The sequence below is a fragment of the Arachis hypogaea genome, chromosome 18, assembly GCF_003086295.3.
Source record: "Arachis hypogaea cultivar Tifrunner chromosome 18, arahy.Tifrunner.gnm2.J5K5, whole genome shotgun sequence".
In the NCBI taxonomy this organism is placed as follows: domain Eukaryota; kingdom Viridiplantae; phylum Streptophyta; class Magnoliopsida; order Fabales; family Fabaceae; genus Arachis; species Arachis hypogaea.
This window is the reverse complement of record NC_092053.1, coordinates 30,788,401-30,860,489: the sequence shown is the minus strand read 5'-3', so window position 1 is coordinate 30,860,489 and position 72,089 is coordinate 30,788,401. Positions and strand designations below refer to the sequence as shown.

General features: G+C 34.5%; 2 protein-coding genes across 3 annotated transcripts; one reads left to right on the top strand and one right to left on the bottom strand.

Moving 5' to 3' along the window:
• The first annotated feature begins 13,220 nt into the window (after positions 1 to 13,220).
• LOC112772836 (uncharacterized) lies at positions 13,221 to 17,697 on the top strand. Of its 2 annotated transcripts, none has more exons than XM_025817842.3 (7): positions 13,221 to 13,958; positions 14,752 to 15,119; positions 15,357 to 15,584; positions 15,724 to 16,078; positions 16,171 to 16,298; positions 16,410 to 16,545; positions 17,208 to 17,697. In XM_025817842.3, exons 2-7 carry the CDS (start codon positions 14,776 to 14,778, stop codon positions 17,445 to 17,447), a joined length of 1,431 nt encoding a protein of 476 aa, XP_025673627.1. In that variant the 5' UTR covers positions 13,221 to 13,958; positions 14,752 to 14,775; the 3' UTR covers positions 17,448 to 17,697. The 2 variants fall into 2 exon arrangements, with proteins under 2 accessions (XP_025673627.1, XP_072080487.1); XM_072224386.1 differs by having other exon boundaries at positions 13,876 to 14,162.
• Positions 17,698 to 49,052: 31,355 nt separating this feature from the next.
• LOC112769861 (uncharacterized) lies at positions 49,053 to 49,907 on the bottom strand. The gene is made up of 2 exons (XM_025814318.1): positions 49,781 to 49,907; positions 49,053 to 49,396 (listed from the first exon to the last, which is right to left on the bottom strand). Exons 1-2 carry the CDS (start codon positions 49,905 to 49,907, stop codon positions 49,053 to 49,055), a joined length of 471 nt encoding a protein of 156 aa, XP_025670103.1.
• Between the last annotated feature and the right edge of the window lie 22,182 nt (positions 49,908 to 72,089).

Genomic DNA, 72,089 nt, shown 5'->3' with positions numbered 1-72,089 from the left:
CATAAGTTAAAGATAGAAAATATTGTCTTAATATAGTTGAATAAAAAAGTAAAACAAAACATGATAGTATTGCAATATACAAAAGAGCCTGAAACAAAAATACAACAGAGCCTAAAACAAAAAGATTCCAACATGGAGGAGAGGCAGCGAGTCGGCAGAGATCGAGAGTAGGGACAGTGCAACCAAACAATGAACAAAATAATTAAAACAATTTTTTTAAAGAAAAAGTCTAGGGGACCAGCAACTTTGTTAAATTCTGGCCAGCATATAATCAGTAAAAAAAAGTGAGCCATTGGATAAAATCTCAACCAATCTCACACCATTAAAACCATCATTGATGGCTATTTGATGGCTACAAATCATGAAAATTGCTGGCCCCCTAGCATTCCTCTTTTATAAATAACGAAACAATCAAAATATGAATCATACAATTACCAATTGCAAATTTTTTCTTCATAAAACAGAACAATAAAAACATGAAGCATATAATAAATCAAAAGATCACCAATTACAAACTTTTAATAAGAACAGAAGTTAGAACAATGAAAAATGAAGAAAGTTTAAAAGTTTTCAACCCAATTTTAACAAAGCTCATCACAATTATTAACAAAAAAACACAAAAGAAACAGCGAATCAGTAATATAGGCAATTCAAAGTCAAGAAATTTTAATAAAATTTAACTACAAAAATAGACAGTAAAGCAATAACAGAGTTATCAATTTAAAATTTATCATCAAACACAATCAGTGAGCAAAATAATCAACCAAGCATTGATTGAGCATTCAAAAAAAAAGAATTAAAAGAACATTTAAATCACAGCAACAACACAACACCACCAATAGGAACATTTAAAACGAAGCACAGAAAAAAGGGTTAAGTACGATTTTGATCCCTAAGGTATAGGCAGAAAATTTTTTTCGTCCCCAATTTCTTTTTGCATACGAAATTATCCCTAAGGTTTAACTTAGTTTTAAAATTGTTCTTCGGATCAAAATGCGTTTCTCCTTCTTCACCAAAATACAGTTTCTATCCTTCTTCTCCATCACAACAGCATCTCTTGTTTTTCTTCTTCTTCAGCAACAACAACAATGAAGCAAAAATAATGTAATAAACATAAAAAATAGAAACAAAAATAGAAATAGAAGCAGAAGCAGAAGAAACAAAAGCATAAGCAGAATTAGAAACAGAAACAGAAAAAAATTGGAAATAGAAATAGAAGCAGAAACATAAGTAGAATCAGGAGCATCAAAAATAGAAGTAGAGTCAAAAGCAGAAGAAACAGAAGTAGAACAATGGATTAACAAAATAAGAAATAGAATCAGAATTAGAACACAATGTGATTAACAATGGATTAACAAAATCAAAATAAAAATCAAAATTGGTGAATTAACAAAATCAGAATCAGAAACAATGTGACTATAATCTGATTAGCAAAATCAGAAATAGAATCAGAATTGGAACCCTAGGAAGGATATGTTTTCCAAAACTTGCAGAAATTCATGGTGGTGGTGATGGAGAAGACTTGGCAGAGGACGTTGTCGTTGTGGCAGCAACAGTGTAGGAGGAATAGAGTGCGGTCGAGGGGACACTCGTTGAGGGGCTGGGCAGTGGCGGCGCAGATGACAGAGCGAAGGTTGCTGCAGAGGAGCTGGACCTTCTTGTGAGTTCTCTCTCCCTCTGGTTCTGATTCTCGACGGCGATGACAATTCCAAGCTTCGCTGGCACCGTTCCCCCTTCCCCCTCTTCCTTTCTTCCCCTTCTTCTTCCCTTCCTCTTTCTTCTTCTTCCCTCCTCCCACGCGTGATTTCGTTCTCTTTTTTTTTACAATTTTTTTGTTAGGGTTAATTTGGTAATAAAATTTAAAATTTAAGTAAAAATAACAATTTTAAAACCAAGTTAAACCTTAGGGATGATTTTATATACAAAAAAATATTGGGGATCAAAAATATTTTTGGCCTATACCTTAGGGACCAAAATCATTCTTAACAAAAAAAAAATATATAAGAATCACCATTACCGAAAACAATAATTTGATACGTGTATGCTCAAAGAATTAAAAGCTAAGCTTTTAGGAAAGTAAAGAATTCCCAAACCAAAGAACCTTCAATCACAGCTTAAACTAAAAGTTTACAGTTCCCTCAAATTGAAGTAGCAAGTAGGAGTGGAAACAGACTAGGTCAGATTTTACTCTTAATAGACCAGGCTTGTAATAAAGCATATTGGCTTAAGCCTAGCCTGTAACTTGATATAAGCTTTTTAATGAGCATTGAGTCTGCCCTGTTGTCAAATTTCGTCTAACCTGAAGCTTGTCGATAGGCCTTTTTTTAATAAATAATTAAATTTAAGGTATAATTTAATTTTTAAAATTATAAAATATAAAATATAATTTAATAAATAAAAATGCACATATATAATTAAAGAGACAAATGGCTTAGTGGATAATGGCATTTTAACATTATAGAAGATCCAAGTTTAAACCCTTCCTATTACATTTTTACTAGTATAATAAAACTTTACATATATCTTTGTAGGCCTAGGCCGGCAGGCTATTTCAAAAGCCTATGCCTAACCTTTTAAAGAACTTAGGCTTTTTAAATAGCCTGAGCCTGATATTTTCTATTAGGCCAGGCCAGGCTGTAGGCCCCTGCCAGGCTACCTGTCCTTTTTCCATCCCTAGCAGCAAGCAACTTTGAAAATCAAAGCACCAAAAAATAATTTTCAAGTAAAAGATTTAGATCACCAATCCTAACCAGGAATAAAACCAAATTCTAAGAATAAAGAAGTCTAAAACAATGATGATTGAAGAAAAAACCCCAAAAATTACCTTCCGCTTGGGCTGGAACTGAAACACAGATGAAGAAGAGAGGGAGCACAAATGAAGAACTCGAACTAGAAGACACAAGCGACGAAACTCGAATATACGACGTTTGGAGCCTAGCGGAACAGAGGCGGCGCGACAAAAATGGAACAAAGGCAACGCAACTTGAAAAAGAGAGAAGACATGGAGGCTTAGGGCTTTTTGGGTCTGGGAGTGAATATCTCACGAGGTCATAAGGAAGAGCTGAGGAAGATGAAGACGACGGTAGTCATGCTCGAGGGAGAAACTACGCACCTACAACTGGTGAGATTGTGAGATCGAACAAGGGTTTTTCTTTGGAGAATGCCGATGGACGGACGGACGGAGGGAAGCTCCTGACTGCGACGGACGGCGACAATGCTCACTCCTTAAGGCTTGCAGTGGTGGTAGAGGCTAGGGTTTTCGATTTTCTTTGGAAGAGAGAAGCTTCAAGCTTGCTCCACTTTCTGTGGGGAGAAGGAAAGAGATGGGAGAAGGGGCTCTAGGGCTTCATGCATGCCTTTTTTTATTATTAATAAGTGTGAACCGGCCGGGTCCAGGTCCGATCTGATCGTTCGGTTTAACAGTTTACATCCGGTTTTTGGATTACCAATTTTACCTGAAGAACCAAACTGTTGAAGCTGCCGGTTCACGGTCAGATCGGTTCGGCCTGATTTTCGGAACCATGATTACTACACATCTGTTGTGCTATTCTGATCGGAGGTGTTTATAATCATCTCTCAAAAGTTTGACTAGTTCATCCTCTACTATATAGGCTCAGAGCTGGCTGCGTTTCTGGTTGGAACTATGGTTGGAATTTATTCATCAAGTGAATTAAAATTGAGGAAAGGAGAAAGAAAAGATCGCACCAAAGGAAGGTGGAGAACCCTAAACCCAGTCACTAGGAGAGAGAGAAATGATGGCGGAGCTGATGGAGTAAACCTCTCCAACACCTTCATACACCAATTGTGAGTGGCTTTGGCCTGACGGAATACAAGCCTTGTAATTTGTTAATGTTCAAAGGGTTTATGGGTGTGCACACAACATCTTTACACATACATCATTCTTCTTCACTTCCTCACTTGAAAACTCCACCAGCATCGTCATCGTGTCGGGTTGCTCGTGCTCCTCGTGATTGCCTTCGACAACAGAGACACCGAGCAGCCCAACGGAGCGTGAATGCGAAGTAAGTTAGAATGAAGATGTGGCATTTTTCGGAAATAACTTCTGTGAGAGGTTGAAAAAAAGAATTGGGACCGTGAGGTTTCAAAATTGAATGAAGAAAGGGCATCTGAGTTTTAGAGAAAAAAAATTAAAGAAATGGTAAGATGGGGAGGAAAAGAGAGAAGAAGGAGAGTGGGCACTTCTCTAAAGTAATTAGGGCCCGTTTGGGAAACTCTAAAAGTAGCTTTTTTTTAACTTTTGACTTATAAAAAGTAGTAGTATTAATGTCGGGTGCAATTTTCAAAACCAAATTGTAACTTTCTAAGAAGCTATTTTGGAGCTTATAGAGAAGTTAAAAAAAATGACTTCTCTCATAATACTTCTACTTTTCATTACATTTCTTTAAAATAAGCACTTTTAGAGTTAAAAATCCAAATACAAAATAAATTATTTATAAGTTACTTTTAACAGAGTTATTTATTGTTTAAGTTATTTTATCAAAAGGAGCTTAATTAAGTTAGTTACCCAAACTGGGCCTTAACCCACTCTCTTTGACTTCACCAACTTCTCTGACCATGCATAGCTGAGCAACAACTGATAATGCTAGGAAAACGTAGATCTCCTTCCATGTGCTTTTTGTTTTTTATTTTAGAGAAAATTCTAAAAAATTTCACGTCGGTGATGATTTCTCCTATATTCTAGTTTGTATAGATTCATATGGGTGTCATATTATTTTATGGCATATTATTTTAGTGAAAATGTGCATTTAGATGTTCATATGATTTAGACAAATTTATAAATATAGATATTTATGCAAAAATAAAGTATTCAATTTTTGTTTTCAATCTGACTCATGATCTTATAAAGTTTATTAAAATTGGATTAATTAAAAATATGCATGCATGAAGTCATTTTTGCATGTAATTTCTAAATTTTTTCATCTAAATTTGATCTATATTTTTGAGTATATTAGTATGGTAATCATTGTAGTTTCGTCGCAACATTAATGTGATAAAAGCTGCGATAATTTCATAACTAATATATGAGACGAACGAGATTGTTAAAATAATAAGGTAATTAGCATTTAGAAGCGTGTATAAAGTTTATAAGATGTAATTATTTCTGGAAAATATATATGTATAGCCTAAGTGAGAGATTGTTAGAAAATTATTATTTTCTAATCTATTTATGGTAATACATATATTAATTATAATTGTAAATTAAGTTATTTCACATTAAATGACTTATATAATGATGATCTCATTTATTATCATAAATGTTAAATTAAATAAGTTATTATTACTTTTAATTTGAAATTAAATGAGATTAAAATCAGAGATGCTATTTTATTTTGGTTTTAGAGTTTAATAGGTGCTACACTCAAATATGAATAGTGATGTTAGGGTTTTTTCGTCCCCAACACATCAAAGCCACCTTCGTAACTCTTTTTCCATCAGAGAAGTTGCGATTCAACCTTATCAGAGATACAGAAAGTTTTGGTTGAGAAATATCAAAGTCAAAGAACAAACTTTTTCAATTATACTCACGAATTCAGATAAGTTTCCATGCTCTCAAGTATCTCTTTCTTAATGATTTAATATGGATGATTTTGATATTAAAAAAAAATAAAAAATTCCCAAATGTGGATAATATATTTATTTAAATTAATCAAATGATTATTACTAATTTATATATATTAGTATGTTAATAGGGACTAATGTATTTATTAATTCACTTTCCTATAAATTAAATGTGGATAATAATAACAAATTTTAAAGTAACTAAGATCACAATTATATTATATTAAAATTAAAAGGTTATAAATTCAATTTTTATTGTCAGTAAAATATTTTTTATAAATTATATATAATAAAGGATGTTTTAGAAAAAAAATTGTATACCATCTTTCTTTTATATTCTATTATATATAGTAAAAAATAGTGTAATAATTATTGAGGAATTCATCAAACAGATTAAAGTATATACTGTTTTAATTTTATAGAAAAAATAGGTGTATATTTTACAAATAAGAAAAAAAATTATTTAGACAATATGTAAGAGAGAAATATTTCATTTTTTCAAAAAATATTTTATATCCCCAAATTATAAACCATATTGGCATTGAGTTTAACATGATATTGATTGTTGAGTTCTTTCAACTATTAAAAAAATATATTATATTAGAATTTAATTTTAATATATTAATAGTATATAAAATTTTATACGATTATCTTATTAAATTTATATATTTAAATATTTTTTATATAAAAAATTTATAAATTAGTTATTTTTATTTATATAACTAATTATTTACATAAAATTTTTTATAACGAAAATATATACAAATTAAATTCATTATATTATTCATAAATTACTAGAAAATATACATAAACCTGAAAGGAATAGGCTTTAAAACTAGTCCAAAAATATTTTTATATTAGTTAATGCACAGATATGTTTCTTAGTGGGAAAAAAGCTACATAAAACTTCCTTTTTGTACGTAACAAAAATTTGAGTTAGTTTTTAGACAGTTCATTTGTTTTTTTTTTATTTGAATAAATCGTAATGGAAAAGTACGAGAAGACAATGTATATTTTATATAATGTGTATAATATAGTTAATTTGAAATTAAAACTAAATTACAGACAACTAATTAATTTTGAATAGTTTCCAATTTAAAATTTAAATCAAATATTAGGATTACCGTCGATTTTGGAAACAAATAAACTACCTTTTTCTTTCACCTCTCTTCCTCAATACGATTTGTTAGTGTTCTATACCTTTTTCATCGAGTCTCGCTGTTACACTATATAATAAAGGATGTTTTAGGAAAAAAATTGAATACCATCTCTCTTTCATATTCTACTAGCAGGAGGACCCGTGTAAACTGCACGGAATTACAATTTTACGAACATACATGAAAAATAAACTATTCAATAATTAACTCCCCAAATCAAAATCATATGCAAGTTAATACAGTATTAAAATACTCAGAATCAAAAGACAAACACAATCATATTCAAAGAGAAAAAATATTACTTAAATAACTTCTTCTATTGAATTAGATATCCAATCAATCAAACATAGCCATATTCAAAGGTGACAATGTTCTAAAGAGAAATAGAATAGATGATCAAGCTAAATAAAATTAGTTTAAAAAAGTTAATGATCATACCAAAATTAAATGGTTAGAAAAGTTCAAAACTTCACAAATGTCAACCAATTAGGCATTTTTTTATTAGGAGAAAAGTTGAAAGGAACATCAAGTTGTAATATTGTTAAACATAAATTGTATCTAAACATAGTAATCTGCCGATATAATATCATTATATCAATGCTAATTAGGATCTAACACATCATGATAATGATATAAAAAGAGAAGCATCTAATTGCAATAAGCATCTAATAAGCATCATGAGTAGAATGGTGGTGAACCCTTTAGTTGTTGATGGCTATGTCGAAGATAACTAGGAGTGGTTTTGTTTTGAATAATGAGTAGTATTGATAGATTCTACGCTCCACCTTGTTGTGTTGAGCTTCTCTACTTCAAAAAAAAAAGTATAAAGCTAATAGGGGGAATGAGCTAACCAAATAGCATATTAATCTGACTGTTCACATCTAATATCAAAAAGTACTTAAGTTAATCAAGAAGTTCACATCTCATACATATTTTGAATATAGATAATGAAAAACCCAGGGTCCAAAATAGAATACATATCCCAAAATTAATAAAAGAAAGTCTCAAAGCAGCTGAATAATTACTTTCTAACCACAGAAACCTGAATCAAATGATCTTCGTTCAAAACACTCCTAAATACACATAAATATCCAGGCTTAAGTTTATGCATCCTGACAAAATCTTTTCATTTGGGTCCAATTTTGTACTCTCGATTCCTGCCCTTACTTTTCAAGACATGCATTGCAAAGGTTTTAGTAATCTTTGAGTCCTTAACAGTAAATTTTCATTGTTCCGATCCTCCACTCTTGAGTAATAATCTAGCAAACTCACCGCAAATATACTGTATTAAAAAAAAGGTTAGAAATAGGTCATAAAAAATAAATTCACCAATAAGTATGAAATAATAGTTACACAAATTTACAAATCGATCAGCCTTCATATCATACTCAGTCAACCTCTTGCTGTGATGTTCAGCAACACATCTATATATTTTAATTTTAATTGATAGAAAAAATATAAGAAAACTAAAAATGGTAACCGTATTGTGAGATGGAAATTGATTCTTGAAATTAGTACACTTTGAATGTAACAAACTTATCAACCAATCAAATTATATCAAGAGTGAGAAAATCAACAACACATGTAACAACAATCTAATATTAAACCAGAAAAAATTAACACACGCTCTTTCTTTTGTTATTGACCTCTTCTTGACAGTAGTTCCATTGGAAGTGTTCTTCTAAATACTTTGCACACCAGAACTTCAAGTGTAATAAAAAAAATAAAGAATAATGAGAAAACAAATAGACAATAGAAGAATCGAATAATAACATTATATTACACAATAAATTATATATATATATATATGCTTATAAATACAGTAGTTAAAATATAAGATGCATAAAACTAAGAATAATTAAGAATTTGAAGAAAAAAGGAAAAACTGTAAACTCTAATCTTTTCATATTCCCATACATCTCATTATCTTCTATACCATATGAAACATCATCCAGTCCATCAAAATAGTTCAATCCCAACTCATCTTGAATTACTTTTAGTAAAGATGTATCAATAATATCTTTAACATAGTGAAAAGCATAAAAATTCATATAAATTGGTTTATTTCGCCTATCCACAGGAGCCACAAAAAATATGACACTTGTGACATGCATTAGACCGATCTTCACCACACTCTTGAACTTATAGAAAGCAAATAACTTGTCTATCTCATCGGAAGGTATCCAGATTTTGTTTTTCCGGGTTTTTAATTTAAGCTTGATACAGTTGTCACAAAGATCAATCAGAAAAATTTCATGTTTCAGCTCGACCCCATATCTAGCAACTACTATCTCTGGAAGCAAAACATCGTCCTAAAAACAAAAAGAGATTTATCATATACATTTAATTTTTTACCATTAATTTTATTAATTTAGTTATATATGATTTATGTATTGATCACATGGCCCAAGATTAAAAAAAAAAAACAGAAACGATATATTAATCTAAATATATACCCGTCCTGTGTATGTACGAAAGATAATTGTTTCTTCCTTATCATTTCGCCAATGCTCTCTTGTGCCAAAGAAACGCCTAAATTAACCCAACTCAATATGTTTACACCATACATAACAAGAAGTCCTTAATAGAAAAGGAAAACAATATAATCTCAACCTTGTGCGATCACTTCTACGTGCAACAAGACTCATCGTAGGAAAATAATACCCAAAAAATATATTTCAGCTATCTGAAAAGAGACAGACAAAAAAAAAAGGAAAAAAAAAAGGAATATTGCATGAAAATATATAATCCTGTAGACTGGGAAAAACCAGGAGAGCAGAAAAAAAAATAAAGATGCATAATAACAAAAGGAGTAACCAGGGATAAATATTAAGATATTGCACAATTTTTAGTTAAAAAGTTTTTGACTAATAAGGTGCCTAATAGTTGCAAATTAGTAACTTACTACTATCTTTAGGATTATTTTTTTTATAGCATTAAAAATGTATTAAATTATTTGTTCAATATTTTTTCTTATTGGATACAACATAGTAATACGAAATTAGTGAATTTGACACGGCCAATACAACGTGAATTAAACAGAATTAATTAACCGGTAAAAAAAATTAATAAAAAAAATAGTTTTCTATTATTATCATTTAAACTTCTATCATGTTATTATGTTATATTTTAGCATGTTACCTTAAATGTGGCTTAATAATCAAAATGATCAGCAAAATTAACTCTTATCCACACTTCAAAACCTGGTAACAAAAAGCATATAAAAAAAGAAAAGAAAAGAAGAAGTTAATAAGAATGAGATGTTGCACTCAACCAAGTATGAAACATGCCTTGTTATGGAAATCAAATATTTTTTTCTTTCCTTTTAAATTGAGAACCAAAGTTTTCTTGAATGATACATGCATGTCCAAATATATGACAATATCTTTTATTGGTTCATATTAATATCTAACAACATGTCAGACAAACACAAATGTTACTTTTAGGAAGAAAATAATCATAAAGGATACTTGAACTCAGCATATTCACATAAACGTACTCACTCGATATTTTCAGAATCCAAAACTGTAGTTGATAAAATTATCGAAAGGCAAGCCACCAAAAAATGAGAAGAAAAGCAAAAGAAAAAAGAGTGAACAGAAGAATGTGTTGAGAATGCAACGGTTAGGGCAAAAATTTAAAGTGTTTTTCGGGTGTCAGAAGATTTACCTTATCATCACGTCTCTTGCTCATTGGACGAACTATGTATTCTGGATCTCTCAAGAGTCCAAGCAAGAGCACTATCCGCCGAGAAACTGTCGGAGATATCTCGTTCGTAGGAATCGAAAGCACCGGAAAACACCGCAGAGGACGAGAGTTCTGTAATTTGTAGGAGGATATGGGGTTTAACCCTAATAATGTTAGGTGGTGGGGTTTCTGGGTTGAGTGACGGGAGACACCAGAGAGAGATGACAGACGTCACTCAGTTACTTCTTCTGAGGTTCTCTTTTTATTTATTGCGTGTGGGAGAGAAAGAAGGGATGGAGCTTTGGTCTTTTTAGGTTTTGTTGGTGACTTTAAAAGGGAAAAATATTAATAGAAGATAGTAGAAGATAGAAGATAATAATTAAAATTATTTGGATAATTTTTTTTAAAATAAATTACACTAAATAATGGTTATGACAAATTAATTATTCAAGAAGACAAATAATTATTGAGAAATTCATCAAACAGATTAAAGTATATACTGTTTTAATTTTATAGAAGAAATGGGTGTATATTTTACAAATAAAAAAAGAAAAATATTATTTAGACAATATGTAAGAGAGAAATATTTTATTTTTTCAAAAAATATTTTATATCTCCAAATTATGAACCATATTGGCATTGAGTTTAACATGATATTGATTGTTGAGTTCTTTCAACTATTAAAAAAAAATATAATTAATTATTTACATAAAATTTTTTATAACGAAAATATATACAAATTAAATTCATTATATTATTCATAAATTACTAGAAAATATACATAAACCTGAAAGGAATAGGCTTTAAAACTAGTCCAAAAATATTTTTATATTAGTTAATGCACTGATATGTTTCTTAGTGGGAAAAAGCCACATAAAACTTCTTTTTTCTACGTAACAAAAATTTGAGTTAGTTTTTAGACAATTCATTTGTTTTTTTTTATTTAAATAAAATAAATTAGTTATTTATTTAAATAAATTGTAATGGAAAAGTACAAAAAGACAATGTATATTTTATATAATGTGTATAACAGAGTTAATTTGAAATTAAAACTAAATTACAGGCAACTAATTAATTTTAAATGGTTTTTAATTTAAAATTTAAATTAAATATTAGGATTACCGTCGATTTTGAAAACAAATAAACTACCTCCCTCTTTCACCTCTCTCCCTCAATACGATTTGTCAGTGTTCTATACCTTTCTCATCGAGTCTCGCTGTTACACTAACGCCATGGTCACCAGCCACCATCGGAAATCGCGCCGATACTGTTTCGACTGGTGCCGTTGTTGCACAGGCCACCGTCAAGGGAGGACGCACATATTGTGTGGGTCGAACTAACGGCACCACAGCAACCTGGACGTCCAGCGCCTCCGTCGCAGCCGGTGTGTGTCTTCTTCCCGACATCGTCCTCATCTCCTCCGATGCGCCTTCGTTTTCTCCCATTCCTTCAAATCTCTTCTCACCGATGATACCACCATATTCTTCTTCTTCTTCGAATCCAAGCATGATTAGCTTCTTTCATGATTTGAGCCTTATGCTTCGCAACAGTGCCGCTTTTGTCATTGCTAGTCCTTCAAAATTATGTTTCACCACAATAATAGTTTTTTCTGTTTATTCATCTTCTTCTTCTATTCTAATGGTCAATTTAGGATGATCATTTTAGTAGGTATGCGGATGGTTATTTTATTTTTATGTAGATGATTATTTTGATTGGATTGAGTTTAGTTATATATAATTAAAATATGTTAGATGTTCAATTTATTAGGTATGCGGATGATTATTTTTATCCTTAAGTGGATGATTATTTTTATTAAAGGTGAGTGGCGTGTGGCAACCCAAGTAGCGACGATGAAATGGAATGATTATTGATGAAGGTAGGTAGACCGCCAGTTGAAAAAGAAGGGAGTATTGAAGGATTTCAGATGGTTATTTTTTTTAAATAACTAATTGGATTTTTTAAAAATTTGAAATTTGAAATTGGAGAATTTGAAATTTGAAATTTGATGTAAAATAATTGAATAAGAATTTTTAAATTTATTATTTCGTAGATAATTTTTATTTTTAACTTATATTAGATTAAATAAATAGTCCATTATACACATTGTACAAATACCTCGTTGACTGCCTAATGTGACTCAATCGTAATACACAATTCTACTGTTTTGTATTTTTTGTTATATTTACGTTGGTAAAAAAGCAAAAACATAAATTATATAATTTATGCTAGTGTTAAGGCAGCAAAAACAATACGATTTTTTTTTCCATTTTTACTATTAAAAATGGATTTTTTTTTTATAATTTCTCAGTCACTAGCAAAAATTGGAAAGAAGAAATTTTTTTCTCCTCTTTTTTGCTATTTTTGTGGGCAAAATATGGGACAAAAAATTAATTCATTTTTACTGGCAATATGTGCGAAATAAAAAAATAACACAATCACCAAAAAACTATATGAATATAATTTTTACAAAAAAATAAAATTAATATACAAATTTATAAATTTTTGTATCCTAATTTAAATTGGTAATAAATTTTTTTATTTAAATAAAAAAATGGTTCAATTTGTGCTCAAATGATCCAAAACAAAGGAAAAATATCTATCTATTATCCCGATCCTTGAATATCTTCATGGCATTATACTATTCCTACCTCAATTTAATGGACAAAAAAAGAAAAAGAAAAAATGGTCAAAAATGACAACCGGCCTTCTCCGCGTCACCATTTCTGTAAGGCGTGGCATATCGCTATTGGTTTTTCCACGTACATATGACTAACGAGTATTGAAGCAAGAGACACCAAAATAATCCTCGTGAAACATTAAAAAAAAAAGTCAAATATATCTCCCTCTCTTAGGTGTCAAAATGAAATAAATTAAATCAAAGATAGGGCATTTTTAATAATCACTAGAAATTAGAGATTAATAAGTAATAAGTAATCTGTATGGCAATATAACTAACTTAAATTTATATTTATTTCATAATATAAATAGAAAAATCAAAAGGATAGCTTATTTTTTTATTTACAAAAAAATTGATTAATTTAATAATTAATTATTCTATTAGAAAATAATTATTTATTTCAATATGGTGATATTACAGGATTTTAAATGTTAATAAGGTGAATTATGGAAATAAATTCTTTTAATTTTTTTACAATTAAAAAGATAAAATATAATTTTTTATAATTAATTTTATAAATAAAATTAAAAAAATTATAAAAATATTAAAAAATTAAAAATTATATTTTAAATTTTACTTCGTAATTTTTAGATGAATATAAAAAATTATCCTGTTTGAATTATAATTAATTAACAATTAAAAAAATTCATTTATATTTTTTAAATTAAATAGATAAGATTAAATAGGAAGAAACAGATTTGTTTTAATTAATTAATAATCTGAAGCCCTCTTTATTTTCCTTTATATATAAACACACTCGAAACTCACCACACAGCTTCTTCTTCTCATTCGCTAAAATTTTTCCTCCCCCAGAATCGTAGGTAGATATAGATCTGCGATAACGCCCTTCAGCTACGGTAATTACGAAATTGAGATTTATAAAAATAAAATTTCTCTTTTTTCAATCATTCGCTTTCATACGCCTCTCTCGAATTACCAGATCTGACGTTTGATTTTTCCCGATTTTCAATTGTTTTTGCCTGGTCTTGTTTTTCGATCTCTTAGTTGTGACATGATCTGATTCCGATTGTTGCTTCAGTTTCCACAGTTTCCACGTGCGAGTTAGGGTTTGAATTTTATGCTATTTTGAATGCGGGACAGATCTGGATGTTACTTTGCATGCCTTCTTTCTATGATTTGCTAGATTAGGTTTTACTATTATTATTTGATGTAGAACGCAGTTGATATATGATTCTATATGGTTATGGCAATTGAATTGCATCGTTGATTTCGCAATTTGAAAAGTTGTAAATCTTCCGTAAGAGTTTGATTGCATACTTTGTATTATTCAATGCATAAGGATGTATCGGTGGGAAAAAATCGGTTTGATTGTTGTTGATCTAATTTAGTTAGAATATACGGAGCTGCGAATGTTGCATAATTGATTGAGTTGCCAATGCATGGATTGATTGCATAGATTACTATCCCTTTTGTTCAGGGAATTTTTGTGGATCCGAAAATAATACTTTTTCCATTGCCTTCCTCTGTTTCCTGGTTGAAAGCATGAAACAAGACTATCTCAAAAGTCCATGATTTAAGTTTTAGCTATCTTTTATTTAGTTGACGAGTTAGTACTATGCTGGGGTGTTTTTGGAATTTTCCTCCGGTTCTTCCAATGATCTTATGAATCATATTGAATGTATGATGCAGGTTAAACCGGTGTAGGTTGGTAAGATGGGAGGTGGGTTTAGAGTGCTGCACTTGGTTAGACCGTTCCTTTCGTTTCTTCCTGAAGTTCAGACTGCTGACAGGAAAGTGCCATTTAGAGAGAAGGTCATATATACCGTTATCTCTCTTTTCATTTTTCTGGTTTGTAGCCAGCTCCCTCTGTATGGAATCCACTCAACAACAGGTGCGGATCCATTCTATTGGATGCGTGTCATCCTTGCTTCCAACCGTGGAACTGTCATGGAGCTTGGAATTACCCCCATTGTAACTTCTGGGTTGGTAATGCAACTTTTGGCTGGGTCGAAGATCATTGAAGTTGACAACAATGTACGAGAGGACCGTGCTCTGTTGTAAGTTTTCTTGGATCTTATGAACTTTCATTTAAAGGCTTATATTTTCCTTTACCAATGTCGGTTTCAATTTGGCATTGATCGCATTGTTTCATTGTTATTTGAAATTAATTATCTTCTGTAATTGTGTGCTACATATTGATATGGTGCTGGTATTTCTTATGAGGTCTGCATAACTCTAGGGTGACAAAAAAGTTCCCTTCTTTACTTTCTTTTTTTTTTTTTTGTTAAATCCAGGAATGGTGCTCAGAAACTGCTGGGAATCTTGATAGCTGTTGGTGAGGCAGTTGCCTATGTTCTTTCTGGAATGTATGGAAGTGTGGGGCAACTTGGAGTTGGAAATGCCATCCTCATTATCCTCCAGCTCTGTTTTGCCGGCATAATTGTGATATGTCTAGATGAGCTACTTCAAAAAGGATATGGTCTGGGGTCTGGAATTTCCCTATTCATAGCAACCAATATCTGGTAAGATTCATAGTATTAGTTAATAAGATAAATCTATTGCCATTTATCTATATGCAAATAACTATTGTCTTTTAGCAACTATTGATTAGGCTGTCTGACCTTTTATGAAAAACTTACAAGTTCTCTTCTTATTTTGCAGTGAAAATATCATATGGAAGGCATTTAGTCCCACCACCATTAACAGTGGACGTGGAGCTGAATTTGAGGGAGCTGTTATTGCTCTGTTCCACTTGTTGATAACTAGAACGGACAAAGTCCGAGCTCTTCGGGAGGCATTTTACCGGCAGAATCTTCCCAACGTGACAAATCTGCTTGCCACTGTCTTGATCTTCCTGATTGTGATCTACTTCCAAGGTTTCCGAGTGGTATTGCCTGTAAGGTCAAAGAATGCCCGTGGACAGCAGGGTTCATACCCTATCAAACTGTTTTATACCTCCAACATGCCCATTATTCTCCAGTCTGCCCTTGTTTCCAATCTGTACTTCATCTCCCAGGTAATTATAGTTTTATGATCGCATGTTGCTACTTTGGCTGAACATCTTAGCATTTTCCGTTTTTAATGATCTAATTTATTGGAATTGTTCAGCTGCTTCACCGCAAGTACAGTGGAAACTTCTTTGTCAATCTTTTGGGTAAATGGAAGGAATCTGAATATGGTGGTGGTCAGTCTATTCCTGTTGGTGGTATTGCATACTACATCACTGCACCATCCAGGTGAGGGAGAAAAGTTTAGAATTATAATGTTAATTATCCAAGTTCCTTCCTGATCTTGTTTAATATGTTAATATATAATTTAGACCATGACAATATGTGTACATTTTGCAGCTTAGCTGATATGGCAGCCAATCCTTTCCATGCTTTGTTCTATCTTGTCTTTATGCTGTCAGCTTGTGCCTTGTTTTCCAAAACTTGGATTGAAGTCTCTGGTTCATCTGCTAGAGATGTTGCCAAGCAGCTGAAGGTACTGACTATTCATTCCCATTCCAAATTGCGAATACATCTTTATATATTTTTACTTGCACCTGCGTATTAATTTATTTGCAATATATACACCCGTTGACATGCTGTGTGATTTATAATGTTAAGAACCATTGGAACTTTACCAATTACTGCCCCCTGGTTTTTTGCTGCACCAATACGTTGAATCAGTTCAGTGTCCGAGCAACTATATATTATTTCAAGCTTTAACCTAACTATATTATTATTTCTTTTTCCAAGTTTTGATCCATTTAGATTTCTATTTGACCTTAAATGTTCATATACTTTTGAATCAATGGCTGGAGTTTCGTGACTAGTGACACCTTGTCATTGAACATTGGCAGTTAATAATAGTAAATCTAACATTTGAGATGATCATGTTATACTCATGCAATTTGATAAGTAATTTAGAATTTGGTACCCTAGAGAAAAGTTTGATATATGTCTGCTTATCCTCAGGTTGTAAAATGTCTTGTCTATTCCCACAATAAGATATTGTTTCAAGGCTGAGACTAGTCTGACAACTTTATTTTATTTGAAAAGGGAATTCCACCCTTGTGACTTTATTGTTGAACTCTATTATATCATGCGATTCTGTGGTACATCATCATAGTAAACTCCATAACATCTTTTTTGAATTTTCAGGAGCAACAAATGGTGATGCCTGGACATCGTGAGTCGAATCTGCAGAAGGAGCTGAACCGATACATTCCAACTGCTGCAGCTTTCGGAGGCATGTGTATTGGTGCCCTAACAGTGTTGGCAGATTTCATGGGAGCAATTGGTTCCGGTACGGGAATATTGCTTGCAGTAACAATCATCTATCAATACTTCGAGACATTTGAGAAGGAAAGAGCCAGCGAGCTTGGCTTCTTCGGTTTCTAAGCGTCGCACACTGTTGGTGTCATCATTAACGAAACTCCGTCACCCACAGTTTTGTTGTATTGAGGGATCACTGTCCTCGTAGGCTTCATCTAACATACCATAAGGGAGGACTTAGAGTAGACTGTTATCATGTTTCTGTTTTGATTAAGGAAGTATGTAGTAGTTTATTAATGTAAACACTTTTTTGGTTTCCTTGAATATACTTATAAAATTTATGCAATTCGAACATCACGAGCTTTTTTAGTACCAAGTTTTGAATTAATGATCTCTTCTCAACTATGCAAAGCATAGTTATCAAAACCGAACTGACAATCGATCCGGTGAAGTTATTGGGTCACTGGATTAGTGGTTCAATTGATGGATCAGTAATTAAACCGTTTAATTCGGTAATAATTAAATAAATATATAAAATTATAATACAATATTTATTGAAAAATAAAAATTATTGTTTAATATTTTATATTATTTAAATTTAAATAAATTATATATAAATTTTATTAACTCATTGTTTTAATGTGATATATATAAATTATTAGCCTTTAATTTAATAGGTTTGAAAAAATAAAAAAAAGTTACATATAGATAAAATTAAAAGTAAAAATAATTTGTTGATAAAAAATAAGAAACAATCAAAATTTTAAAAGAAAAATAAACATATATAAGTTGAATTACATGAGTAATTATGTGATGTTAAAATTATTCTAATAAAATATGAACTAATGGAATGTTGTAAATTTGGAGCATTACTCATATAAACTTAAGTATTATATATAATATTATTAACCTATTATGTATGAAGAGTGCATTTGGCCTAGTGGTAATTGACCTATAGTTTTAGGGCTCTTCAAGTTCGAATCCCATGTGTAGTGTTTTTGTGAATTATTATGGAGGCCGTCTTTTACTGTGGTTCAGCATCCCGCAGGTGTTCCGTGGAGGTGCGCGAGTAAACCGTCAGTTTTCAATGGGTTTGATCATTGTTGACCGGGTTATTTACTAAAACGGTCAATAATTAAACCGAACCGGACAGATTACCGATTTTTCAGTTTTTCAGTCGAATTGGTCAATTCGGTCCGATTTTAATAACTATGATGCAAAGTCCTCACGATTGGCTCACTCTTAGTGCTTTTGGATATCACAAGTTTAAAGAGGTTCATGTGTTTAATTTTAAATGAAATTCCAAATTTATTAAATTATGTATCCATAATTTGATGTAAATTTTCCCTAGGATGCTGACTAGTTTTGTTAATGAATCAAAGTTGTTCTCACTTGGAACGTTCTTTCGGAAACAAGTAGGTTTTGGCACTTGCCTGAATTGAGTTATTCTTTTTCATTTTTTAGTACAATAGGAGCAAAAAGCCCAGAGCGAAAAAATAGGGGGACTACAATCATTAAGCAGATTGGCTTTGTGTTCAATGTTCATTGATAAACCTCAAGTAGAATTAGAAACTTTAAGACCAAAAAAAAAAAAAAAGTAAAATTAGGATCTCTGATGATCAGGATGCTAATAGGGTCTTAGAACAACCTGGTTAGTTTCTCGTTATTTTTTCTTCTTTGGGCTTAGGCCCTGTTGGTATATATATATATATATATAAAGTTGGCTTCTCTTTAGGTATGTGTTATTTCTAACTTGCCATGGTTTCTTCTTCCACTCTTGAGAGATTTCTAGTGAGAGTATTTGGGTAAGTTTGAAAATTTTCTCCCATGTTGAGGATTGTGATTGCTGTCTTTGAATTCGCACTCTAGAACAATTTCTCTAATTCCCATAGTTCATGCCAATTTGAGACCATGAATGATTCCCCACAATTCTACTGTGAATTCTGAGCACACTCCTATATTAATCCGCCTTGGTCAGAGCATAGAGTTCTCTTTGTGAATTCAACTTACCAAACAAATTCTTTTATTTGATAAAAAAAGGATGCTTCTAGAAAGCACGTTAAACTGCATGTAGAAGTTGCTAAACAATCTTTGTTTTGGATAATTTGGTTAACCAACCGACAGGTACAACTTTACAAATTGCAAGTTCGTAAACTGTCTCTAACTACTTGCGTGATTGGTTGGACAATCTGTTTTGGATGATTTGCACAATTATATGGATGGAAGATGGTTATGAACTTATGATGTTCTTTTTTTTTTCCTTTTTTGGTCCACAACTTATGATGTTTGAAAGCTGCTTATAATCTAACACATTCTTTTCATGATCTCATGTACTTGATGCATTATGTTTTCCTTTTAGCATAGTCCAACATTTGAAGCATAGCATGGTCCTAGAATGTATTGTCCCTTTCATATGATCAAGATCAACCACCTTCGGCCCCTTGGATGATTACTTGAAGCCCATCAATGAATTGCTAGTTAACCCAACACCCACGTTTTGATAACAAATACACACCTTCCGCCCTAAAATCACTCATATGAACTTGGAAAATCCAATTAAACTAGCAACAACCATGTACTCAAGTACCCAATTGAGAATTCACCTTCAAATTGAGTATTGATATGCCCAACTCTCTGTTTTCACCTAATCTAATGCATGTTCAGAATTCTGCTTTATTTTTTCCTTCATTTTCAATTATTTCTATTTTCTATTTTCAGTATTTTTTAAAGAAAAATGTAAAAATAGCAAAATGAAAACAAAATATAAATTTTATTATTTTTATTTATTATTTTTTTTTAATAAATTCCGGAAACAAAAAACCTTTAAAATAGAAAAAAAGATTTCTCAAACTGAATAAGCCTAAATTACCCCTTTTGATTTATTTATTTCTTTGTATTAGCTATATTGTGTCTTTCTTTCGTTACTAGAACTTATTACCAAAATACTACTATTTTTAAATTATTTATTCAACTGTCATTGTTTTGTCAATATGGCACCGAACATTTTCCGGAGTCGGCTATGCAAAAAGGGCGTTCAACATGTAAAACACTAACCCAAAAAATACTCACATTGAAAGACGCGATAAATCGAAAACATTTATGAAGAAGGAACCTTTGCGCTTTGTGCTTTCTACGTGTGCCTCTGCGTTTGGCGCTTCCCATTCAGCACGTAAAAAATGCGTTTGGCGCTTTCCATTCAGCACGTAAAAAAAGAATTGATACTATCGCGATATTCAGAAAAAAGAAATTAAGAATAGCATATTGATAAAAAAAAAGGTCCACTTTTTCCATCTATAGTTAATACACTGTATTAAGTTATTATAATAATATTATTTGTATACTAAATTTAATTTTTAAAATTAGCCATCAATATATTTGTATATAAATATATGTAAAATTTAATTTATTTTCATAATATATTTATATTTTAATATATATTTTATATTAATAATTAATTTTGGTGACTAATTTTATTGTACACATACCATAACTAAAGTCATTTATATCCTTAAATATTAAAACACTTATTACAAAAATTTTAATATTGTGTAAATTACACAATTCGTTATCTATAACAATATATAATGGCAATACATGGGTTTGGTGTCCAAGATTTTTTTTCAATATTACCCTTTCTATTAATTTCTCTACTACTTGGCCACCTTGGTATAACTTTCACCCATTATCTTTCACATCTTATTCGTTTCTCTCTTCTCATCTCATCTGTTATTATTAGTATTATTGAATACAGATAAAATTTTTTTTATTTTATTTGCTTTTAATCCAATTTATCTTTTTTTTAAACATATCACAAATAGACACATGTCCAGAATTATTGACCTTCAATATTTTACTTGAGGTACTCTATCTAAATTAATTATTATAAATTATAAATAATAATTTTTTCGTTTAGATCTATGTTTTGAATATTACTATTATACTTTTTTTTTTACTCTTAGTAGCTATGATTTATAGAAGAAATTACTTCATTTTTGGTAGAATTTAAAAATACATTAATCTTATATCAATATTATATTTACTCTTTAAATATTCACGTCCTCAAAATAACAGTAGAATTGGACCAAATTCAAGTAATAGATGGAACAGTAAGTGGACATAAATTATCCTTTTTTTCAAAAGCTTTAATTCATAATTAATAAACTTTCAATTATTTCTAATATAATATGTTACATATATCTATAATACATACAATGTATTATGATTGATAATTGTTCATTTAAAAAATTTATACTATTAATTTAATATTTGAATTTTTTTATTATGGTACTATTTTAATGTACTCTAGATTTTTATTATGTATTTATAATTTTGATGAAAATCATTCTTAAAAAAAATATTAATCTTATTTTTTAATTTTTTTGGGTCCAGACAATATTAAATTATTTATATTAAAAGATTTAGATAATTCAAAAAATATTATTTATATATTAATAATCTATTTTTTTAGATATTCAAGTATTAGAATTGGTCTAAATAATATACTGAATGATGATAACATTTGTTAGTTGTGTATATATATTCTATTAGTTTGTTTTATCTCTTGAATTATTTTTTATTATAGTACTATTTGAATGTATTCTAATTTTTTATTGTGTATTTATAATTTTAAAAATAATTATTCTTAGAAGAAATATTAATTTTATTTTTTTTAGCTCTGATAATATTAAATAATTTGTATTAAAATATCTATAACAATATATAATGACACAATCTGTCTGTCTTGGTGTCCAAATTTTATTTTCAATTTTGCTTTTTTTTTTAATAATCTACCCCACTATATGTCAGTTATTCTACGTTAAAAAACTTCCACTATTTCATCTTCTCTCTTATCACATACATTCACGTTCTCTCTTATCTATAATCTATAATCTATAATCTATAATTATCTATAACAATATATAAAGTCAATACAAAAGGTTGACTATGACTTTAGTGTCCAATTTTTTTGGACTATATATTAACGTTATAACAAACCATTTCATAAAGCAAATTATAAGGACAAAATAATCATAAAATTTGTTTTGAAAAATCCAATAATTTTCCATTAAAATAAAAACCGTTTTGTTACTCCTATAATTATAATAACACATCTCCAAAAAAAATTGCAGACAGTCTGCAAATTGCTAATAAATCAAAAAATGGACAAAAATGAATATCAATATTTTCACATTCCTCACCATTTTCATACTTTATTGTTTAATTTTATCTATAACAATATATAAAGTCAATACAAAAGGTTGACTATGACTTTAGTGTCCAATTTTTTTGGATTATATTAACCTTATAACAAATCATTTCATAAAACAAATTATAAGGACAAAATAATCATAAAATTTGTTTTGAAAAATCTAATAACTTCCCGTTAAAATAAAAACGGTTTTGTTACTCCCATAACTATAATAACACATCTCCAAAAAAATGCAGACAGTCTGCAAATTGCAAATAAACCAAAAAATGGACAAAAATGAATATCAATATTTTCACATTTCTCACCATCTTCATGATTTATTGTTTAATTTTATATTAGTTTAGTTTCTACTTTTTTTTTGTATTTTTCTTGCTGTTGTTCTTCTCTTTTCTTCAATACCCTCGCCTCAATCATCTTCCATTGCCTTCAGTTGCAAATTTTGGACGATTTTGCAGTAGTTACTACTTTTACACGCATAACATCCACTTATATTTTTTTTCTTTAATTTACTTATCTAATCTATTTTCTCAGTAAAATTTCTCTGTCTTTTTAATTTATTCTTAACTTTTTACGTATAAAAATTAGCACTATGTCTATTTTTTTATCAAATTAATGTAAAGAAAAACAATTTTTTATCTTATCAATTTGATGTAGAAAGAAAATGATTTTTTTATTTGATATGTGTTTTTATTTTTTGATATGTCTTTACTTATTAACAGTTGAATGAAAAAAGTCCCATAAATATTTTGTTAACTTATTTTTTTTTTAAATTACTTTGTAATAATTTTTTTTCAAAAATATTGATTATGTAGAGTATTATATTTGATATTTGAGTACATAAATATTTATTTCGAAACTAAATTAAATTATTAATTTTGTCTACTACTGTAATATTTGTTTTGAATATTGGCAAATTTATTTGATTGGCATGTATATAAGACGCAAAAAAGTTCGTTTAAAAACATTAATATGTTAATTTCCTAAACTATCTAAACTATTAATTATGTAAAGTACTGAATTTGATATTTAATTATATAGAGTACTTAATTTGACATTTATTAATTTTTTAAATTATATTGCAAAAAAATTATTAATTTAATATTATTCGTTTGTCACATGATTAACATATAAAAGAGAAAAAAAGTATACACCTACCAATGGTAGAATAAAAAATTTTCACGCATATTTTGTTAATTTCTTTTTTATTATTTGTAATCTATTTTATATTAGATAATATTATTTTTATTGATTATTAGTTTGACATATAACACAATAAATGTAGCAATATAAAAACTTTGTTAATTGATTTTTCAAATAATATGGTGACCTAAGATAAGAAATTTGTTAATTAATTTTGTTAATTTCTTTTTTATTTTTAATCTATTTTATATTAAATAATATTATTTTTTATTGATTATTAGATAAACATAAAATATTTAAATATGGTAAAATAAGAACCGTGTTATACATTTTGTATTGTTTCAACCTTAATGATTATTTTCTTCTCTTTATTTTTCTATCTCATGGACTACGTAATAAGTTTTAATTTATTATTTTTTTTATATATATATATTCTATTTTTTAAACCATTTTATTCTATTAGGTTTTCTAATTTATTTTATTATATTTTTTATTTTAAAAATTTTAATATCTAAAGATCTCCTGTATAAACAATTTCAATTATATAATCATCAAGAAGTAGTTCAAGAGAGTAGGTTTGAATTTTGGTAATTTATTAAGTCTAATTATTATATAAGAAGTTAAAAATATTTTAAACTGAAAAAATTTTTAACTAATAAAATTGACTTTGTCCAAAATGGTAGAGAGACACAGAGAGAGAGAGAGAAAGTTGAAGTTTTTTAACTAATTACAAAAATTTACCACCATCAAAGCTATTAAACTTGAGTATATTAAGTGAGGATTAATAAGAAACAAATTAAAACGATCAATCTAAAATTTTTTTATCTCTCTTTATATAATATTTCACTTTTAAGTAACTATTTTTATGTATAGTATTCAAATGATAAACAAAAAAATAAAAAGATTATCATTAGATTATAAAAATTAATCTCATCCTTATAATACAATGGCATTATTTTAAAACATGTAAAATAAAATAATAAAGTACATTTTAATTAATGTGCACAGTAAGATAAATGTGAAACTTACATAGTAGCAGTCAAATATAGATAGCAATGGTTGTCTTCTGTCCTAAGTTACTATATTAAATTACAACTTACATTTATAATTATTAGTTAAAAAACTTACAATTATGTATTATTTTAGTTTAAAATAATATATTTTGATATTTTTTTTAGGATTACTGACATCAAATTTCGATAATTGGAAAAAAAATTAAACGCTTTATGTCTTACTTCTTTTAACAAAACTTCAACTACTCATAAAAGTTAACAGAATAGATGGTTATATGAAAAAATGAGAAAGGAGAACAATAACGATGAGACAATGACATGTATGTGTATAGAGAATAATATTATGAAAAAATGAGAAAGGAGAACAATAACGATGAGACAATGACATGTATGTGTATAGAGAATAATATTAAGAGAAATAATAGTGTTTGATATAGTAAGATAATATAATAAAAATATAAATTAATTATTTTTAAAAAAATAATAAAATTAAACAAAATTTAGAAAACTACATATAAAAATAAAAAAAATATTTTTTATCAATTAAAATTATGCATGAAGATAGAGTGTGCTTTGAATATAATTTTTTATCTCGGTTCTAAATTAAATACTATTAAAAATAAATAATTAAACTTAATAATAATTATAAATAGTTAAATTTGTAAATAATGTTTCTAAATATTATTATCATTATTTTTTGAACTATATTATTTCTGATAATATATATACTTCTTTATTATGTGCTTTTATAATTTAACATTTTAAAAATTTTTTTATAATAACTTTAATTTTAATAAAATATAATATAAATAAAGTCATGTTAATATTAAAACAAAAAATATTTATCTAATAAATTAAAAAAATGAATAATATATTTACAAAAAATAAAATTAATTTCTTAAAAACAATAAAAAAGCGACTGAACAGGTAGTGCCTGTTGAGCCGCTAGTATATAATAAAGTAAAACTTTAAACTAAAATTGTCTTTGGCCATATGTAGGTCATATTAGTCTCACATAAAGAGAATATTGCTGTTGGAAGTAGGGCTTATAACCTAGCTATCCAACTAGCATGTTGTCGATGATAATCCACAACACATCGTAAAGCACCCCATTTGTGCGCTACGAGAAAATCCAAGAGACTTTGTGTTTTGGGTCCTATATAACTTTGGACTCTACAATTTCCTTCCCGTTACTATATCAGTATATATGCATCTTGTGCTTTGAGTTTTATTTTACCTAGAAGCTACAACATACAATCTTCGGTTAATTTTTTTTTGATATTGTAAAATAAATGGTGTAATACAGAGTTATTATACAAATTTAGTATAATGTGTCAATATTGGTTGGATTAGTGTCAAAATAAATCATCATTTACGATTTAAAAAAAAATCACAAAATATGATTAATAATTTGAGAAAGGGATAAATGGATATTAAAATGAGAGTTCTGATTTTATCAAGAATCCCAATAGTTAATTTGTCATCTAACGACTAAGGATTCTCAGTCTCTTTCTCTCATTCAATGTGACATAACTCTCTCATTAAATCAGTACTATCAAATTTTTCAATAGCTCTCAGTGGGTAATCATTAATCTCACGATTTCTAATTTCTCTACTATACTCTCTTTTATGAAATCGTTAATCACGATTTCATCTAAATCGTATATAACAATTTCAATGTAAACCGTTATTAATCCTATATTTGTACATAACACACTCAAATCCTTATTTTTCCGTATTACACATATCTAAGGACATATTAAAAATAAAAAACGGCATTCTTCATGCTACAGATTGCTCCATCTCCCCTTTACTTTTAATTTAACTTTTGGGACCAAATTTTTTTTCTAACGTTATACTCAATTTGATCCTTGAATTTACATCCAAACCTCAATTTAGTTCCTAAAGTTTCAATTGTCTTTATTTAGTCCCCAAACTTTGGGAACATAACTCATATTAATCCTTGAAACAATTTTCAACGTACAAACATTAACAAAACACTGTTGTGGACAGTCGGATGCTACACTAAACTTTGTAAAATGATGTCGTTTTAATTTTGGTACTCAAATAACCCAAAAACAACATCATAAGTGGTGTTTATTAAAATTTTACCTAACAAAATAGGAAAAATATACAAAAGTACACCCGAATTTTCACATGGAGTACAGATGTACTCCTCAATTTTTTAATGAGTCATTTGCACACATGAATATAAAACTCCGTTGTCAATTCTACCCTCCGTGGCTGAGTAAAATTCTTGGCAGTGGTGGAGGCCAGGTGTCACGGTATTGTATGATGTGGCCAATTTGAAGTGACATTGTGAAAAATAGAAATATTCATTATGAAATTTGTTGAAATAAATATAAGAAAAGGGAATAATGAAATCATTATTCATCCTCTTCCTTCTCTAATTTGTTAGGGTTCATATGGTTCAAAGAAATTAGAGAAGGAAGAGGATAAATAATGATTTCATTATTCCCTTTTCTTATATTTATTTCAACAAATTTCATAATGAATATTTCTATTTTTCACAATGTCACCTCAAATTGGCCACATCATACAATACTGTGTCCACCACCGCCGAAAAATTTACTCAGGCCATGGAAGGGTAGAATTGACAACGAAGTTTTATATTCATGTGTGCAAATGACTCATTAAAAAATTGAGGAGTACATCTGTACTGCATGTGAAAATCCGGGTGTACTTTTGTCTATTTTTCCTAACAAAATAAGTAATACGAAGCTGTTTATGAGCTATTTGAATGTCAAAATCAAAACTGCATCATTTTACAAGTTTCAACGTGATATCTGACTGTCTATATTAGTGCTCCATTAACATTTTTATACTGAAAATCGTCTCAGGGACTAATGTAAGGCACGTTTATAAAGTTTGGGAACTAAATAGAGGAATTGAAACTTCAAGGACTAAATTGAGCCTCGCGTGTAAATTTAGAGGCCAAATTGAGTATTAACTCGATATTATTTGTCGTTAGTTAATTAATTAGATTAAGTAATTCTAAATTTTAAATTTATATCCCTTTTTTATATAGAAAAGTATTAAGTACCAAGACTTTATCTCTCAATTTTTGACAACAATAATTAATTTTAAATGTAATAATACATTTTAAATTTTTTTAAATTCAAAATTTGAATAATTAAAAATGGATTAAGTATATCAAATAAAAAATTATAAAAACATTCACTTTCTCTCCCACATTAATCTACGCACCCCCAACAACAACACATACAGACTCCACTCCCTCACTGCAATGCTGTCTACCATCGCAGTTCTCGTTGTGATTCACAGCACCGCTGACCACCACAACGCCCTCCTTGTCGCGATTTGTAGCCCTGTCACCACCGCATCGCCGATCTCGTCGCGATTCACCACTACCATCGCAACCCTCCTCCCCTCGCGATTCGCAGTTCACTGCCGTTACCGTACTGCTGCGTAGACCGATCAAAGACACTTCCACTAGAAGACACAACCAGGAGACATATCCACAATGACACTTTCATTAGACACAGCCATAAAAAAGACACCTCCATTAGAAGTTCGGCCTAGCGTGCATGGAGACCGAGCACGGGGAGGCGGCGTCAGGTGGTCTAGTAGAGAAGGCGACGCATGGAAAAAAATATGGATACAGGACTCACGCTGGGAGAGTGGCAGTGCAGCGACAGACAGCTCAGCAAGGATGAGAGTCAGCAACGACTTAGGACAGGGACGCCACCCAGAACGTATGAATCCCATAAAATTAACGAATAATTAGTCAATAAATTAACTTTTTATAAAAGAAATTAGAAATATGAATTTTACAGTTTAATGAGATAGAGCTAATTAAAATAAAAATTTTGACACTAATTTTAAGAATTTAGCCCAAGATTGGACCGAACGGGCCGAACCGGATCCGTATTGGGCATAAGGCCCAATCCACGCTCCACTAACACCATGAGCTTCAGCTTATTCCTCCCTAAATAATGAGAAACACGCTGTTGGGGGGAAGAACAAGGGAAATACTCCCAAACCCTTGGCTTTGGTTCAATCTTCCATAACTTCTCGCTCCGAACTCCGATCGTTGCACCGTTTACGGCCACATTCCTAGTTTCTATTTTCTCTTCTCTAATTTGAAAATTTTATGGTTTTGGGTGTTGATATTTTTAGTTAATTTGATGCTTTAGGATCAAATTGACTTGAGAAATCAGTGGGTTTTTGCTTAATTGAGGCACATACATGGTAAGGATCTTCAACCTAATGAATCCCTTAGTTAATTGTGTTTTTGGTATTGAGTGTGTATGTATGGATGCAATGATATGAAATAGGTGGTGTATATATGTGAATTGGAGCTTAATTGTGAATGTTGGATGCTTGGTGGAGCCTTGGATGCTGTTAGCTTGAGGATCAAAAACCTTGGGGTTGGATTTTTGTGCAACTTGTGGTGCCTTTGACTTAGGAGAGAAATCAGCTCAGGTATAATTTTGGTTCCTCGTATTTAATATATAATATCTTGTGAAAACTTAGGTTAGATGACCATAGGATATGTTGAAATGCATGATTATGTTAATTGTTTAGTATCCTTGATAATGATTGTTGAATTAGATTGAGTATGGGTTTGGTAAATGAGGGTTGTTAGGAAAATGAAATGCTAAATGATGATTTTAATGATGATAGGTATGGTAAAGTGAATGAATATGTATGAGGTCGTATATTGATGAACTTGTTTAGATAGTTGAGAAATTTTGTATGAGATTGCTTAAAATTGAGGTATGATTGGTTATAAAAGAGTGTGGAGTTATGTTGCCGTGATATAGTATGTGTTGGTACTGATTATGAGTATAGAAAGTTGGTATTGAATGGTGAATTGATGAAAATAGAAGTTTGAGGATTTTTGTGAAAATCTGATTTTTGGCTGAACTTCAGCGAGCCATAACTCAGCTTTCGGACCCCCAAATTCTTTCAAACTTGTTTCATATGAAAATTGGGTCCGTGAGATTTACAGTTCGAAAAATGGATGAAAAATATTTTAAAATAAATTTATGTGCGTCGGAAGTTCGGTGTGCAAAACTGAAATTCTGCAGCATTTAGCATTTTTACCAACCCTACAGAATTTGTGTACGTGACTACCTGCACGCGACGCGACCAACCCTTTTAGGTTTGGTATCTCGCGTATGCGAGCAAAGTGCATGTGTACGCGAGCAGTGAATTTAAGGGGTTGCGTACGCGACCACCTGCACGTGATGCAACCAATCCTTTCGGGTTTGGTATCCTGTGTACGTGAGCAAGGTGCGTGCGTACGCGAGCAAGTAAAAACACGCCCCGCGTACGCAAGATCGTCCACGCTACGCGACGCCCCTATTTTTAGCAAAGTTACTTTTTATGTTTTTGAACCTTTAAACCTGTATTTTTACTCTTTTAGCCCCTAGACTTTAGTGGTATGCCTAGTGATGAGTTGAAGCTAGGATGGGATGGTAACTTAGGGGTGAAGTAAGCTTGGAAAGTGATGAATTATGTATGAAAAGTGATAAGATATGGTGTATATGTGATGCCAAGGCTATAATAAATGATTATGAATGAATATGAATGCTTATGTGGCTTATGCACTTATTTTATCTGAGATACAAGTTTTTCTAGGTAAAGAGCAGTGGCTTGCCACCACGTACTCCAGGTTGAGACTCGATACTCTATTGACCCTACGTCGTAAGGGTGACCGGGCACGTATAAATTTCCGGGAAGGATTCCCCCAATGAGCAAATTTTATATATGAGGAAAAAGCTATGTATAGACTCTTGAGGATGCGCGACAAGGGATAGTCCAAGGTTTAGCAGCCAGACTTATCGGGTTGACTTGATAACCGACAGATGAGAGTCATCAGCCATAGGACAGGCATACATAATATGCATATTGTTTGAATTGCTTGATTGTGCATTAATTGGGAATGCCTAAGTGAATTTAATATGTTTAATTGTTATATTTGCTATCTGCAGTACTTGTATTCTACCTGTGTTTGCTATTGTCTGCTTGTTTGTCTGTATGGTTTCACCGGTGTTGGAGGATTGGAGGAAAGGCGGAGGATTTGAGGGTTTAGTATGGTTTTGGTTAAGTCTAGGAATCCTTAGAGAACCACCCATTTATGGTTTCTGTTTTAGTTCTTTAAGTTTTATAATCTAAGTGTCGGAGTTCTAGAATTGCCTATAGCTTTTCCGGGACCTTATATCTTATGTATGTGGCACCATTACCATGCTGAGAACCTCTGATTCTCATTCCATACGAATATTTGTGTTTTTTAGATGTAGGTCGAGAGGCACCGCGCTAGGCATCTGGAGTTCTCTACAGCAAAGTGGGCTTTTGGGATTTGATATTTTGTTCTATTTTGCTATATCTATATGTATAGATTCTCCTTATGTATATATGTTTTACTGTTGCACCTTGTAGAGGTTTATGGAGAACTAGGGTTACTTTTATGTATTTTGGGTTATGGATTTTTAAATGTATGTATGTAAATATTCTCCAACCAGCCTTAGCTTCACAGGCTGAGTTAGGAACTTGTTTATTTTGTTCCCTTGACCTTCTATTCTCACTTTCTATATATATATATATATATATATATATATTATTTTAGATGTCGTAATACCATACCACCTTTGTTTTACGACTTAAGCGTAAATCTTTGTGTGGTAGGTGTTACAGAACGCGCGTGGGTGCGCCGGCCAAGACGACGCCTGGAACTGGATGGAACGACAGACTCCTCGGCGCGACGTTGACGAGGATGCGGAGGTCAATCGGAGTGGTAGCAACGACATTGATTGGAACAAAGCTTGCGAATGGTAGCTATGGTAGTGGAAGCGTCGGCACTGGTGACCATTCCACATCATTTTTGACTTCACCGGCAGGTGACGGTGACGCAGCAGGACCGGCGAGTGCCAGAGAAACACGAAGGGTTCTGTGGTGATTTTTTGAAATTTCCTAAAAGGTTAGGTTAGGTTAGGGTAACTGAAAATGAGTATTTGAGTGTTTTGTTTTTAATTGGGCTTTTTTGTTATAGAGTCTATTTAAGTTGGCTGGTAGTTAGCAGAGATTAAGTTGGTTATCTAGCAGAATTCTTTTTATATTGAGAATAATAAAATGAAAATGAATATTATCAAAACAAAGTGAGACTCAGAAGTACTCTATATAGCTATTTATACGATTGTTGAAGTTTGAAATCATTTTGAAAATATGCTAAAGTAGACAGGTCCATAATATACCTGTTTACAGTAGTTATACATATAAGTAGTAGTTGACCTAGCATTTGAACTATAACAAAAACCTATTTCTCTTCAAGATAACGATAATACAATGTAAAATGCCTTTTACCTCAGATTTTTTAAATAAATATTTTAAATATTTTATTTATAGGTAAAAATAATTTGAACATAATTTATCTTTTTATCTTATTACTTATCACATTTACTGTGTAAATGATTTGACTATAAACATATCTCATTTACATTATAAACGAGATAAGATACATACACCTATAAACGTATCACGGGTGCACACATGTTAACTAACAACTTATATCTCGTTTACAGTGTAAATGACAAATGAGGTCAGGGATGTTCATGGATCGGATCCGATCCGTATATCCACAGTGTTTATCCAAATCTGATTGCGGATATTGATCCAATCCGCACATGATCAGCATATCCGAAATTTGCGGGTTTTAGGTAGGTATCCACATATATATTCGTGAATACGCAAAAATAAATAAATAAATAAATAAGTAAATATTCCTTTTATATTTTATTTCAACTAATAATTATAATATATATTGGGTTATTTTATTTTTATTATTTAAGAAAAGTATGTTTAATAATATTTTAAGAGTAAACATGTTTAAAAGAGTGAAAAAAAGAGATTTTATTGACATTTTTTTAGTAAAAATAAGCTTTTCTAAAATATTTTTATGTTTTGGCAGTTATATCTGATCCAATCATCAAATGTGTGGATATCGGATCTAAGCTTAAAAACCGTAGATATTGAATCTGTTCCAAACCAAAATGATGTTAGTGTAGATCAGATTGAAATTTTTGCCATATCTGAACCGATCTAATAATCCGTCTTCATCCCTAAATGAGGAGTGTTGTTATATCTTAGGCTTAAGTACGATTTTGGTCCCTAAAGTAGGGGCTAAAAAATTTTTTTGTCCCCAACTTTTTTTTGCTTACAAAATTGTCCCTAAGGTTTAACTTAATTTTAAAATCGTCTTTTTTACCAAATTTTTAATTTTTATTCTAAAAATACCCCTAATTAAAAAAAAAGAAAAAAAAGAAAATGGGTTAAGGGGGAACGGGGAAGAGAAAGGGAAGGGCTATCGCCGCTGCCGCTCCTGCTCCTCGTCGTTCGCCGTTTCTGCTGCTCCTCCTCGCCCTTGCCGTCATCATCGCCTTGCCGTCGCCTTCATCTCGATGCACCTTAATCTCGCAGTGCCGCAACTTGCACCCTAGCCTTGCCGCAACTCGTCCTCGCCTCGCCGTGGCGCGTCTGGCCTGTTCCTCGTCGTTGTCGAAGAGGTGGTGGTGGTGGTCGTGTGCGAAATCTGCAACAAGAGTTTCCAGAGGGATTTTTGGTAATTATATTTATGGATTTTTGGTTCTTGTAATTGAAGATGAATTTAGAGATTTCTGATTATTGTAACTGCATCTGAGTTTTGTTAATGAAAGAGGAAGAATTTTAGTTCTGAGTTTTGTTGAGTTTTGATGATGATGATGATGATGATGATGATGATGATGATGATGATGATGATGATGATGATGATGATGATTTTCTTGTTTTTCTAAGTTCTGCATCTGGGTTCTTGTTTTTCTGGGTTTTTGACGATGATGATGATGATGATGATGATGATGATGATTTTCTGATGTTTCTTCTTATGATTCCATTATCCATTGTTGTTGTTGTTGTTGTTGTTGTTGTTGTTGTTGTTGTTCTTCTTCTTCTTCTTCTTCTTCTTCTTCTTCTTCTTCTTCTTCTTCTTCTTCTAATTGCTTTTGTTGTTGTTGTTGTTCTTCTGATTTCATTATCCATTATTGTTGTTGCTGTTGTGCTTTTGGTTGTTGCTATTATTTCGTTGGTGTTGCTTCTGGTTTAGCTTCAGCTTCTGGTTCAGCTTCAACTTCTGGTTCTGATTCTGTAGATTTTGGGGAAGAAGGGGGAAGGGTATTTTCGTCTGAGTGACAATTTTAAAATTAAGTTAAATCTTAGGGACGATTTTATAAGCAAAAAAAGGTTGGGGTCGAAAAAAATTTTTAGCCCCTACCTTAGGGACCAAAATCGTACTTAACCTATCTTATATATGCCCATTTGAGCATATATCATTTACAGTGTAAACGATTTTATTATCAACATGTGTTACTTAACACATGTGCATCTATGATATACATACATGATGCACTTACAGATGTATGTGTTTTAATCTTTTTTTACAGTGTAAACGAAATATATTAATAGTTAAATTATTTACATGATAAATGGAATGAATAATAAGACACAAAAAGATAAATCATGTCTAAATTACCTATACTTCTAAATAAAACATTTAGATATTTATTAAAAAAAATTCCTTTACCTCACACTATATTTGTTGTGATTTGGGAAGCTTCAAACTTCTCTCAAATTAAGAAAATGGTTAAAATAATAATTTAAGAGTTTACCACCAAACTTGCTTAATGAATGGCAAAAAGTGTATTATTAATTAGTAGTGTAACTACGTATGTTAATATTGTACTCTCTGAGGTCTGAACTGCCAAAAATTACAGTTCAAAAATATTACAACTACAAGTTATCCAAAATTTAGATGTTTGCTTTTGTGATTAAAGAAGCATCCTAGTTATTATATATTTGTATCATTATCATGGTTTTAAAAGTCGGCCGGCTGATCGAATCGGTCCAACTAGAAACCAACGATGACAACGGTCTAGTCCTATGTCTAAAACCGCCAATTGGAGAACCACCTAAAAATCGTCGAACCGTCCAGTTGGACCGGACCAGAAATTGGCCAATTTTTTATAAATGACGCCGTTTTCCTTGATTTTAAAAAAAGAAACCCCACGCGTGAGTCACGTCCCCTTCCCCCGACCCCCCTCCTTCGTGCATTTTGTCACTCAGCATTCAACAAAGAACTAAAACCCTTCTTCAAAGTTCAAAAACCTAAAACCAAAACCCTAGCTTCTTCAACAGTTCCACCACCGTCGTTTGTGGTTTTCGGTGCCACCGTGGCTTTCCTTTTTGCCCTGTCCCAAACCCAAACCCTCGGTTCTATCTCTGCTTCGTGCTGCTCGCTGTCATGTCGCCGTTGTCTCGTCACCGCCCTGCTCTCCATCGCGCTACAACGTTGTCGAAGGTTGGTGAATAGTGACAGTGCTTACAAGATTTTTCCTTTTAATTATGCTCTGTTCTAATTACAGAGATTTTGTGTTGTTGTTGAAATTATTGATAAAATAGCTTTGTTATGCTGCTACTGCTTTTTAATTTCTGAATCTGCTGTTTTTGAATATTTATTGATAAATTTATTGATTTCAGGGTTTAGAATAATTATTTGTTGCTGTTTTTTAATTTTTGTTGCTGATTTATTTGATTTCTGGCTCTGTTGTGCTGTTTATGTTTTTGATTAAATTTATGAGAGTTGTTGTCTTTCACTGTGGTATTTATTTATTGATTTTTGTTATGGATGATTATTTGTTGAATGATTATTTGATTTTTGGCTTTGCTGTGCTGTTACTATTTTTAACTTGTTGATGATTTATTGATTTCAATTATGGATTTATGGATGATTGTATTAATCAAGAAGTAATTGCTGATAATAATACATCTATGAATAATAATTTGTCTGTCAATCTTCCTATTTCAAATGATGCTGCTAATTCTAATCCTCCTAGTTCTAAAGATAGTCAGTCATAAGGTTCTTTTAATTTACGAGAAAAAAGAGATCTAGCTTGAAAATATATTGCTTTACAAGTAGTGAATGAAAATCCACAATATCAATGTTTATTTTGTCTACAAGTATTTATTGGAGGCGGAATTCACAGAATGATGAAACATTTGGCAAAGATTACTGGAGACGTGAAAAAGTGTCCTAAAGTTTCGTATGATGTGGAAAAACATATGGAAAGCTTATTGAAATAAATTCAGATCAACAAAAGCAAAAGAAAAGTAAGCTTTAGTGAAGAGGGTGGTGATGAGATAGAGGATGCAATTGATGAAGCAATAGTTCAAGAAGAACAGCAACGTACTTCAGTCAGCAAGTGGTTGGAGGTGAGCCAAAAAAGAAAGCCAAAGTCATTCCTCCTATGTTTGCACCAAGAACAACTCTAGAAGCTCAATCAAGTCTTAAAAGTATTTTGCAAAACAAAGAGGCGATACACGAGGTTGATAAACGGTTTGCTCAGTGGCTTTTGGATTGTAGAATTTTCTTTAATGTAGTGATGTCACCATTTTTTCAAGATATGCTGGATGGTGTTGCTGGTATTGGACCTGGTTATAGGGGTTCTTCTTATGATAAATTAAGGGTTCCCTTGTTGGCTGATCTTAAAAGAGAATGAAAAATGCTAGTTGATAGTTATAGGAGTGCATGGAGAGAAACCGGATGTACCCTCATGGCTGATGGTTGGACAGATCAAAGATAAAGAACATTAATAAATTTCTTGGTGTATTGCTCTAAAGGTTTGTGCTTTGTGAAATCTGTAGATGCTTCAAATATGGTAAAAAATGCTTCAATGTTATATCACTTGTGTTCTGAGGTGATTGAATGGATTGACCCTAATGATATTGTGTATGTTGTGACTGATAGTCTGGCCAATTATATTATGGCTGGTAGGCTTATCAATCAGAAATATGAGAATATTTATTGGTCACCATGTGTTGCTCATTGCCTTAATCTTATTCTGAAAGATGTAAGCAGCATGGCGCATATTTCTATCCTTGCATCACCTGCTTCAAAGATTACGGTATTTGTGTATAATCATATGGTTTTCTTATTTTGGCTTAGAAAAAGACCTTCTTGAAAAGAAATTGTATGTCCTTGTACAACTCGTTTTGCAATTGTGTTTATCACATTGAAGAGCATCTTTGAACATAAAGTTGATTTGCAAGCATTGATTGTAGAGCTGCGAGTGCTATTATTTTGGATAGTAAATTTTGGGATGATTGCTTTACTGCATATAAAATTGTGGATCCTTTGATTAAATTGCTAAGGATTGTTGATGCTGATGATAAACCACCTTTGAGATATGTATATGAAGGAATGCTAAGGGCAAAAGATGCAATTAAAGAGATGCTTAAGTAAAACAAGGCTGCATATCAGCTGTACACATATATTTTCAACTCAAGATGGGACAAGCATTTGAAGAAAAATCTTTATGCTGCAGATTACTTCCTGAATCCTGTTTTTTTTTTTTTTATATAAAAATGGTAAAGAAGCACCTGATGTTATGCGGGGTTTACTTGATGTTGTTATCTTGTATTGCAAGCGTAACAATTTGGATTCAGTTGAGGGGAAAGCTTCGATAGACCAGAGGCTATTCGAGTTACAAAAAAACTTAAGTCTGGTTCGAATATTTGTTTAATAGTAACTTGTTTTATGCTTTTATTTTCTTAATTGATAACTACTAATATGTTATGGTTTTATAAGTGATTGATGAATGATGAAAGTTGTTTGGTAGTTCTACTCCATGTTTACAAAGGATAGCTAATCGCATTCTTAGCCAAGCATATGTTTCTTCTGGGTGTGAGAGGAATTAGAGTCTTTTTTATTAGATTCATACAAAAAAAATAGATTAGAGCATGATAGACTGAATGATATTGTTTACGTTACTTATAATTTGCGTCTTAAATCTAGGTAATATATGTTTCATGCAATATTATATTATTTCATATGTAATCTTTATGATAACAAATTTGTAAATTATTAATTTTTCATATATTGTATTTAAATTTTTAGGAAGAAAAAAGAAAGCAAAAGATACAATATGATCGATCCAATTGATTATGAAAGCATCAATTTAGTTGATCTTTGGGTGACGGAAGAGGTTGTAGAGAAAGAGCCTGATCTTTCTAGTAATGTAGATGACTTATTGGGTGAGTATTATAGTTTATTTTCTGATAATTTATTATAATGTTGTTAGTTTTTAATATAATAATATGTGTATTTTATTAGGTGATATCGATGCTGATTTATATCAAAGTGACGGTAGTAGTAGTGATATTTATACTGCATCTCTTGATTCTTCTGCTCAAAAGGGTAGAAATGACAGTGAAGATGATCACACAGAAGCAAATCTGCAATAAGTTCTTGCGAATTTTGATGATTGATGGCAAAGTTTTATGTTGCCATTTAATATTTAGATAATTCTTTTTACTATTTAACTTTTGAGATTGTATTTTGATAAAATTATATGGCGTTGATTGGTGATATTTAACATAATATTTTAAATTTAAAAGATATTTTATGATTTATATTATATTATAATTATATTTTAAGATATTTATTTATTATATTATTTTAACACAATTTTTTTCCGTTGAACCATAGATTAGTTAGACTAATAAATCAGTAAATCAGTAACTAAAATAAATCGATAATTAATCCGTTTCTCAAAACCTTAATCATTATGTTATATTATATCGTATAATTTTCAACTTCCACCCATATAGGAGGACGTATAATTAATAAAATTTTTTAATAATAATAATAATAATAATAATAATAATAATAATAATAATAATCTCTCCTCTTTTGGAAAACTAATAAATAATTTAACGTCCAAATGAAATTAATTATATAAATATATCAATAAATTTTATTTTACATCACTGTGATGCTAAGAAAGATTTTTGTTTTTGTTCTTTTTTCATAAAAAGAATGACTTTATATATATATTGCATGCATCATGCTGCTCTGTCACGTAATTTTCATCTGGAACTTTGGAATCTTATTATTTATTATAATATTGTGCACATACATAATGTGCGTTAAGTATATAAAACGTGCTTTTGTCTTTTATTCATGGCTGCACTTTACTCTTAAAGGACGAGAATCATAGCTACGCTATGCAGGAAACCTCTCACTCTCAGGCATTAGAAGTTTGAACATGCATGCAATTTTCTGCTATTATAGTTTAAGGATTAACAATATAATATGTTTATATATGCATATTTTTTTCCCACTAATTTCATATAAATTATTTTTTTTTTTTCAGATGGATAAAGAGTGGGAGGCTCATAGGATGTCTAAAACAAGATAGGCAGATGGTTATGGAGCATCACAGAATTAATCACGGTAAATAAATAAATAAATAAATAAATAAATAAATAACAATGGAAACAAACGCCAAAAAAAAAAAGAAATTACTAAAATGGTATCAAAAAATTCATAGGACTAATTAAAATTATTCTAAAAAATATAAATAATAAATAAGTTCTTGATATATTTAAAAATATAATAAAATTAATCAGATATAAATATGTTTTATCAAAAAAAATTTTACTAATCATATTTTGATGTGATTTTTGTTAATATTATTAAAAAATAATACGTTTTTAATTTTTAAATTTAAAAATTTTATGTCAAAAAAATTTATTTTAATTAATTTTATTTTGTAAATGATTGAATTTAAAAAAAATTAAAACAAGACTAAAAATCGAAGGCTTAAATGTAACACTCCAAATTTTAAAAATTCAAATAATTAGTTATTTATGAGTTATTATATTATATTGAGAATTTATTTTTAAAAAAATTATTTCAACAAAAATAATTAAATAGAATGTTAAGATTTTTGAAGTATAATTTAATTATGACTTATTCTATTAGTTTAAATTATTTATTAGAAACAATTTTAGTAGACAAAATTTAAATTAGACGATTTCTGACGTTTTTCTCTTTAGCAGCTCGGTCAGAAAGCTTCTCCGGGGCTTCGACTATTTTGATTTCGTACGGAAGTAGGGTTTGGTAACTTTATAATAATTAAATGTGAATTTGATAAGTGAATGTTGATTTGGTTGATTATTGTTTGAGTTTGAACGAGTTAATTTGGTTGAATTATTATTGTTGATTGTGATTTGTTGGTTCAGCTATATATGAACGGCCAGTTAGGGTGTTTTGGTGAATTTTGGGCTAGAATATCATTGAAAATAAAGTATAAATTTGGTGAGATTTGATGGTCAAGGGATTAAGTTAAAAGTTACGAAGAATCGGTAACTGAGAAACTCGAGAACGGATTAAAATAAAAGCAATATTTTGAAAGGAAAGGGGCTAAGGGTTTCGATTTTGATTTAAGAGAAAGATTAGTAATTAAATTGTATTTTTCAGGGGATAAAATGGGTATTTTGTAAAAGACCAGGGTTATTTTTATAAATATGAAAATAAGTAGGGGTTTAAATTTAATTTTATAAAATATCGAAGTTAAAAATAGAATATTAAAAAGTTCGTGATTTAGAAAGTAATTAATAAAAGTTTAAAAATAAGATTTTATAAACTAAGTTTTAAAAGAAGATTATAAATATTATTTTAAATATTTTCTTAAAATTATTTATTTATATTAAAATAAATTATTATTATAATTAGTATTTATCAAAGATATTATTTTGTAAGAATATTATAACATGTAATATTAATGAGTAAGCAGGCAAGCAAAGTAATCCTAAAAGTTTTAGAGAACGTAGACTTAATTAAAGAACTTTATAATTCTTTTCCATAAGACACTTAGGGAAAGGTAAAGGAACAATAAGAAAGAAAGAAGAAGAAAGAAAAGAAAAGGAAAGAAAAATATTAAAGAAACCTCTGCCACAGAAGAGTAGAGAGCAAAGATTAAAGGAATCTAAAGAACTTCTGCCACAGGAGAGCAGAGAGTAGGAATAAAAGAAACGAAAGAAAGAACAAGCTAAGATAATTATGTACCTGCTAAAGATGAGCAGAGATATGGTGGTGAGTCCACCGAGATTTGCTTCTAGAGATACATTGGCCAATCCAGGGGATGGTCGCACCTGTAAGACAGAGGTTGCTTACAGAGGTTATCGCTACATACATTGGCTAGAGAGAGACTCACCTGTAAGATAGAGGTTGCTTACAGAGGTTATGTTTGCATACATCGGCTCAAGAGAGTCGCACCTGTAAGATAAAGGTTGCTGAGTTGCATCGGGAACGGGTCGAAACCAAGTACATATAAAATGAACTAAACTTCTAATCCCGACCCTACTAAGAACTCCCTAGTTTTTACTCCCTATTTCTACCCTTTTCAGCTACAGGTGCGAAGGCTTATTGCGAAGCTGCGGGAGCACAGAGGAATATGTTTACGAGTTGAGTTGCTAGAATTTATTAATATTAAGTATGTGAATATGTGTTGTTTGTACTTGTTGAAAAAGTTATATTTTTAGTAAAACCATCGATAGATTTACATGTAAAGGCTCAATATTAAATAGATAATAAAAGGAATTAGGTTAGTAACGCCTTACTTTTGGTACGATCATGAGGTGCTAAAAGTTAGGGTGTTACATTAGATATTCTGTTTCAAAATAAAAATAAGTTCTTGACCATTTATTTATTTATTTTGTTTTGTTTGCTAAAGTTTTTTTTTCTAGGATGATATATTTTTTAAAGTTACTTTCATGGTTTCCCCTAAAAAATGATAATATAAACTTTTTTTTAATTAATATTCATCTTCTTTTTTCAATAAGTTTTTTGTCTAGAAGCCCAAATAAACTTCATCCTAAATTCAGTACCCGCCAACATGATGAGTCTGTATCGGCATATTCCGACTACCATGTGCTCCCTAATTTTTTGTTTTCCCTCTATTTGTGACGAACAAACAATATTATTAGTATTCAATAGTATTTTAAAATTTTATATATAACATTCTATTTTCTACTTTTTTCCATTATTATGACTCATGAGTAAATTAGTAAAAAAAAAAAACTAATTAGAAGTAAGTTAGATAATATAAGCAGTTAGTTACCCCTTTAGTCTTTTGATTTTATTTTCTCTTGTTTTGTTTGCACTCAAAGTGGCTGATATATATGTACCATTAATGAGTTAAAATAAATTAATAAAAATTTATTTCTCTTCTCTTATAGAATATCTCATTCTCAATTTGGTATCAGATAAAACTTCTTACATGTTCTCGTCTCGTTCTCATCTTTCCTTTTTTGAATGAATTTTTCATAGAAAATTTAACTTTTCAAAAAGTTCTTTCATCTTTTTTCTCTCATTTCTTCTACCCCTTCTCTCTTATTCTCTCTACTTTTTTTTCGATTCATCCTTTGAATCACTCTTCAATTCTGTCCTTAAGTTATCATGTCAACCACTTCGAAAGACACGCGTTCTTTAGAACTGTCTCCTACTCAGATGCATTTTCTACAAATTTCACCGATTTCTGATGCTTACTCACTCCAGTCTGGTCACCATCCAAAGCTAGTGCTCATTTCACAACCACTTCAAGAAGATAACTATGCTTTTTGGTGTCGTTCCATGCGTCTTGCGCTAAGTGAAAAGCGCAAATTAGGGTTCATCGATGGTTCCCTGCCCAAACCAGATCCAACTTTGAATTTACACTCACTGAATCTTGGCAATGTACGAATGATATTGTGACTACTTGGTTACTCAATTCAATCTCAAAGGACATTGCTGCGAGCATTATCTATGCTAGGCCAACTGCTCTCCTCTGGCAAGATTTGGAAACTCGCTTCTCTCAAAGCAATGCGTCGCAAATTTTTGAGCTGAAGAAATCACTCATGACACTACAACAAGGTTCTTTAACAGTTTCTCAATACTTCACCAAATTGAAGATTGGTGCACGAAATTGTGATCATCAATGGCGCCAACAGCTTGGTACGCACATTTGTAATCTCAACTCTTTGTCACAACTCCGCACAACTAACCAGCAAGTGTACTAGGTCGTCCAAGTAATAAACCTTACGTGAGTAAGGGTCGATCCCACGGAGATTGTCGGCTTGAAGCAAGCTATGGTCATCTTGTAAATCTCAGTCAGGTGGATTCAAATGGTTATGGAGAATTGATAATTAAAATATGAATAAAACAGAAAATAGGATAGAGATACTTATGTAATTCATTGGTGAGAATTTCAGATAAGCGTATGAAGATGCTTTGTTCCTTCTGAATCTTTGCTTTCCTATTGCTTTCTTCCAATCATTCATACTCCTTTCCATGGCAAGCTGTATGTTGGGTTTCACCGTTGTCAATGGCTACCTCCCGTCCTCTCAGTGAAAATGGTCCAAATGCGCTGTCACCGCACGTCTAATCAGCTGTTGGTTCTCGATCATGTTGGAATAGGATCTATTGATCCTTTTGCGTCTGTCACTACGCCCAACACTCGCGAGTTTGAAGCTCGTCACAGTCATCCCTTCCCAGATCCTACTCGGAATACCACAGACAAGGTTTAGACTTTTCAGATCTCAAGAATGACCGCCAATGATTCTAGCCTATACCACGAAGGTTCTAATCTTAGATTAGAAACCCAAGAGATACACATTCAAGCTTGATTGCATGTAGAACGGAAGTGGTTGTCAGGCACGCGTTCATAGGTGAGAATGTTGATGAGTGTCACGGATCATCACATTCATCATGTTGAAGAACGAATGGATATCTTAGAACAGAAATAGGCTTGAGTTGAATAGAAAAATAATAGTACTTTGCATTAATTCATGAGGAACAGCAAAGCTCCACACCTTAATCTATGGTGTGTAGAAACTCCACCGTTGAAAATACAAAAGTAATGAAGGTTCAGGCATGGCCGAATGGACAGCCCCCATAAAGGTCTAAGATAGCATAAGACTAATCAAAGATGGATATACAATAGCAAAAGGTCCTATTTATAGAGAACTAGTAGCCTAGGGTTACATAAATAAGTAATTAATGTAGAAATCCACTTCCGGGCCCACTTGGTGTGTGCTTGGACTGAGCATTGAAGCTTTCACATGTAGAGACTTTTCTTGGAGTTAAACGCCAGCTTTTGTGCCAGTTTGGGCGTTTAACTCCAGCTTTTATGCCAATTCTGGCGTTTTGACGCTAGAATTTCTATGCTGACTTGGAACGCCGGTTTGAGCCATCAAATCTCGGGCAAAGTATATACTATTATATATTTCTGGAAAGCCCAGGATGTCTACTTTCCAACGCAATTAAGAGCGCGCCAATTGGGCTTTTGTAGCTCCAGAAAATCCACTTAGAGTGCAGGGAGGTCAGAATCCAACAGCATCTGCAGTCCTTTTTCAACCTCTGAATCAGATTTTTGCTCAGGTCCTTCAATTTCAGCCAGAAAATACCTAAAATCATAGAAAAATACACAAACTCATAGTAAAGTCCAGAAATGTAATTTTTATTTAAAAACTAATAAAAATATGATAAAAACTAACTAAAACATACTAAAAATATACTAAAAACAATGCCAAAAAACGTATAAATTATCCGCTCATCAAAGATTCTTTGGGAAGAATTGAACACTTTCAAACCTTTAGTCACTTGCTTTTGTGGCGGTGTCAAGCCAATTCAAGCATATTTCAATCAGGAGTATGTGATGATATTTCTGATGGGTATCAATGATAACTTGGCAAACGTGCGAAGTCAAATTTCTCTCGGATTCTCTTCCTCCAATCGACAAAGTGTTCTTCCTAATTCTGCAAGAAGAAAAACAACGCAGACTCACCAACACTCAACCAAATCAGCACATGGAATTTACAGTGAGACAGTCATTAAAGCCCATGGCCACTCTTGGCTCAAGCAAAAAGGAAAAAAAGATCGCCCTTTATGTGCTTATTGCGGTTTCTTAGGTCACACTGAAGATAAGTGTTATAAACTACATGGTTACCCTCCTAGCTATCTTCAGAACAAGAGTAGTGGCACCAAGAACCAAGTGAATCATGTTGCTCAGCTCAATTCTTGTCAACAAACTCAACAAAATACTGGTTTTTCTCTCATTGGTAGACAGTACAACCAGCTTATGGCATTGCTTCAAACACAGCAAGAACTGTAAGCAATTGAGCCAGAGATATATGTAGGTGAAATCTTTTCCTCGTCATATCTGAATCAAAAAGTAAATTCTGATTCTTGATCATAGATTCAGGAGCTACCACACACATAACCAATTTTTATTTCCTTCTTCTGAATCCCAATCCCCTACAAAACCATTAAGTAGCCTTACCAGATCACACAAGAATCCGTGCCTTAGCCATAGGAAACATAGTCATCAACCCTCACCTAATCCTTCACAATGTCATTTTTATCCATTCCTTTAGAATAAATTTAATTTCTATTAGTTCTTTACTAAAATTGTCTAATTGCACTATGTTTTTTACTAATCTATCATTTGTCATATAGGACAAGACCTCCAAGAGGGTGATTGGCAGAGGTGATGAAATTGATAACCTCTTTGTGTCAGAGTCACAACCCACTTTTACCATTGATTCTTGTCACATGATTTCATCTCCTATTGTAGATATATGGCATGCTAGATTAAGACATGCTTCTGAGAAAGTTTTGAATAAACTCAGTCACACTTTGTCTTTAAAACCCATCAAGTATAATCACTCCAAATGTCTAGTCTGTTCGATAGCTAAACTTAGGCATTTATCCTTTCAATCAAATAATCATTTCTATAATTCTGCTTTTAATCTAATTCATTGTGATATTTGGGGACCTTATCATGTAACACCCTAATTACCCTAAGCCTTACCTCGCATCGTAAAGCAAAAGTTAACCAAAGCTTATGACAATTCTAAAGCTTATACATATCATATAGGAAGAAGTAATGTATTCTAGAAATCCGATGAAGAATACAACTCAAAAACAGAATTTAAAAAGTGCAAAACGTACACACGAAGCTACAACTTAATGCAAAAAAAATAGATATAATATAACAAAATATCAGAGTATAATAGTATAAAGATCTAGCCACGGCTCACGGAGTTTAAGCTGGCTAGCTATATACAAACAATACAGAATTCTGAAAGTTAAAAACAGCTTATACAAGTTTCTCTCTCAAAAAAAGCCTCTAGGAAAAAGTGGATACAAAAGTGAGAGATTAATACAAAATAATCAAAAAGACTCCCAAAACATATCCAGGATCCTCCGCTCTGTCACCATCAAAACAACTCACCAAAGTGGGTTGCAACCTGCATCTGAAAAGCAACAATAGAATATGGTATGAGAATCGGAGGTTCTCAGTATGGTAACAGTGCCCAGTGATGTAAGATATAAGACTCCGGGATGCCAGAGGCAATCCTAAAACTTCATATCCATCACAAGATTTATCTTAAAGCACAATTAAAACATTAAAGCATAATTAAAACCTTAACATAATAAAGGAGTAAACTAACTTAGTGGATTTTCTAATCTAACAGTTCTCCGCTGTCCCATAGCCTTCACCAACCTATCCTCCATGCGATCCCATCACCACTGCCTTCTGATCTTCCTCAATCCCAGTAGAAAGCACAATTAATATCAATGCAAGTAAAACACTAGTATAGGCATATATGACAAGTAATTCAAATAGGAAATTTGGCATGTTATATAATTAGGCAAGCAATTTCAAGTCAGCAAAGTATACAAACAGATAGAATATGCACATGATGAATGCCTGTCCTGCTGGCTGTGATATCACATTGTTGGTTCAACTGCCAACCTGACACATCTCCATGGAGATGTCGCCCTTCGGAATAATAATGGGAACCCCCGAGATATGGTGCTCGGAACACCGTCCAGGATTTTGTGCTTGCACACTCTAGTAATCAGAAGGGATGCGAGCGGGATACTCTTGCCACGGACCACACATCTCAACACAAGCTGGACGAACCACTGTCCTTACACCGCCGCCGCTACCTCGACAGGCGGGATCCAACCACCATCCCTGCCAGGTGCCTAACGTCTCAACAATTTCAATTTAAAATGTTACAGCAATGGTTTTTCAAAAATTTATTATTTCAGTATATCAATGACTCATCATTGCAACTCCAAGTCTTCGACTCATCTCAACCCCTGCCAATTCATAATTTCCATTCTAAAATCATTAGTTCATCAGTTTCTCAATTCATTGCCAGTAATCACCAAATTTACTACTCTTCCTTCTCTCGCAACCAAACTCATTCTCAATACACCAGAAACCTAAGCCTCCGTTCTCTAACTCTTCAAGGTAATACCTAAATAATTCCACCCAAGATCTTCTCTGTGTTTTAACATCCCAAAACAAGTCCAAAAGTCTTAAATAAGTGTCATAGAAGTTTACAAGCTTGTTGGAAAGGCGAAACAATTAAAAACAAGATTTCAGTTGAAAAATAGGGCATGTGCATGTGCATAGGAGTGTGCGTGCACACGCCTAGGAGGATTTTCAAAATGTGTGCGTATGCATAGAGGTGTGCGTACACAGAAGTGTAAAATTCTTCAATTCTGTTCGCTCGCACAAGGCATGCGAACACCCTCAACAGAATGCACCTTCCAACGTGTGCGTGCGCACAGCTTGCAAAATCTTGCTGGTTGTGTCTGCACACGGGTTGTGCTAGCGCTCTCAACAGCAAGCCTTTCCCTGTGTGTGCGTACGCACAAGGCTATGTGTGCGCATAGGTTCAAAAACTCACAGGGGTGTGTGTGCGCACAAGGCTGTGCATGTACAAACCAGAAATCACAAATTCTGCAGTATTCACAGAATTCAGATTTTGATACTAAACTTTGAATGATCATAACTTCCTCTACAAAAATCCATTTCCTACAAATTTTATATCCATTTAAAGATTTTTCAATGAAATTTAATTTAAAGAAAACTTCAACAAAATTTGAAAACTGAGGCTCAAGTTATGATCTGTCAAAGTTCACCAAAAATATATTTTTACCAAAATTTCACAAGGTTCTCAATTTTCTAATTTCACCACCAAAACCAAACCAAACCATATCAACTCCATCCTAAATAAGATTTTTACCATTTGTATCACAATCCACTACTCATATTATATAATTCTCAACTCCTAATTATCCATAATTTCACACTAAACCCCTTCTCATCCAACAAACTCATCAACAACGTTATATCACTATCAATCTTCATAATCAACCTCACTCATTCTCATTATCAATAATCACCATTATTTGACAACATCAACAATATTACTCATCCAAATTCATCATACATCATACATCAACAATATTATTTAACAACATCAACATCATCAATTCATCATACATCATCAACCAACCAAATTAACAACCATATCAATCCAAACCTATCCTATAGGTCACTAGCCTGAGTGTCCAGAAATATTATATATTATATAGAGAAAACTGAAACCATACCTTAGCTGATTCTCAATATGCCAAAAACCCAAAATTGAACTTCAACAAGCTTCAATTCACCAACAAGTCACCAACTCAATTCCAAAGGCTCCCAAATGTCCAAAGCAATTCCAACAAGCTCTAATATTCAAACTAACATCATACATTTCATATAAATCAAGACCTAACACTGACAATTATTCAATTTACAAGGATTCAGGAGAAACCTTACCTCATTCACTGAAATTTGGGATATAACCCAAGATTTTCTCACTAATGATTAGCATCTAACCAACCAAAACACAAATTTTACTCAAGACCAACACCCACCAAACTCGAAATTCTTAGGGCAGCAAGAAGGAATGGAAAATTCGAAATCTTACCTATACAAGTGGGATAGAATTAACGTGCTCGGCGAGAGCTTCGCGTAGCCACTGACGGCACGCGAATCGAAGCACTATAGCTCGAGTTATGATCAAAAGAGTGATGAGGTGAATAGTGTTCTTCCTCTCTTCTCTAACCCTACCAGCTACTGTGTTTATGTTATTATGAAGGGGAGTGTGGCTGAAATGGCCTTTAATAAGAGTATATATTAGTTGGGCTTGGGCCTAACTTGGGCCCGGTCCAACCCGTTAGCGTTTTTGGTCCGTTTGGCCCAATTTCGGGTCAAACCTTTACAATTAGTGCCCGATTTTTCATTTCTAATAATTTTCTAAGGTTTTCTACTGTTTTTAATTATTCTCTCACAGTACTGGGCAGATTTAAACCGGTTTGACCAGTTCGGCTGCCGATTTGTAGTTTTACTCGATTTTTTGCAGAAAATACATTTTTCGACTCAGAAAAATCTACTGAGTCTAAAAATCATATTTAAATCCTCCAATTCTCATTCTAAATTTTTGGATCCTATTTTGGGCAATATAATTATTTAATTAAACGGTTAATTAATCACGATTTTTATATTCTTCCCACCAAATAAGAAATTTTGTCCTCAAAATTTAGTGATTACCTGAGAATAGCTCGGGATAATCCTTCCGTATCTCAGACTCCAATTTCCAAGTATGTTCTTCAACTCCTGCTCACTTCCAAGCATATTTAACCAACTGAACTTCTTTTCCGCGTAACTTCTTCACACTGGTGTCGTCAATACGCACCGGTGTTACTTGAAAAGTCAAGTTCTCCCTTAACTCAACCGACTCGGGTTCTAACACATGAGCCGCATCCGACGTGTACTTACGGAGTTGTGACATGTGGAATACTTCATGCAAGTTAGACAAGTGAGGTGGCAAAGCTACTTGATATGCCACCGGTCCGAATCGCCTCAGAATGTCAAACGGTCTAATATACCTCGAATTTAACTTCTTTGTTTTAATTGCTCTTCCGATCCCAGTTGTCGGAGTAACCATCAGAAATACATGTTCTCCTACTTCAAATTCCAATGGTTTCCTTTTCAGATCCGCATAACTTCTCTTTCATCTTTGCGCAGTCAAAATCCTTGCTTAAATTTTCTTAATCTTCTCAGTAGTCTCTGCCACTAAATTTGGACCCAATACACTAGCTTTACCAGTCTCATACCAACAAAGTTGAGATTGGCACTTCCGTCCATACAAAGCCTCATACGGAGCCATCCCAATGATCACATAAAAGGTGTTGTTGTACGCAAACTCCACCAATGGCATGTAACGGTCCCAACTTCCAGGTTGATCCAAAACACACACCGTTAGCATATCTTCCAATGTTTGAATAGTCCTTTCCGACTATCCATTCATTTGTGGATGATATGCGGTGCTGAGACATAGCCTCGTACCGAAAGTTCTTTGGAAAGCTCCCCAAAACCTTGATGTGAATCGGGGATCACGGTCCGACACTATACTCGATGGCACACTGTGCAACCTTACAACCTCGTTGATGTACAACCTAGCCAATTCCTCCATTTAATAGTTCACTCGAATAGGTAGGAAGTGAGCGGACTTGGTTAAGCGATCCATGATCACCTAAACCGCATCAAATTCCGACCTAGTCTTTGGTAAACTGGTCACAAAATCCATTGCAATTCCTTCCCACTTCCACTGAGGAATCTCAAGTGGTTGTAACATTCCTGATGGTTTTTGATGCTCTATCTTCACCTTCTGGCATGTCAAACACTTGGATAACTGTAGTCACATCACCCTTCATCCTAGGCCGCCAGAACATCTTCTTTAAATCATAGTACATCTTCATACTTCCTGGGTGAATAGAAAACCCACTGTTGTGAGCTTTCGACAACAATTCTTATCTCAGACTCCCGACATCCGGCACGTAAATTTTCCCTCTATACTTCCACAATCCTTCATCATCCCTAGTGAATTCTCCATGCCTCTTCTTACCAACTGGTTGAAATAATTGCTGAAGCTTTTTCTCATCTTGCTGAGCCCTCTATATCTCTAATTTAAACATACTTGAAATCTGCAACTGATTCAAACAAACTCTTCCGACAACTTCACCAATATCCAGCTTAAGATCCACAAACTTATCCACTAACTCCTCTTCCTTAATCCTCATCCAAGCTATCGTTAAAGACTTCCGACTCAACGCATCCACCACCACGTTTGCCTTCCCAGGGTGATAACTCAATTCAAAATCATAATCCTTTAGCAACTCCATCGACCTCCTCTGATGCATATTAAGCTCTTTCTGATCAAAGATGTACTTGAGACTCTTGTGATCAGAAAAGACGCTAAACCTTACTCCGTATAAGTGGTGCCTCCAAATGTTCAACGCAAACACAATTGCCACTAATTTCAAGTCATGAGTTGGGTAATTTACCTCATGCGGTCTCAGCTGACGTGATGTGTAAGCCACCATGTTCTGCATCAATACGCAACCCAAACCCTTCAAAGAAGCATCACAGTATACTTTAAACGGTTCATGCGGTTCCAGCAAAATCAAAACAGGCGCTGAAGTTAACCTTTGTTTCAAGGTCTGAAAACTTTCTTCACATTCCGATGTGTACTTCCTTCCTTGTCAACTTAGTCATCAGTAGGGCAATCTGGGAAAATCCTTCAATAAATCTCCGGTAATATCTGGCCAAACCCAAGAAACTTCTAACTTCCATCACCGTCGTTGGTCTTTCCCATTCCATCACCGCCTCTACTTTCGAAGGATCCACTGCTATTCCTCCTTTGCTCGCCACGTGACCTAGGAACTTTACTTCCTCCTTCCAGAACTCGTATTTGGACAACTTAGCATACAATTTCCGCTACTTCAGGATTTGCAATACAATTCTCAAGTGTTCCTCGTGCTCCTTCACCATCTTAGAATAAACTAAGATGTTGTCTATGAAAACCACCACGAATTTGTCCAAAAAGAAACGAAATACTCTGTTCATGTAATCCATGAACACAGTAGGTGCATTCGTTAACCCAAAGGACATCACCGCAAACTCGTAGTGCCCATAGCACGTCCTAAATGCAGTTTTTGGAATGTCATCCTCTTTCACCCTTATCTGATGGTAACCGGATCTTAAGTCAATCTTAGAAAACACTCTAGCTCCTTGCAGTTGATCCATTAAGTCATCTATCCTTGACAACGGGTACTTATTCTTCATAGTCACTTTGTTCAACTGTCGGTAATCCACATAAGGTGGCATTCCTCCATCCTTCTTCTTTACCAATAAAGCTGGTGCTCCCCATGGAGATACACTCGGTCGAATGAACCTCTTATTTAGAAGCTCTTCTAACTGAGTTTTTAATTCTGCCAGCTCTATCGAAGCTTTTCTATACGGTGCAATCGATACTGGTCTGGCTTCCGGCACCAATTCAATCGCAAATTCAATCTCCCTTTGAGGTGGAAACTCAGGAATATCTTCCGGGAACACTTCCGGAAAGTCTCTAACTACCAAAATCTGATCTAACTTCTGATTATCACCTAACGCATTTGCAGCCAATAGTATATAACCCTGACACTCTTCCCCATTGCAGTGCACCATTACAGAGTTAAGGTAATAACCCTCAGCTATCACTGCTCCATTTTCTCCTTCCGGCATAAACTGAATTGACCGCTCAAAGCAATCCAACAAAACTCGATTCTTTGTCAACCAATCAAACTCCAAAATCATCTCTAACCCAACCATTGGTAAACAAATCAAATCATGCACAAAGTCTCTACCCTCAAGCTTGAAACCTAATTGTCTACAACCTGACCTAGTCACAACTGTCTGATGCAGAGTATGTACATGCAATTAAAATGCTAATTCTACCACTTTCAATCCTAGTTCCTCAACTTTGTCAAATGAAATAAATGAATGTGAAACTCCAGTATCATACAACGCAACTAAGGTTTTATCACTAATTAAGCATATACCTCTCATCAATGGATCCACCTTAGTAGCATCTTTGGCATTCACAGCAAATACTCGCACTTGGTGTTGACTCTGACCCGCATTCAGGTTCTTCTCATGAGTGCAATCTCTCGCAATGTGACCAGGAAAACCACAGTTGAAGCAACCACTGTTCCGAGGGTTACCTGAAACTCTAGGTCAATCTCGAACGAGATCTTCTGTGCTGGTCGGTGCTGACGTGTCCGGCTGGTGTGGGACGGCCGGAGCTGTCGTATCTGACTTGTTGGACTAACTGCACTGCTGATCCTTCGTCACCGGAGGGTGGGGGTACTTGCAAGGGACTCCGATGCTTAAGTTAGCTTGGGTATTAAGCAGGTTTTTAGTAGAATCAGAGTATGAGTTATACTTGGGTGCTCCAGTGTATTTATAGGGGTGTGGAGTGACCTTTTTAGATAAGATAAGTTAGTTATCTTATCTTATCTTATCTTATCTTTGAGTGAGGTCATCTTATCTTCAGGGGAACCGCCCTTCTCTCTGTAGGCTTGGGCTGCCTTTTGGATTTGGGTCGTGTTCCTCGATTTTGGGCCCTTTTTGGGCTTTCCTGTTGATTTGTCCGAACTCTTTGGGAAGAGGTCGGATGGTTTGACCTAAAGAGGTCGGTCGCTTTGTCACTAATCATCCCGGGTCGGACATCTCGACCCAGGGTATGAGCAGTGCCCCTGCTCGAGCTTGGTCTTTCTTTTGAGGTCGAGTCTTGATTTTAGGACGTCGATCTTTTTCTGGTGAAAGTCAAACTCGAACATCTGTCGATTTCCTCTTTGTAGAGTCTTCTTTTAAATGTGGAATGTTTTTCTTTAAAAGCGCGCGCTTTGCATTAGCACTCTGGTCTTGGGAATGTGTGAGGGTTTAATACCCTCATTAATTGGTTTTTAATATTCCGTTTCTCTAGCCTCTTTATTTTGAATTTTTCACTCAGGAAAACGGTTTCTCTTCTCTTGTTACTGTAACTTCCCTTTTCTTTCTCACTTTCCATTTTTGCCTGAAGTTTGCAATTTTTGCGTTTCTCCCTGTGACATTTGGTGGTTGTTAGTGTTGTTCCTTTCTGTGAAAGGGCGATTCCGGATTCCATCTCTCATCTTCAATTTTGAAGCTTTCTGCTTTTTTCAGGTTGGTTATTTTTTCATCGCTTTGTCTTCGGTTCTTTGGTGAAGCTTTGATTTTTCATTTGCATGTTTGAAAGTTTGAACCTTTTGGCATCGTGATGTTCAATCTTTGCTGTGATGCATGTTTCTGGTATTTCTCCCGGTGCTTGAGGGTTTTTGGGTTTTTGCATGTTTTGCTGCCTTCATTTGATTTTGTAGCTTTCTGGGGTGATGCCCTCATTTGATTCTTTTGAAAAAAGATTGTGTCTTTTGACGTCTTCTGCCTGGCGCATTTTGTTTGCTTTCGGATTAAACTGTTACTTTGTTGCTTCTTTGATGACTTTGTTTTGGCCTCGTTTCTTTCTTCTCGGGTTGTTGCTTTTTGGAAAAGGAGTTTTCTTTGCTGAGAGTTTTGTTAGGATGTTGGTCTTTGTGGATTTTATTCTTGAGCCCTTACTCTGTCACTGCCTCCAAAGGATGCCCCTGGACCTTGTCTTGGGGTTTTTCTTTTTACTTGTTTGTATGTTTAAATCATGCTTCTGCTGTGAGTTGATTTCGACTTTGTCTGAGGTGTTTGGGTTAGTGATCTATTTTCTTCTTTCTTGCTGTAGGACTAGTTGACCTCATGTCTTCTCGCAAAAATATTGTTGAGACATCTTCCCAAGTCCTTGAGGGCAAGGCTGATTGGGTGGATTCTATGGTTCTTCTGTGTATTTCGTTGGTTGACTCTGAGTTTTGTCAGCAGCTTAGGCAATTTCATAGGATTTGTGGTAATGGTAGTGATGAAAAGAACTATGAGCTTGTTTCTCCTGATTCTGAGGAAAGGGTATGTTTTTCTACCCGAATTGCTGGAGAGCGCCCCTTTTTCTATGCCTATGACTTCTTTTTTAGTCAAATGAATATTACTCTTCCTTTTACCCCTTTTGAGACCAACCTATTGTGGTCTTGTAATGTAGCTCCATCCCAACTTCACCATAATTCCTGGGGTTTTATAAAAATCTTTCAGTTGCTGTGTCATGAACTAGGTATCCCTGCTTCACAATCCCTCTTCTTTTATCTCTTTGTTTTGACCAAGCCTGGGGTGGTTAAGAAGAAGGCCGCTTGGGTTTCTTTCCGAGCTTCCCAGGGGAAAAAGGTTTTTTCCATGTTTGATGAATCTTTCCGTGACTTCAAAAATTACTTTTTCAGGGTCCGAGCTGTTGAAGGAGCTCGGCCCTTTTTTCTGGATGAGAATGATGAGCCCGCCTTTCTTTTGGAATGGCAAAAGAATGTAATGGTATCTAAATATACGTGGGAGATGTTAGATGAGACTGAGCAAGCCTTTGTGACTGTGCTGGAAGAAAACTGGCGACAGCCTCCCCATCTCGATACAAAGAAATTCCTAGCAAACCCCTCACTCCTCCGAGCTGAACTGGGCAATGGTCAATTTTTCTTTTGGTTTTGCTTATTTTTGTCGAGTTTATTTCTTTTCTTTTCTGATTCATGACTTGATTTCTCGCTGTGATGTTTGTTTACAGAGATGATTAAAAATAAAGAATCTATGAAGGCCTTTAAGAAGGCGAGGAAAGCTACTGCAGTTCAGAACATCTCGGCCAAGATGGCCGGAGAGGGGTCTTCTCAGGTTCAATCGAAGCCATCCGTACCGATCTCTCCTGGACCGAGGAGGACAATTCCTACTCCTCGGGTTTATTTGGTTGATCCTCCACAGGCTCCTGTTGTTACCTCTGGTGCTCCTCCACTGAAAAAGCAAAAGACCGCTGAGCCCTTCAACCTTGACGCCCCTGATTTTGATGCTGTCGAGTTTGTGGATCAACAAATTGGTCCTTACGGCACCATCCCTACTGACGATGTTTCTCTCCTTCGCCATTTGGACTTTATTACTTGAAGCAGCGTCAAGATGGCACACGTGGGGGCGGCTTTATATCGGACTGCTCAAGATCTTCCCATTCATGCTACAAAGGCTTTTATGGAGGAAGCCAAGTTGGAGTTCAACCGGATGAAGGGTTTGAAGGAGGAGCTTGAGGTAAAGGTGACCAAGTAAGAGAAGGAGTTGGAGGGTGAGAAGGTTAGTTCTGTTGCCTTAGCGGCTTCTGTGAAGTTGGCTGAAGACACGGCGTTGAGGCACAAGGAGAGCTATGTCACAGCCTATAGGGAAGTGATGCATCTTAGGGAGGAGTTGGAGTCTGCCCGAGCTGATTATGCCGAGCTCTAGGGTCACCTTGTAGGCAGTGTAAATGCTGCTTATGAGAACCTGAAGGAGCAGGTTCAAGTTCTTGCACCCGAGTTTGACTTTACTCTCTTTAGCTTGGACAACGTTGTAAAGGATGGCAAGATTGTCCCTGACGACCCCGATGACGATGATGTTGAACCTCCTCCTGTGCCTGCCACCAAAACCTCTGTTATGCTGACTTCTTCAGCTCCTTCAGCTGAGGCCGGTCATTACGAGTCAGAACCTGATTGTCAAATCTTGAACCGGGATGATGGGACTGTGGATGCGGTGCCTCTTCAGACTCGTCCTCCCTCACCCCGTGTTGATGCTGCTAAGAAGCCTTCAGATCCTTAATGATTTTTCTGAATGTTTATGTGGATAGCCCGGTTTGTGGGCTTTTGAACTTTATATTTTGTAAATGGTGGTTCTGACTTTGCTACTTTCTTAGTTGCTTGTTTAGCAACTTTATTTTGAAAAAACAAAATAGTTTCCCAGCTCTTGGGGCTGATTTTGGTAGCCTCTTGAGTTTGTTATTATTATAACTTGTGTTTTTCGTAACATGTCTGTCTGGGCCCGTCTTGGTACCTTTTTAGGTTTTCTTTGGGAGTGTTGAAGCTTTGTTGTCCGACCTCTTTGGATTGCCTTTGTATTTCATACTTGTGGCTTGATTCCTTTGAGGTTGTGGATGTTTGGATTTAACTTTGCATGTCGGCTTCCTCCGAATTGTTTTTAGTAATCCTCTTTCTTGGACCTTGTTTAGGTCTCTTTTAGGGATTACTTTATGTTTTGGGCCGACTTCATCATGTTGGGCCCTTCTAAGTTATTTTTGTAATCCTCTTTCTTGGACCTTGTTCAGGTCTCTTTCAGGAATTACTTTTATAACTTTTATGTTTTGGGCCGACTTCATCATGTCGGGCCCTTCTAAGTTATTCTTGTAATCCTCTTTCTTGGACCTTGTTCAGGTCTCTTTCAGGGATTACTTTTATAACTTTTATGTTTTGGGCCGACTTCATCATGTCGGGCCCTTCTAAGTTATTTTGTAATCCTCTTTCTTGGACCTTGTTCAGGTCTCTTTTAGGGATTATTTTTATAACTTTTATGTTTTGGGCCGACTTCATCATGTCGGGCCCTTCTAAGTTATTTTTGTAATCCTCTTTATTGGACCTTGTTCAGGTCTCTTTCAGGGATTACTTTTATAAATTTATGTTTTGGGCTGAATTCATCATGTCGGGCCCTTCTAAGTTATAGTAATCCTCTTTTATAGGGCTGGCCAGACCTCTTTCCAGGGATTTACTTTTTATAACTTTGGTTATTGACTGGTCCGACTTCTTTACATTGGCCTGTCTTTAAGTTATTATTTAGCAACCCATTTTTATTAAGACCTCGTCAGGTCCTTTCTATGGATCACTTTCGATAACTTCTTACATTATTCTGTTTTCATCTTTGCCGATTTTGTAGAAATTGGGTTTGATCTCCGTTTGGTCGACCTTTTAATGAATTTGGTTTTCATCTTCGCTGCTCTTTATTGTGATCATGCAGTGAATTTGATTTTCACTTTTTGCCGATCTGTAGCTTTATAATCGGGCAATGAATTTCTAGCGTTTTAGATTAATGCGTCTTGAGAATTTGTAGAAAATCTAAAAAACTTTATTCAAGAGAAAATGCCGATATATACATGTTGGGGTTTTATCCCTCTAAGTCGGGCAATTTATAGATCTTGGTTTGGCACCTCATTAAAAAACCTTTTCAGGAGAAAGAGTGTGCTTTGTCCTAAGATCCTTTATCACCCCTAACTATAGTACCTTCTTAGGTTGCAGGCGTGTCATGACCTAGGAAGCTCTCATCCTTCGAGTTCGGACAGTCTGTAGTAGCCCTTTCCAAGTACTTCTATGACTCGGTAGGGTCCTTTCCAGTTTGCTGCCAGCTTTCCTTCTCCAGGTCGAGTTGTTCCGATATCATTTCGGATTAGAATGAGGTCGTTCTCAGCAAAACTTCGTGGCACTACCTTTTGATTGTATCTCGAAGCCATTCGACGTTTTAATGCCTCTTCCCTGATCCGAGCTCTTTCTTGGATTTCTGGGAGTAGGTCGAGTTCTTCCCTTTGAAGTTTGGAGTTGGCTTCTTCATTATAGTGGATCACTCTAGGCGACCTTTCTTCAATCTCTACTGGGATCATTGCCTCCATTCCGTACGCTAATCGGAAGGGTGATTCCTTTGTGGTGGAATGTGGCATTGTTCGATATGCCCATAGGACTTGTGGGAGCTCTTCAGCCCAGGCTCCCTTTGCATCCTGTAATCTCCATTTTAGCCCAGCCAATATGAATTTGTTGGCAGCTTCGGCTTGTCTATTGGCCTGGGGATGTTCTACGGAAGTGAATTGGTGTTTTATGTTCAAGTCGGCCACTAATTTTCTGAAGCCTGTATTTGTGAATTGGGTGCCATTGTCTGTGGTGATGGAGTATGGAACCCCGAACCTTGTAACAATGTTTCTATATAGGAACTTTAGACTTCTTTGCGCAGTGGCGTTAGCTAGAGGTTCTGCCTCGATCCATTTTGTGAAGTAGTCTACCCCTACTATGAGGAATTTAACTTGTCTCGATCCCTGAGGGAAAGGTCCGAGAAGGTCGAGTCCCCATTTTGCAAATGGCCAGGGTGAGGTTACGCTGATGAGCTCCTCTGGCGGGGCGATGTGAAAGTTGGCATATTTTTGGCATGGTGGACACGTCTTTACGAACTCTGTGGCTTCTTTTTGTAGAGTTGGCCAATAAAATCCGGCTCGAAGTACTTTTTTGGTAAGTGCCTGCGCTCTGAGATGATTGCCACAGATGCCACTGTGTACTTCTTCTAAAACTTCCTTTGTGTTGGAAGTCGGTACACATTTTAACAATGGTATTGAAATCCCTCTTTTGTACAGAGTATTATTTATGATAGTGTAGTATTATGCCTCCCTTTTTAACCTCTTTGCCTCCTTCTTATCTGTGGGGAGTGTTTTTGTTGTGAGGTAGTTAATTCTGGGGGTCATCCATCCTTGATCCGGACTTGTTATGGCTAGGACTTTTTCTTTTTCCGAGATTGACGGGTTCTTGAGCATTTCTTGGATGAGGCTTCTATTGTTGCCCCCTGGTTTGGTACTGGCTAGTTTTGATAGTGCGCCTGCTCAGGCATTCTGTTCTCGGGGTATGTGGCGGACCTCATATTCCCCGAGTTGTCCGAGTTGTTCCCTGGTTTTGTCCAGGTACTTTTTCATGGTGGGATCTTTGGCTTGGTAGCTCCCTGCAATTTGTGAAGTGACTACTTGTGAGTCGCTGAAGATGATAAGCTTTTGAGCTCCAACCTCCCTAGCTAGTTTCAAACCAGCTAGTAGCGCCTCATATTCAGCTTGGTTATTTGAGGCAGAAAACCCAAATTTGAGGGAAAGTTCTATTTGGGTTCCCTGGTCGCTTTCTATTATCACACCCGCGCCGCTTCCAGTTTTATTTGAGGAACCATCTACATAGAGATTCCATTTTGTAGGGATTTTCGGGGTGTCTGTAAATTCTGTAATAAAGTTGGCCAGATATTGTGATTTGATGGCTGTCCGAGCTTCATATTGAAGGTCAAATTCAGACAACTCGACTTCCCATTGCAAGATTCTGCCTGCTAAGTCTGTTTTCTGCAAAATCCCTTTTATGGGTTGGTTGGTTTGAACCCTAATGGTGTGAGCTTGGAAGTACGGATGCAGTCGTCGAGATGTTAGTATGAGAGCGTAGGCGAATTTTTCTATTCTTTGGTAGTTCAGCTCAGATCCTTTTAATGCTTTGCTGATAAAGTATACAGGCTGTTGCCCACTGTCGTTTTCTCGGACTAAGGCAGAGGCTACTGCCTGATTTCCCACTGCGAGGTATAATATAAGTGGTTCTCCTTCTCGTGGTCGAGATAGGATAGGTGGCTGTCTGATGAGCGGATAATTTATACGCTTTTTGGCATTATTTTTAGTATGTTTTTAGTAGGATCTAGTTACATTTAGGGATGTTTTTATTAGTTTTTATGTTAAATTCACATTTCTAGACTTCACTATGAGTTTGTGTGTTTTTCTGTGATTTCAGGTATTTTCTGGCTGAAATTGAGGGACTTGAGCAAAAATCAGATTCAGAGGTGGAAGAAGGACTGCTGATGCTGTTGGATTCTGACCTCCCTGCACTCAAAGTGGATTTTCTGGAGCTACAGAACTTAAAATGGCGCGCTTCCAATTGAGTTGGAAAGAAGACATCCAGGGCTTTCCAACTATATATAATAGTCCATACTTTGGTCGAGTTTAGACGACGCAAAAGGGCGTTGAACGCTAGTTCTACGCTGCAGTCTGGAGTTAAAGGCCAGAAACACGTTACAAGCCAGAGTTGAACGCCAGAAATATATTACAAACTGGCGTTCAACTCCAAGAATGACCTCTCCACGTGGAAACTTTAAGCTCAGCCCAAACACACACCAAGTGGACCCCGGAAGTGGATTTATGTATCAATTACTTACTTCTGTAAACCCTAGTAACTAGTTTAGTATAAATAGGACTTTTTACTATTGTATTAGACATCTTTGGTCTCAGTTTTAATCTATTGTTCATCTTAGGAGACTATTGATCACGTTTTGGGGGTTGGCCATTCGGCCATTCCTGGACCTTTCACTTATGTATTTTCAGACGGTAGACTTTCTACACTCCAAAGATTAAGGTGTGGAGCTCTGCTGTTCCTCATGAATTAATGCAAAGTACTACTGTTTTTCTATTCAATTCAACTTATTCCGCTTCTAAGATATTCATTCGCACTTCAACATGAATGTGATGAACGTGACAATCATCATCATTCCCCCATGAACGCGTGCCTGACAACCACTTCCGTTCCACCTTAGATTGAATGATTATCTCTTGGATCTCTTAATCAGAATCTTCGTGGTATAAGCTAGATTGATGGCGGCATTCATGAGAATCTGGAAAGTCTAAACCTTGTCTGTGATATTCCGAGTAGGATTTTGGGATTGAATGACTGTGACGAACTTCAAACTCGCGAGTGCTGGGCGTAGTGACAGACGCAAAAGGAGGGTGAATCCTATTCCAGTATGATCGAGAACCTCAGATGATTAGCCGTGCTGTGACAGAGCATTTGGACCATTTTCACAAGAGGATAGGATGCAACCATTGACCATGGTGATGCCTTCAGATGATTAGCCATGCAGTGACAGCGCATCGGACCATTTTCACAGAGAGGATGAAAAGTAGCCATTGACAATGGTGATGTCCTTACATAAAGCCAGCCATAGAAAGGAGTAGGACTGATTGGATGAAGACAGCAGGAAAGCAGAAGTCAGAGGGACGAAAGCATCTCTATACGTTTATCTGAAATTCTCACCAATGATATACATAAGTATTTCTATCTTTATTTTCTGTCTATTTATTATTAATTTTCGAAAACTCCATAACTATTTTATATCCGCCTGACTGAGATTTACAAGGTGATCATAGCTTGCTTCATACCAACAATCTCCGTGGGATCGACCCTTACTCACGTAAGGTTTTATTACTTGGACGACCCAGTGCACTTACTGGTTAGTTGTATCGAAGTTGTGAATGAAAAACAATTTATTAAGACGTGCGTTCAGAGTTTTTGGCGCTGTTGCCTGAGATCACAATTTCGTGCACCAAGTTTTTGGCGCCGTTGCCGGGGATTGTTTGAGTTTGGACAACTGACGGTTCATCATGTTGCTCAGATTGGGTAATTTTCTTCTTATTTTGTTTTAAAAAATCTTTCAAAAAATTTCTCATCTGTTTTCGAAAATTATTTCAGAATTTTTAAGAATGAATTCTAGTGTTTCATGAAACATGTTGAAGCCTGGCTGGCTGTAAAGCCATGTCTAATTCTTTTGGATAGGGGCTTCCAACCATCAGCATAGAGGCAAGTTAATTTGAATATCAGCTGTTGCATGCCTGATTTGTATCTTCTAAAGCTTGGCTGGCTATTAAGCCATGCCTAACCCTCAGATTGGAGCTTTAGACTAAGAGTACAAGATTCTTGGAATTCATATTAAAAATTTTGAAATCCTTATTTTCTTTTTCCTATATGTTTTTTTTTTCAAAAATAATATACAAAAATCCAAAAAAATCATAAAATCATAAAAATCAAAAAAAATATTTTGTGTTTCTTGTTTGAGTCTTGAGTCAGATTTTAAGTTTGGTGTCAATTACATGTTCATCTTGCATTTTTCGAAAAAAATCATGCATTCATAGTGTTCTTCATAATCTTCAAGTTGTTCTTAATAAAACCTTCTTGATTGATCTTCATATTATATTGTTTTATGTTGTATGGTGTTTTTCATATGCATTCTTGAATTCTTAGTGTCTAAGCATTAAAGATTTCTAAGTTTGGTGTCTTGCATGTTTTCTTTGCATAAAAAATTTTTCAAAAATAAGTTCTTGGTGTTCATCTTGATCTTCAAAGTGTTCTTGGTGTTCATCTTGACATTCATAGCATTCTTGCATACATTCATTGTTTTGATCCAAAATTTTCATGTATTACATCATTTTCATGTTTTTTTCTCTTTCATCATTAAAAATTCAAAAATAAAAAAATATCTTTCCTTTTTTCTCTCATAAATTTCGAAAATTTGGATTGACTTTTTCAAAAATTTTTAAAAATTCAATTGTTTCTTATGAGTCAAATCAAATTTTCAATTTAAAAATCTTATCTTTTTCAAAATCTTTTTCAAAAATCAAATCTTTTTCATTTTTTTATTTATTTATTTTTGAAAATTTTAAAAATATTTTTCAAAAATCTTTTTTTAATTTTATCTCATAATTTTCGAAAATATCATCAACAATTAATGTTTTGATTCAAAAAATTTCAAGTTTGTTACTTACTTGTTAAGAAAGATTCAAACTTTAAGTTCTAGAATCATATCTTGTGATTTCTTATGAATCAAGTCATTAATTGTGATTTTAAAAATCAAATCTTTTTCAAAACTAATTTCAATAATATGTTTTCTAAAATATCTTCTTATCTTATCTTTTTCAAAAATTTGATTTTAAAATATCTTTTCTAACTTCCTATCTTCTTATCTTTTCAAAATTGATTCTCAAATTTGTTTCAACTAACTAACTAACTTTTTGTTTGTTTCTTATCTTTTTCAAAACTACCTAACTAACCCTCTCTCTCTAATTTTCGAAAATATCTCCCTCTTTTTCAAAAATTCTTTTTAATTAACTAATTGTTTCAAAATTCAATTTTAATTTATTTCTTCTTTTAATTTTCGAAAATCACTAACTCTTTTTCAAAAATTATTTTCGAAAACCTCCCCTCTCATCCTCTTCTATTTATTTATTTATTTACTAACATCTCTTCCTCACTTACCAAAAATCCGAACCCCCTCTCTCTCTCTGAGTTCAGATTTTCTCTTCTTCTTTTCTTCTACTCACACAGAGACCTCTATACTGTGGTAAAAAGGATCCCTATTATTATTTTTCTGTTCCCTCTTTTTCATATGAGCATGAGTAAGGACAAGAATATTCTTGTTGAAGCAGATCCAGAACCTGAAAGGACTCTGAAGAGGAAACTAAGAGAAGCTAAATTACAACAATCCAGCAAGCACCTTTCAGAAATTTTCGAACAAGAAGAGGAGATGGCAGCCGAAAATAATAATAATGCAAGGAGGATGCTTGGTGACTTTACTGCACCTAATTCCAATTTACATGGAAGAAGCATCTCCATCCCCACCATTGGAGCAAACAACTTTGACCTGAAACCTCAATTAGTTTCTCTGATGCAGCAGAACTGCAAGTTTCATGGACTTCCACCTGAAGATCCTTTTCAGTTCTTAACTGAATTTTTGCAGATCTGTGATACTGTTAAGACTAATGGAGTAGATCCTGAAGTCTACAGGCTCATGCTTTTCCCTTTTGCTGTAAGAGACAGAGCTAGAGTGTGGTTGGACTCTCAATCCAAAGATAGCCTGAACTCTTGGGATAAGCTGGTCACGGCTTTCTTAGCCAAGTTCTTTCCTCCTCAAAAGCTTAGTAAGCTTAGAGTGGATGTTCAAACCTTCAGACAGAGAGAAGGTGAATCCCTCTATGAAGCTTGGGAGAGATACAAGCAACTGACAAAAAAGTGTCCTTCTGACATGCTTTCAGAATGGACCATCCTGGATATATTCTATGATGGTCTGTCTGAATTAGCTAAGATGTCATTGGACACTTCTGCAGGTGGATCCATTCACCTAAAGAAAATGCCTGCAGAAGCTCAAGAACTCATTGACATGGTTGCTAATAACCAGTTCATGTACACTTCTGAGAGGAATCCTGTGAGCAATGGGACGCCTCAGAAGAAGGGAGTTCTTGAAATTGATACTCTGAATGCCATATTGGCTTAGAATAAAATATTGACTCAGCAAGTCAACATGATTTCTCAGAGTCTGAATGGAATGCAAGCTGCATCCAACAGTACTCAAGAGGCATCTTCTGAAGAAGAAGCTTATGATCCTGAGAACCCTGCAATAGCAGAGGTAAATTACATGGGTGAACCATATGGAAACACCTATAATCCCTCATGGAGAAATCACCCAAATCTCTCATGGAAGGATCAACAAAAGCCTTAACAAAGCTTTAATAATGGTGGAAGAAATAGGTTTAACAATAGTAAACCTTTTCCATCATCCACTCAGCAACAGACAGAGAACTCTGAACAAAATACATCTAATTTAGCAAACTTAGTCTCTGATCTATCTAAGGCCACTGTGAGTTTCATGAATGAAACAAGGTCCTCAATTAGAAATTTGAAGGCACAAGTGGGCCAGCTGAGTAAAAGGATCACTGAAATCCCTCCTAGTACTCTCCCAAGCAATACAGAAGAAAATCCAAAAGGAGAGTGCAAGGCCATTGACATAGTCAACACGGCCGAACCTAGAGAGGAAGGGGAGGACGTGAATCCCAAGGAGGAAGACCTCCTAGGACGTCCAGTGATCAATAAGAAGCTTCCCTCTGAGGAACCAAAGGAATCTGAGACTCATCTAGAGACCATAGAGATTCCATTGAACCTCCTTATGCCATTCATGAGCTCTGATGAGTATTCCTCTTCTGAAGAGAATGAGGATGTTACTAAGGAGCAAGTTACTAAGTACCTTGGTGCAATCATGAAGCTGAATGCCAAATTATTTGGTATTGAGACTTGGGAAGATGAACCTCCCTTGTTCACCAATGAACTAAGTGATCTGGATCAACTGACATTGCCTCAGAAGAAACAGGATCCTGGAAAGTTCCTAATACCTTGTACCATAGGCACTATAATTTTTGAAAAAGCTCTGTGTGACCTTGGTTCAGGGATAAACCTCATGCCCCTCTTTGTAATAGAGAAACTGGGAATCTTTGGGGTGCAAGCCGCTAAAATCTCATTAGAGATGGCTGACAATTCAAGAAAATAAGCTTATGGACAAGTAGATGACGTGTTAGTAAAGGTTGAAGGCCTTTACATTCCTGCTGACTTCATTGTCCTAGATACTGGGAAGGATGAGGATGAATCCATCATCCTTGGAAGACCCTTCCTAGCCACAGCAAGAGCTGTGATTGATGTTGACAGAGGCGAATTAGTCCTTCAATTGAATGAGGACTCCCTTGAGTTTAAAACTCAAGGACATCCTTCTGTAAACATGGAAAAGAGGCACAGTAAGCTTCTCTCAAAACAGAGTCAACCAGAGCCCCCACAGTCAAATTCTAAATTTGGTGTTGGGAGGATACAACCAAACTCTAAGTTTGGTGTTGAACTCCCATATCCAAACTCTAAGTTTGGTGTTGGGGAGTCTCAACAATGCTCTGAACATCTGTGAGGCTCCATGAGAGCCCACTGTCAAGCTATTGACATTAAAGAAGCGCTTGTTGGGAGGCAAACTAATTTTTATTTATCTAATTTTAATTTATTTTTATTGTTATTTCATGTTTTATTAGGTTCATGATCATGTGGAGTCACAAAATAAATATAAAAATTGAAAACATAATCAAAAATAGCAGAAGAAAAATCACACCCTGGAGGAGGATCTCACTGGCGTTTAAACGCCAGTAAGGAGCATCTATCTGGCGTTCAACGCCAGAAATAAGCAGCATCCTGGCGTTCAGACGCCAGAAATGCACAGTGAAGAAGAGCTGGCACTGAACGCCAGAAACAAGCATCTGGCTGGCGTTCAACGCCAGAAATATGCTGCATCTGGGCGTTGAACGCCCATAACAAGCATCAATTCGGCGTTTAAACGCCAGAATTGCATGCAAAGGCATTTTACATGCCTAATGGGTGCAGGGATGCAAATCCTTAACACCTCAGGATCTGTGGACCCCACAGGATCAACTCAGCATCTGTGGACCCCACAGGATCCCCACCTACCTCCACTCACACTCTTTCCCAAAACTCTTCACCAATCACCTCAATCTCTCTTCCCTATCACCACTTCACCACTCACATCCATCCACTCTTCCCCATAAACCTACCTCATAAACTCCACCTACCTTCAAAATTCAAAACCAATTTCCCACCCAAACCCACCCTATATGGCCGAAATTAACCCCCCTCCCCTCCCTATATAAAGCTCTCCATTCTTCCTCATTTTCACACAACACAACCCTCTCTTCTCCTTCTTGGCCGAATCTTCCTCTCCCTTCTCTCCTCCATATTTTCTTCTTCTTCTTCATCTATTCTTTCTTCTCTTGCTCGAGGGTGAGCAATATTCTAAGTTTGGTGTGGTAAAAGCATAAGCTTTTTGTTTTTCCATTACCATTGATGGCACCTAAGACCGGAGAATCCTCTAGAAAAGAGAAAGGGAAGACAAAAGCTTCCACCTCCGAGTCATGGAAGATGGAAAGATTCATCTCCAAAGCCCATCAAGACCACTTCTATGATGTTGTGGCCAAGAAGAAGGTGATCCCCGAGGTCCCTTTCAAACTCAAGAGAAATGAGTATCCGGAGATCCGACATGAGATCCATAGAAGAGGTTGGGAAGTTCTAACAAACCCCATCCAACAAGTCGGAACTCTAATGGTTCAAGAGTTCTATACTAATGCATGGATCACAAGGAACCATGATCAAAGTAAGAACCCGAACCCAAAGAATTATCTCACCATGGTTCGGGGGAATTACTTAGATTTTAGTCCAGAAAATGTAAGGTTGGTGTTCAACTTGCCAATGATGGAAGAGAACGCACGCCCCTACACAAGGAGAGTCAACTTTGATCAAAGGTTGGACCAAGTCCTTATGGACATATGTGTGGAAGGAGCTCAATGGAAGATTGACTCAAAAGGCAAACCGGTTCAACTGAGAAGACTGGACCTTAAGCCTGTAGCTAGAGGATGGTTGGAGTTCATTCAACGCTCAATCATTCCCACTAGCAACCGGTCTGAAGTTACTATAGACTGGGCCATCATGATCCATAGCATCATGATTGGAGAAGAGGTGGAGGTTCATGAGATTATACCTCAAGAACTCTACAAGGTGGCTGACAAGTCCTCCACTATGGCAAGGTTAGCTTTTCCTCACCTCATTTGCCATCTATGCAATTCGGCTGGGATTGACATAGAAGGAGACATTCCCATTGAGGAAGAGAAGCCCATCACTAAGAAAAGAATAGAGCAAACAAGAGAGCCCACTCATGGAGCTCAAGAAACACATGAGGAAGCTCATCATCAAGAAATCCCTGAGATACCTCAAGGGATGCACTTTCCTCCACAAAACTATTGGGAGCAAACCAACACCTCCCTAGGAGAATTAAGTTCCAACATGGGACAATTAAGGGTGGAACATCAAGAGCACTCCATCATCCTTCATGAAATTAAAGAAGATCAAAAAGCAATGAGGGAGGAGCAACAAAGACAAGGAAGAGACATAGAAGAGCTCAAGGACATCATTGGTTCCTCAAGGAGAAAACGCCACCATCACTAAGGTGGATTCATTCCTTGTTCTTAAATTCTCTGTTTTTCGTTTTCTTTATGTTAAGTGCTTATCCATGTTTGTGTCCTATTACATGATCATTAGTATTTAGTAACTTGTCTTAAAGTTATGAATGTCCTATGAATCCATCACCTCTCTTAAATGAAAAATTGCTTTAATTCAAAAGAACAAGAAGTACATGAGTTTCGAATTTATCCTTGAACTTAGTTTAATTATATTGATGTGGTGACAATACTTTTTGTTTTCTGAATGAATGCTTGAACAGTGCATATGTCTTTTGAGGTTGTTGTTTAAGAATGTTAAATATGTTGGCTCTTGAAAGACTGATGACAAGGAGACATGTTATATGATAATCTGAAAAATTATAAAAATGATTCTTGAAGCAAGAAAAAGCAGCAAAGAACAAAGCTTGCAGAAAAAAATGGCAAAAAAAATAGAAAGAAAAAGAAAAAGCAAGTAGAAAAAGCCAAAAGCTCTTAAAACCAAGAGGCAAGAGCAAAAAGCCAATAGCCTTTAAAACCAAAAGACAAGGGTAAATAAAAAGGATCCCAAGGCTTTGAGCATCAGTGGATAGGAGGGCCTAAAGGAATAAAATCCCGGCCTAAGCGGCTAAACCAAGCTGTCCCTAACCATGTGCTTGTGGCATGAAGGTGTCAAGTGAAAACTTGAGACTGAGCGGTTAAAGTCAAGGTCCAAAGCAAAAGAAGAGTGTGCTTAAGAACCCTGGACACCTCTAATTGGGGACTTTAGCAAAGCTGAGTCACAATCTGAAAAGGTTCACCCAGTTATGTGTCTGTGGCATTTATGTATCCGGTGGTAATACTGGAAAACAAAGTGCTTAGGGCCACGGCCAAGACTCATAAAGTAGCTGTGTTCAAGAATCATCATACTGAACTAGGAGAATCATTAACACTATCTGAACTCTGAGTTCCTATAGATGCCAATCATTCTGAACTTCAATGGATAAAGTGAGGTGCCAAAACTATTCAAGAGGCAAAAAGCTACAAGTTCCGCTCATCTGATTGGAGCTATGCTTCATTGATAGTTTAGAATTTATAGTATATTCTCTTCTTTTTATCCTATTTGATTTTCAGTTGCTTGGGGACAAGCAACAATTTAAGTTTGGTGTTGTGATGAGCGGATAATTTATACGCTTTTTGGCATTGTTTTTAGTATGTTTTTAGTAGGATCTAGTTACTTTTAGGGATGTTTTTATTAGTTTTTATGTTAAATTCACATTTCTGGACTTCACTATGAGTTTGTGTATTTTTCTGTGATTTCAGGTATTTTCTGACTGAAATTGAGGGACTTGAGCAAAAATCAGATTCAGAGGTGGAAGAAGGACTGCTGATGCTGTTGGATTCTGACCTCCCTGCACTCAAAGTGGATTTTCTGGAGCTACAAAACTCAAAATGGCGCGCTTCCAATTGTGTTGGAAAGTAGACATCCAGGGCTTTCCAGCAATATATAATAGTTTATACTTTGGTCGAGTTTAGATGACGCAAAAGGGCGTTGAACCCCAGTTCTACGCTGCAGTCTGGAGTTAAATGCCAGAAACACGTTACAAGCCAGAGTTGAACGCCAGAAATATATTACAAACTGGCGTTCAACTCCAAGAATGACCTCTCCACGTGGAAACTTTAAGCTCAGCCCAAACACACACCAAGTGGACCCCGGAAGTGGATTTATGCATCAATTACTTACTTCTGTAAACCCTAGTAACTAGTTTAGTATAAATATGACTTTTTACTATTGTATTAGACATCTTTGGTCTCAGTTTTAATCTATTGTTCATCTTAGGAGACTATTGATCACGTTTTGGGGGTTGACATTCGGCCATGCCTGGACCTTTCACTTATGTATTTTCAGACGGTAGAGTTTCTACACTCCATAGATTAAGGTGTGAAGCTCTGCTATTCCTCATGAATTAATGCAAAGTACTACTGTTTTTCTATTCAATTCAACTTATTCCGCTTCTAAGATATTCATTCGCACTTCAACATGAATGTGATGAACGTGACAATCATCATCATTCCCCCACGAACGCGTGCCTGACAACCACTTCCGTTCCACCTTAGATTGAATGATTATCTCTTGGATCTCTTAATCAGAATCTTTGTGGTATAAGCTAGATTGATGGCGGCATTCATGAGAATCCGGAAAGTCTAAACCTTGTCTGTGGTATTCCAAGTAGGATTCTGGGATTGAATGACTGTGACGAACTTCAAACTCGCGAGTGCTGGGCGTAGTGACAGACGCAAAAGGAGGGTGAATCCTATTCCAGTATGATCGAGAACCTCAGATGATTAGCCGTGCTGTGACAGAGCATTTGGACCATTTTCACAAGAGGATAGGATGTAGCCATTGACCATGGTGATGCCTTCAGATGATTAGCCATGCAGTGACAGCGCATCGGACCATTTTCACAGAGAGGATGAAAAGTAGCCATTGACAATGGTGATGTCCTTACATAAAGCCAGCCATAGAAAGGAGTAGGACTGATTGGATGAAGACAGTAGGAAAGCAGAAGTCAGAGGGACGAAAGCATCTCTATACGTTTATCTGAAATTCTCACCAATGATATACATAAGTATTTCTATCTTTATTTTCTGTCTATTTATTATTAATTTTCGAAAACTCCATAACTATTTTATATCCGCCTGACTGAGATTTACAAGGTGACCATAGCTTGCTTCGTACCAACAATCTCCGTGGGATCGACCCTTACTCACGTAAGGTTTTATTACTTAGACGACCCAGTGCACTTGCTGGTTAGTTGTATCGAAGTTGTGAATGAAAAACAATTTATTAAGACGTGCGTACATAGTTTTTGGCGCTGTTGCCTGAGGTCACAATTTCGTGCGCCACTGTCCCAGGAATCTTTTGAAATCTTGGAATGCCTGCTCGCACTCCAATATCCATTCAAACCTCTTTCCCTTCCTTAAAGTAGCATAGAAGGGGATGGATCTTATTATTGATCCCGCTAGAAATCTGGATAAGGCTGCCAATCTTCCATTGAGCTGTTGTACCTCTTTGACGCAAGTCAGGCTCTTCATATCGAGTATGGTCTGGCATTTATCTGGATTTGCCACGATTCCTCTTTGGGTGAGCATAAAACCCAAGAATTTGCCAGCTTCTACTGCAAAGGTTCATTTGCAGGGTTAAGTCGCATGCCATGCCTTCTTATAGTGTCGAATACTTGGGTAAGGTTGGACAATAACGTCTCTTCACTTTGTGTCTTTATTAACATGTCGTCCACATAGACTTCCATGATTTTTCTGATGTGATCTGTAAAGACCTTATTCATCAACCTCTGGTAAGTGGCTCCTGCATTTTTAAGTCCAAAAGGTATGACGATGTAGCAGTAGTTCACTTTTGGGGTTAAGAATGAAGTTTTTTCTTGGTCAGGTGGGTACATTGGGATTTGATTGTAGGTTGAACTCACGTTGACCACGATGTAGTCTATCTTGAGTGTTCTTGATTGGTTTCCTTTTCCGAAGGTCGTGTGTAGTGAGATGTATCCGAGAGGTTGAATTGGAGTGTCTCCCAGTCCGAACAGATTGTTTGGATATGCTCTGAGTTTTTTTTCTTCCAGGACGAGTTTGTCGAAGGCTGTTTTGAACAAGATGTCGGTGGAGCTTCCTTGGTCTACCAGTGTGCGGTGGAGATTTGCATTTTCCAGTATGATGGTGATGACCATGGGATCGTCGTGTCCCGAGATGATACCAGATGCATCCTCTTTGGTAAAGATGATTGTGGGGATGTCGGGTGCTTCCTCTTTTCCTTCGACATGATATACTTCTTTAAGATATCTTTTGCGGGATGATTTGGAGATTCCCCGTCCCGCGAATCCTCCGTGTATCATGTGGACGTGTCTCTCTGGCGTACGAGGTGATCACTCAGTTCGTTTGACATCTTTGTCCCTTCTTCTTTTTCTTTGTTCATCGACTCTGTTAGCGAGGTACTGGTCTAATTTTCCTTCCCTTACCAATTTTGCTATGAAATTTTTTAAGTCAAAGCATTCGTTAGTGGAATGTCCACGGATTCGGTGGTATTCGCAATATTCAGTCCGATTTCCTCCTCCTCTCTTGCCTTTGAGTGGTCGAGCTGGGGGTATTTTTTCAGTATGGCAAACTTCTCTGTAGACATCCACAAGGGACACCCGAAGAGGGGTGTAATTGTGGTATTTTTTGATTTTTCCCCATGTTGATCTTCTCTCTTTTTGGACTCTTTATCCTTATCTCGGGAGGAGTAGGTGAGTCCGGATTTTGAGGTCTCTCCTAGTCGAGAGTTTTCTTCCATGTTGATATACTTCTCTGCTTGTTCTTGTACTTCGTTCAGAGATGTGGGGTGTTTTTTCGATATAGATTGGCTGAAAGGTCCCTCTCGCAAGCCATTGATGAGACCCATAATGGCGGCCTCTGTTGGTAGTCTTTGTATGTCCAAACATACTTTGTTGAATCTTTCCATGTAGCTGCAGAGACTTTCCCGATCTCCTTACTTGA

What these genes read in the sequence shown, in the direction of transcription:
- LOC112772836 (XM_025817842.3), top strand. Translation starts at nt 14,776, where the DNA reads ATGGGAGGTGGGTTTAGAGTGCTGCACTTGGTTAGACCGTTCCTTTCG. An exon ending in CGAGAGGACCGTGCTCTGTT is followed by an intron (nt 15,120 to 15,356) that starts GTAAGTTTTCTT and finishes TGTTAAATCCAG; the next exon opens with GAATGGTGCTCAGAAACTGC. An exon ending in TACATCACTGCACCATCCAG is followed by an intron (nt 16,299 to 16,409) that starts GTGAGGGAGAAA and finishes TACATTTTGCAG; the next exon opens with CTTAGCTGATATGGCAGCCA.
- LOC112769861 (XM_025814318.1), bottom strand. Translation starts at nt 49,907, where the DNA reads ATGGAGGAATTGGCTAGGTTGTACATCAACGAGGTTGTAAGGTTGCAC. An exon ending in AGCTTTCCAAAGAACTTTCG is followed by an intron (nt 49,397 to 49,780) that starts GTACGAGGCTAT and finishes AATTTGAAGTAG; the next exon opens with GAGAACATGTATTTCTGATG.